This window comes from Ictidomys tridecemlineatus, chromosome 2 (assembly GCF_052094955.1).
Source record: "Ictidomys tridecemlineatus isolate mIctTri1 chromosome 2, mIctTri1.hap1, whole genome shotgun sequence".
In the NCBI taxonomy this organism is placed as follows: domain Eukaryota; kingdom Metazoa; phylum Chordata; class Mammalia; order Rodentia; family Sciuridae; genus Ictidomys; species Ictidomys tridecemlineatus.
In genome coordinates, this window is record NC_135478.1 from 144,918,697 (window position 1) to 144,990,785 (window position 72,089).

Here is a 72,089-nt window from a genome sequence, read left to right on the forward strand (position 1 = left end):
CCTGCCTCACACATACACTATCAGCAACAATGCTGATGCCAGGCTGTGCAGCATGACTAGGCTCTCCAAGCTTCCTGTCCTTGCCCAGGCAGTCACAGGTGGTCTTCTCTTGGCTCACTTCAGTGCAGCCATATTTAAACCTAATTCAGATTTATCATCTGGTCCTTTTAGATTCCACAAGACCACTATTACCCTGACCTCAAGGTTATCCTGGCAAGAAGATAGTAAATGAGGGTCTAGAATGAACTGACTTCTTAAATAACTTGGCAAGTTCTTATCACAAAGTACTTGGGACACTTGATATCTGTAGTAGCGTCTCATGAAACGAGTAAGATCATTTCTATATGATTTGGTGATGGGTTCCTTTTGTGGAATATCCATCTATATTTGCTGTTTGAGCTGTTAAACAATATTAAAGTGCTGGATTCCTGCAAGAGCCAGGCACATGCACTCCTCTCTAGACATAATTGCACATGAAATTTGAACATCTTCAAGTCCAATTAAGTCTTAAAAAAACTTCCATACATTCCACAGAAACTAATTAGGATCTGAGTCTTCCCCATCATTGTTTTTGTGGTTTTTTTTTTTTTTTGGGGGGGGGAGCAGGGAGTGAGAAGTAAGAGTAGCTTTTGAGGTATACTACTTACCTAGCTGTGTTCAACCAGCCCAGTTTGACACAAAACAAAAATAGTTTTGAAAGACCTCAGGGGATCAAACCTGTGCTTGGTGAAAATCTTAGGCTTGGGCATAAGTATGCAAGTGTGTGTGTGTTCATTCTTGTGTATAAACAGCTTCTTCATCTAGAATGTAAGAACACAGCTCTTCACTCATCTATGCTTGAAATCAGGCACACAGGAACAGTACAGACAGAACCAGGAAGCTCCACTATCAGCCCATGGTCCTCATTGGTGATAGATATCTCCTTGGAGACTTGTTCTCCTGGGAGGAATCAAGCACTGTCCCCTAGAGGAGGAAGAGAGTGTGGTGGGCCTGCAGATCTAACACCCAGCGTCTACCCCCTGACAAATGTGTTTGCCAATGAGAAGTGAAGAGAGCTTCGGTTCCAATCCCTTTAGGAACCAAGGTAGGCAATTCCACTATTTAATATATCTTCTCCATTAATGAGCTCTTAACAATCTGTGGTGATTGTTTCATTATGGAGGCACTTACTGTAAAAGGAAGAAAATAAATGGGAGAACCAAAGAACCCCACTGCCACACGAGAACACAGGGTTCTGTGCCCCATTATGAGCTTGATGACAGGAAATGTGAGGTGAGAGGTAATCCTGGAAAATGAAAACTCAGTTTACTTAAAATCTCATTTCCTTCTAATTTAATGATGAATGTTTATAAAAGCACCAGATAGACGAAGAGTAAGTTTTCTTCCTACAGAGTTTTGTTCAAGACTCTGGGAACTGGGGTGTAGCTCAGTGATGGAGCATTTGCCTAGCTAAGGCTTGAGTTAGATCAAAAAGTTATTGCTGCAAAAGTAAAAAGACTCATCCATGGACTATTTACTAAAAACCTACTATGTGCAGCACTGTGATAGGTATCACCAGAGATGAGATGCAAGAAAGAATCCTGTTCTTACTTTGCATCTAAGAAATCACAGCTTTGATTAGTCTTTATACCCAAAACAAAGCAAAGCTTTCTGGAGGCCACCACTCCCCTCCCAGCACCTGTGGCAGGAAGTTAGGATACTAGTTACTAGACAAGGTTCAAACTCTGCAAATACAGAGCTGCTCAAATTTGCAACCTCTTTACTTTTTTCCTTAAAAATAAACATACCTTCTGAATGTTCTGTACAAAAATACAATAATAATAAAATGCCTTAAAGACTAAGTAAAAAACTTCCAGAATCAAGATGCAATGATGGTTGAGAAATGCTAAGTTGGACAAGACAAATGGTGCTTCTCTAGCATCAGGAGCCCAACGGTTCCCAGGACTACAGTGAAGCCAAAAATGAAGCACACCTCAAAATAGGGGGTGTTTCTGTCAACTCACCACTTCTCATGACCCACACATAGGGCTCCAACACCAACACTGGCACACTGCGGCCTCCCACCCACAACTCCTGCTGTCTAACCCCACTTCAGCCTTTTCCAGAAGACACTCTTGTCTCTGGCACCATGTCACTTTCTCGGAAAAAGAAAAAAACAGAAAAGGCCAATCTATAAACACACAAAGTAGATTAGTGGTTCCTCAGAGCTGCGGCTAGAATGGGAAATGATAGCAAATGGGCATGTGAGTTTTTGGAGTGGTGGCAATGTTCTAAAATTGGATTGAGGTGGCAGTTGCACAGCTCTGTAAATCTATTAAACAGCAGTGAATTACACTTAGTACAGGCTAAATCTATGGTATGTAAATTATATCCCAATAAATTATGCTGTTGATTTTTAAAACAAATTAATCATGTCTAACATTAAGCCATAAGCATATCTGGTGAGAGAAGTAGCTTTGCTGAAAAAGTGGAAACACAGACCAATGAATTATAAACTGTTCAGAATTCCTTCAACTTTAATTGTGGGGGTAAAATCAGGCAATCACTAGGATACAATACAGTTCCTGGGAGTAATAACAATGCTGCTGTTTTGGTAAAGTGGACATGATAAGAGTTATTTTATTTTTTTATTTAGAGCAAGCTGTCAAAAGTTGCCAAAGTTTTTCTCATTCCTCCATTGTTTCTTTTTTGCCAGTTTCTTGCCCTTCAAAAAGAGGATACCTGGCCTCCACATCAACCCACGTGATGCTGCCATTGGCCAGATCGCGGACAACACTGGGCAGTTCAGAGACCTGGGGGACAAGGAAAAAGAAGTCCAAGTAGCAACCAACTTATTTAGATTTTCAAAAGGAGGGTCCATCCTGAAATCAGGAGGTAGTGCACACTATGGAGCTGAAACAACATGGATATAATGACAAGGTCCTTTTATAAGCTGGGCCTTCATGATGTTTCCTGTCATCTCCCTGAGTCCTTTACTTAATCACACTCACTCTTCTTCCAGGTCTAGATTCATGCTCTTCCTCGGGCTCACAAAGCCCAGGAACTCCCCTAGATAACTCGATCCTGCTACAAGGCTTTCCTCGATATTCTAAATCTCCACATTCAATTGAAATGACTTCACGTGCATGTCTGAGGCTGTGTGTTCAGTCCCCAACACCACAAAAAAAAAAAAAAAAGAAAAGAAAAGAAAAAAATATTTTATGTGTGTTAAATTTAATTCTAAGAACAGGAGCTCTTAACATCTGACCTCATAATTAAGAAGAGTCAACCAAGTACCCTGTTTGAAGGGAATTAGGCGAGCCTGCTGTTCCTCAGGCGTAAGTGAACACTGGCTGCCACACAGCAGTGGTCCTCAAGCTTGAGTGCCATCAGAATCACATACAGGACTTGTTAACACCTCCCCTGCCTTCTCTCCCTCTCCAACTTCCTGTTTCTGATTTAATAGGTTGGGGGTAGAGATTCTGCTGATCTACTGCATTCCCAGGTCATACTGATGTTTCTGGTCCAGGGACCACTCTCTGAGAACCACAGCCAGATGGGAATACAGGTGCTAAGTAGCCAAATCTGGTTGTTTGCAAAAAGACAAGCTAGAAATCCATGACATGTGAAGTAGATCATAAACTCCTTTGGAAAAAAAGCAGTCTTGTATTTTCCTCATTACTCTCTATCAAGCTGAGTACATAAATAAAAACCTGTTATAAGCCAGGCAGTTGTCCATTAAAGTGGCCACTTTGTCCTTTCCCCTTTTTTTTTGCAGGAAGTGAGGGTGTGGAGGGATGGTAACCGGGATTGAACTCAGGGGAACTCGACCACTAAGCCACATCCCCAGCCCTATTTTGTTATTTTTTTTTTTATTTAGAGACAGAGTTTCACTTTTGCTGAAGTTGGCTTTGAACTCCTCTGCCAACTCCTCTGGTCCTCCTGCCTCTGCCTCCTGAGCCGCTGGTATTATAGGCGTGGGCCTGATTGTCCTTTTCCTTACCATGCTCGTTCCCCTTCTGTGCTTGTCCCAGTCCATGGTTCCCTTCTATTAACTAAAATTCTGAAACATTACTCTCTGTTTCGGATGGACTAACATAGAAAAGCTTATACAGACACATGTACAGAAATATAAAGATAAAAATGTCTAAGCCCCCAGAAGCCTGCCAATAAAACTATGGCAACAGCTTCTGGGGATCACACTTCTCTCACCTAGTAAACAAACAACTATAAAAGCAAATCGTTGGAGAATGAGCCCAGAGCAATCTAAATGGCTATAAAATATTACAGAGGTACTAATGGATACTTTCATAATTAAGCCAAAAAGATTTGGGGATCTGGGCATTGTCTGATACAAGTCTATCAGTAAAATTAGAAGAAAAAAAAAGAAAAGGGAGCATAAATACATTGAAATCCAACTCACACCAGTAGGAAGTAGTGTTCATTCCTAAGACTAAACTGCCAGAAAGAAGACCAATTACCTCTGCTCTTATCTGCCGCATGGAGTCTCGGTCCCTCAGCGTTGCAGTGTGAGGCGTCTTATTCACTGTATCGAAGTCAATGGTGATGCCAAAAGCCACCCCAATCTCATCAGTCCTGGCATAGCGCCTCCCAATTGACCCAGAGGAATCATCGACTTTATGAGACACACCATTCCTGGTCAAGGCTTCCGCTGTCCAAAATAAATAAAATAAATTATAAAAAAATGAGGGAGTAAGTTCTGACACATCTAATGCTTTTTACAAGCTCAGGAAACTTGTAAAAAGAATCAAGACAAGAGAGAAACAAATTCAACTTATGAAGGAAAGAAAAATCCAAGATGAATAAACCCCTTGCTAGAGTCCAAGTGTTTCCTCCCATCTACGTCTGATACAGCTGTGTGGTATGGGCTGATCAAGGCACTAGGCCAGAAGGCAGGTCCTGACTCCACTACCTTCATATGCATGGCCCTGAGGAGTTCAAGGGAATCTTCTGCCTCCCTACTCTGAAATACGTGGGCAGCATCAGATGACACCTGGGTCCAGTTCAGTGCCATGGACTCAGTGGCTGCAGATACACTACAGCTGCTACTCTTCACTCAGGCTGCCTGATGAAGAGAGCAGAAGGGCTTCATGAGAAGCCACTAAATCTGACTCTTGAGTCCTACCGTGACTCACTTAATGCTGGAATAAAACATCTTGAAAAGCATTCTCTTAGAAATAGGAGCAGAAGCTAAATCGCTTAGATTTATGCTTATTCAATCTATACTTTTATTGAAATAAATGATACATTTCCCAAAATCTAGTCTACTTGATGGTGTTCCCATGGAGATTACCCAATTGGATTTGCTTACATAATTCCTTGACAAATGGCATGAACTCCTGGTTTTGGCTCAGTGGAAGGACGGAACATTTGAATGGAGCAACCACAGCGGGGAAACTGAAGAACTGGAAGGTTTAAAAAGAAATAAATCCAAACATATTAGTTTATAAATATCTAAATGTCAATGTCCCAAACCATAAGATGTTACACACAGTGGGTGTCCAAGCATAATTTCACTATCAAAATGCCAGAAAACACGGCATGAAAAACAGTGTTATAAAGAGAAACGAGAACCAGAATCAAAAAAGTTCACTGGTAGCTTTGAATTTAGGTCATCTTGGTAAATTCTCTCTGAACCTTAGTTTCTCCACCGTAAAGCCAATCTCTACCATTTTCTCTAATTCACAAGACCATTGCACTGACTGCTTCTGGAGCAGTGGCACACAGCTGTAATCTCAGCAATTCAGGAAGCTAAGGTAGGAGGATCACCAAGTTCAAGCCCAGTCAAGGCAAATAAGCAAGACTCTGTCTCAAAAAATTTAAAAAGTCTAGGGATGCAGGTCAGTGCTGGAGTACCCCTGGGTGCAGTCCTCAGTAGAGCAAAAAGAGAATGACACAGATTCCTATCTGGCGCCCCTTTGGCATTAAAGCTTAACTAAACTTTAATGCCAAGCGATGACCAATATTCCACTGTAAGTGAACTTTGTGCTCCAGTAACAAGGCTGCCCACATCACAGAATGCTAGAATTCTCTCTCCTCCTCCATCCTGTGATAATTCTATTTAATTTGAGAGAAAAGGACTGCTTTTATAGGAAATAATTTCTTGAACTTCACTAGCAATGTTTCAATACCAAATTTATAGGCAAATGGATCATGAGACTAGGTGCTAATAATTTAGAAACATTTTTGGCTTCCCATAGCCTAATCAAATTTCTCTTCATGAGAATATGGGACTCTATGCAATTCATAAAACACTGCAACTAATTTATGCCTATTTAGCTTTTATGAAATGTCTTTTAAAGCTCCAGTTATATAAATATTGTTAGATTCAAAGGAACAGCTAAAAGATATTTTAAAACCCTTTTTATTAGAAAAATAATCAGGAAAAGCATGAAGCAAACTTGACATCTAAAAAGAATACCTCAGTTACACATGTCATCATTCCTCAAAAAGGACCAAGGCTTACACTTGTATGGCTGCTGCCTGGCCCAGGTTCTTAGTATCTGCCCAATGAATGAGAACTATTCCTTCATGTCAGGAAATGAAGATGCAACTTTAGGGCAGAGATTAAAAGAGCAACTTTATTAGCTACATATTACAATAGTGTGCCAGACCTTTTTAAAACACTGGCACCTACAGCTCACCAGTTCATTCCTCAAGGTTAAATGCCCTGGAAGGAACCAGAGTTAAGGTTCAACATTACATACGTGCTCAGCTTTACAACGGTCAAGCAAATGACACTATTTCTTTCAGTTTACTTAATATATACACTCTCTCCTTTTAAGCCACTTCTGAGTCATTTGCCTAAAACTCTCCCCCTAGAAATTAAAGGAATATAATTTCTGCAAGCAGAGCAGAGGTGAGAAAGAAGAGGTAAGGCAGAATGAGAAGATAAAAGTGAAAGGCATGGAGCCATGACTCAAAAGCATCAGAGCCAAAACTAAACTTGCGGGAGCTGATTAGACTTCTCATAAACATCTATCTCCACTCTGAACACCAGGAAAGCTATCTCCCAGATATTGCCTGATTTATGGCCTGTCAGACCCACACATTGGAATTGTACGTGATTCTTATTTAATAACACAAAACCCCACAGATCCCTGGGTCTCAGGCCTAAAAAAATTGAAATCAATGGAATAGAACCTAGGAATTTACATATTTAATTCAAAAGTATGCCAGACAATTTGATGCAGTTTGAAAGTGAGGGAAATACAGAAGGACTCAGGCAGTCAGGGCAAGATGGTGAGTGAGGAGGTCAGGGGCAGGGGCAGAACAGAGAGGGTGTTCTGATGAGGTCAACTTCCTGCTCATGGACACAAACAGGGGACCCAGTCAGACAGACACTTCCACACGAGTATTCCTAAGCATAGGATCCAATAGTAAAACAAAAACAGATGCATGGAAAAGGAGGCACCAATCAATAGTAGTGGAGAGTATGTGGACAAGGGAGGAGATAAGGAAAGAAAGAAATTCCAGAAACCATTAAAAAAACAGGCCCAAATTTCCCCCACAGGATTCCCAGCTCTGGGGCTCCTTCTCTTGGGAGAAGTTTATCTCTGTATCTGTCGCTTTTGCAACAAATCTACTTCTTGCTTGCTATCTCCGTGTCCTGTTCTTCAATTCTTTGCTGAATAGAGACAATGAAGCCAGCACCCCTAGACAGTAACAAAAGGTCCCCTTGAATGCTTTACAAGTATATAGACACAGTTTGGTGGTTTTATCCAATTCTATGAGATTTCTCATCATTCCCAATTTCCTGAAAATGAGTATATCCAGAAAATACCATTCCCTCCACCAATGCAATACAGTTACCCATATTTGTTCTTAGAATTAGGAGCACCAGGCAACTACAACAATGGCTTCCAGAATAACCACATGCTAAAACTCAGAATGAAAATACTTTGTTTTGTAAATAGTTAAGCAAAGATGAGAGCACACATCACTAGCATATGACAGTAAATAATAACTAATGGATCATTCCTGTCTTATTGATGTATTTCAATAAGTTTTATTTTCTGACACTCCAAGGGAAGAGCACACCATACAGGACAGCTTACCGTTCTCTGCTCATCTCCCTCTCGTACATGGAAGGTATGTTCTAATACAGTATACATGATCCTGCCCAGGCCAAAGGAGGGTTCGATTACACTTGGAACAACTTCTTCCACTGTACAAGAAAAATTCAATAACATTCTCTCAAATACCAAATAATGCATTTTGGATCCTCTCTAAACAATTTTTAGCACTACATATATCTCTACTCTTGATGGATTTTGATCTCTCTACATCATGGCAAAAAGCAGAACATTCATAAAAGCCATTTCACAACAGGCAGATTGGCATACACCTATAATCCCAACTACTCAGGAGGCTAAGGCAAGAGGATCACAAGCTTGAGGCCAGCTTTGGCAACAGATAAAGACCCTGTCTCAAAAAAATAAAAAGGGCTGGGGATATAATACAGAGGTAGAGTGCCCTTGGGTTCAATCCTTAGTACCATCAAAAAAAAAAAAAAAAAAAAAAAAAAAAGCTATTTCCTGGTAGGAATATTGTCACCTTGGGGGAAAAAGTTGAAGTAACAGAAATTTGCACAAAATTTAATTCTTTGTTCATATAGCATTAAAAAGGAAACTTGACAGGAGCATTCCTTCCCCAATTAATAAGCTATAAATGAAAGCAAGTACCATCTGACTCTATTGTCTGCCTTGCCTCTACAGAAAGCATCAAAAATATAGAGTTTTCATTAAGACTTTGACACAATTAAAAACCCATCACCATCACTGACAAAATTAATAAAAACAATTATTACATGTAACCAGTATAACAGGGCCTATCTTTGACTTTTTAAGCTTGTAATCTTAGTGAGAACTCATTCAGAGCCAAATTACTGGCATTATATCTCCAAGTTCTCCCCCAGGAGGCCCTGAAAGGAAGAGAGCCTGCCCAGGGAGAAGCATCCCATGGAAAGAACACATTCTATGGGGCCCCGAGGCACTTCCCACAGATCAGACAAACCTGTGGTAAACCCAAGAGATGAATTAATAATTACTACTATTTGAAAAGAAAGCACCAAGTACCATTAAGGTTTAAAGTTAACCTGACTATGACAATGGAGAGTTTATGTTTTAGACATAATAAGTAGGACAAAAAGCTTATGGGTTCTAAAGAGGATTTTCTTTCTCTCTCTCTCTCTCTTTTTTATTTTCTTTTGGCGTGGGGTGAGGGGTGGGGGGATGCAGGTTTACAGGGGATTGAACACAGGGGCACTTGACCACTAAGCCTCACAGTCCTCCTGCCTCAGCCTCCTGAGGCGCTGAGATTACAGGCATGGGCCACTGTGCCCCACTAGGATATTCTTTGGTCTGTGATAAAGACTGAGAATATATTTTGGAAATATAATTATAATTATAGTATTCTTCTGCCCACTCTTCCATGGTAGCCTAATAAGGAACCACAGCTCTGAAACAACTGCCAGGATGATGGCTAAAGCACCAAGGCACGAGGAGCCCTGCTTCTTCCTGCTTGCTCAGGCCTGGCAAGAAGGCAAGCATGAACACATGAAAAGAGAGGCCTGCTCTTTCCAGAGTAGCAGTTTTTCAAACACTCAAAAAACCACCATCATCATTCATGTGAATTCCAAAATACTCACTGCCCAATTCATGGAATTTATTCTTTAAAAAAGAAACACACAAATAAAATCTTCTTAGCTTTTAAAAAAGCATGAGAGATCACTGGCCTCAACAACCTTTTAAAAAGTTGTTTTGCCAAAGATGACCCAGGGTGACAGATGTGCGTTCCCTCTTTTACTTAAAAAACAAGAGAAACTCTCCTTAAAGTAAGTCCCCAACCCCACCACTCCCACAAAAGAAACTTAATCAAAAATATTCTTCAAATGAACCCCAAGCCATTGGAAGTATAAAGGCAGTATTATACATTATTTTTAAATGGGAGTACAATTATGTTAAAAAAAAAATGTCTTAAAGTCACAAAATTTATGGCTGTGGCTAATGCCACAATTTTTCTCTTCAAAATTTCTATAAAATTATGTCATATAACATTTTTTTAAAAATTCAGGAGCAATATTTGTCTCTTTACTACTTTCATAAATTTACCATGTAGTGTTTTCTGGAATCTCTTCACACTGACCATGTCTTTTGTTAAATGAAATGTTTTCCCTTCCGTTTCAATAGTGAATTCCCTGCAAAAAACAAAACCACTTTATATATTAATTAAAATATACAACCTCGTGCCTCAATTTAAAGTTTTTCAGACTGCTAAACTGTTCTCATTTTAAGTATGATAGAACCTGGTCAATTCTCCAGAAATCCATATTATTTCATAAGGAATACCTAATTATTATCTCAACAATAACATCAAACTGGATTCTGAGGAAATGCTCACAAATTGGACTAGCTTTAAAAATTCCACAAGTGACTTAATGACAAATTCCTCTGGTTTTGAGATCAAGGCTAAATAACAGCTTTTTAAAAAAATCATTTTAAAAATAAGAGATATGTCAAAAATGTGCCTGCCTGCTAGTAAATGACCACTGTTCTCATTACTGTTGTCAACAAATGTTAAAAATGAACCAGTTTGTCATCTTGCAGAAATGGACCAGCTTGTCGTCTTGCAGAAATAGTCTTAAAACTGCCACACCATTTCCAAAATAGACTGACACTTAATGAAGATCTGCTTAGAAAAAGTTTAACAATTGTTTCACATGTCAATATAAAGTATTATTCCCCCCCCCCCAAATCACTGGCTGCCATGTGTTCATGTCCTGAGATATGCCCACTCAGTTTCAGGGTATAAGAATTCATCTTTATAAAGCACCTCAAGCAATACCTGTATTTCAGCTTATAAGGTATTTCTCACTCATCTAAGATCAATTTGGATTTCTCTGGCCTTCCAGCAGCTCAGTGCTGAGAAAGAGCGCCCTCATGCGGTTACCTTGAAGCTATGTAGTTAGTGCACACAAATGCTTTTATTTTTTTGGTTCAACTGCATTTTGCTAATTTCTACCAATGATTATCTCGTGTTTATCTGCTTGAGTTTCAGGGATTTCTTGTGGTTTTAGTATTCTGTCTAAAGTTTGTGAATGCATGCACTAAAGGCTCCACTGCAGACACTGTTACAAGTATTCTGTCTGTACAGTGTACGTGTAGATAACAGCTATCTACACAGCTAACAGCTATCTAAACAGCTAACAGCTATCTAAAAGGGCAAGATTTGCAAGGAGATGGTCATTATTGAGAATCAATAAAAGCAAACTGTCTTGTTGTGGATGATATCTAAGTAGTGTTATATCTATAGGTTTGATGATTATGGAGCATAAACAGATGTTAATTCTAGAAGAACAAAAATGCTTAAATATCTTGCTACTAAAATGTATAATTTTATCTTCAACTTGCAAATCTCATCTTCCACCAAGACCCCAAAGGTTCCCTTGCGTTTCTCTCCCATCTGTCCTCCCAACTTCCCACCAACCACTCACTTTTCTGCATTCCATCATTCTAAGCTGGATTTGTCTTTCCTAGAGCTTCACATACCATCTTTTGTGTAAGGATTCTTTCACTTAGTGTCTTTCCTAGAGTTTCACATACCATCTTTTGTGTAAGGATTCTTTCACTTAGCCTAAATGAGAAGGGTGCACAAATTGTGTGTGTTTTCTAATTTTAGGGGGTTTTGATCTGATCTGATTTGGTTTTGGTATTTTTTGTTTTGTTTTTAAAGAAAACCCTTTGAAAATGCAAAAACCATTCTTAGCTGGAGGGCTATACAAAAAACAATACAGGGCTGGGGATGTGGCTCAAGCGGTAGCGCGCTCGCCTGGCATGCGTGCGGCCCAGGTTCGATCCTCAGCACCACATACAAACAAAGATGTTGTGTCCGCCAAAAACTAAAAAATAAATATTAAAAAATTCTCTCTCTTCTTAAAAAAAAAAAAACAATACAATGATGTTCAAAGTTACTCTGAAAAATGTGCATTTATGAGAGACTACAAATGTTTCTGCTACCATATCATCTATTTTTTTTAAGGTACTGGAGATTGAACCCAGGGGTGCTTAACTAGTGCACCACATCCCCAGCCCTTTTAATTTTTGAGACAGGGTCTTGTTAAGTTGCTAAAGTTGGCCTCAAATTTGTGATCCTCCTTCCTCAGCCTCCCCAGTTGCTGAGATTACAGACAAGCACTGCCATGTCTGGCTTCATCTGATATTTTTTCTACATACTCCATCTCTCTGTGACTCTCAATTGCATATATTAACTGCCTAACACTGTCTCACAGGATGTTTTTTCAGTCTCTTATTTTCTACACTTTATTCTGAATAGCTTCTGTTGCTATGCCTTTAAGTTCAATGATCTTTCTTCTTGATGTTTAATCTACTGTTAATTCTGTCCAGCACAATTTTCATTTGAGATATTACCTGTTGGTGTTCCATTTGGTTCTTTTTAACATATATTTTCATTTCTCATTTACCACATTCATGTTTCCCTTTATGTCCTTTATATCATGAAATGTACTTACAATAACTATTTTTAAATCCTTATATATTTATCATAGCATGTGTGTTATTTCTGCATGTTTTAACTGACTTTTCCTCCTCATTGAGAAATATTTTCCTGCTTTCTTGGGTGTATAACTTTATTACTTGCCAGACACTGGAAATTTTACATTGTTTAGTGTTGGATTTTACTGTATTCCTTTAGACTCTTCACTACTGTTTTTATTTTATTTTTATGCCTAAAACAATTCACAGAAAGAACTCCAGCTCTCCAAAAACAGAACAGTTACTTTTGAGACAGGAGCTATTAACTTCTACCCTTCCTTAGAAACTACTTTGGACAAGTCTCCTTCTCTAAGAAAATCTTTAGAAAAGAAAAAGATCTTTACCATCTATTTCAAATCATTACTAGGCCATAATGCCAAAATCCTAGCAAAGGTAGTTCTTTAAATGTAGCCACAAGCAGCACTTACCTGCAAAACATTTCTTGTGAAACTAACATCACCCTAATTTTCAGAACCAGGCAGAGAGGACATATGACTGGAGTCCAGTGAAAAGCGAACATCTTAAACCTTACCCTTTCTCATTCAGTAGTGTCTCCATTTCTGTAATGTAACATTCATCACAGATGGCAAGGTACTCCATCACCAGCTTTGCATCTTTTTTGTACGCTTTACCAACTGCTCCCTTATTGGGTTCAAACTGAACAACATTAACTGTTTTGTATGGAGTAGTCAAGGATCACAAAAAACACTGCCTCAGTACTATGGAAAATGATCTTGAAGTCAGTCATTAACTTAAAACATCACCAGTTCTCTAGTATAGATCCTATGTAGGCTGATTTTAAGTGCAAAATGAAACAATTATCCCCAAAATCACTTCAAGAAACTTTACTTAAAAATAAGTAAACACCACCAATAGAGAATTTTTCAATTATACTGAGATAAAAGGAATATTATACCTAATTGGCAATATAATTAATCCATAACACAAAAACTTTGGGTAACAATTAATTCATTTCTAAAATGCCAAATACAACAAGGTCTATTTCCCATCACCTACCCTAAGAAACCAGTTCACAGATCACATCCTCAGCATCTGATAAGAAAATTTATAGCAAGGTACAGTGGCACACGACTGTAATTACAGCAATGTGGGAGGCTAAGGAAGGAGAATCACAAGTTCAAGACTAGTCTCAGCACCTTAGCAAGACCCCATGTCAAAATAAAACAAAAAGGGCTGGGAACATAGCTCAGAGGTAGAACACCACTGAGTTCAATCCTGAATACAAAAGAAAGACACAAAGGAAGAAAGAAAACTTCTATTTTGCTAATACATGAACAATGTAAGCTAAATTATTTTATTTACCATAAAATGGCAATCATCGTTTCACAGAACAAGTATTTACCAGATGCACTCTACGTAGGGGTCCACAGATTTAGGTATGGAAAAATGTAACCTCAAACAAAACAGAAAATGGGTCAACACTCTGAAAGTTATTTAGAGCATTTTTCTGAATGTGCTTTTTCTAAAGGTCAAATACTGACTTCCCATATCAGATTACAAGTATAGAGAATAGGAAAGAAGCAATGAGGGCAATTAACTAACAGGTTTAAACAAACATTAGTCATCTTTTCATTGCTGTGACCAAAACACCTGACATAAACAATTTAAAGGAGAAGTTCATCGTGGTCCACAGTTTCAGAGGTTTCAGTCCATCGTCCATGGACTCACTTCATTGCTCTGAGAGTGAAGAGGCCAGTGATAAAATACAGTCCCCAAAAACATGACCTACTTCTACCAACCATGCCCATTGCCTACAGTTTCTACCTCCTCCCAGGAGTTCATTAAAATTATTATCCTATCAAATAGGTTAACCCACTAATGAGGTCAGAGTCCTCATAATTCAATCATTTCCTAAAAGCCCCACCTCTGGATATGATATTACTGCACTGCCTTCAACACATGAACCTTTGGGGGACACTCCAGATCCAAACCATAATACTACTATAACTCCAAAACTTCTCCATTCACCTACAGAATGAAGTACAGACTGGAACTTACATATTGGCAAGATGTTTGCACTTAAGCCTGAGTATGCAGTGATCAGAAAGGATATGGGTTCTTTTAGAGGTTTTTCAGCAACTAGAGGGACTTTGGTGGCTCGTGCATGACAGGAGAGGTCATAACAGGAACGATCAGCACACCCAACAATCTCAATCCAGCCCTAAAACAACAGAATTGATAAAAAACATTTATTGCTTATATTGAGTTTGTTCACAAATGCATGCACAGTATAAGCCCTTTTCACATATTGTAGGATATTCAATCATAGAATCTCCAATTTGATTTTATAAATTTTTGAAATGGGAACAGTTTCACAATTCACAGAGCTGACAAATCTAGAAAGTATAACTAACATTGTACACAAAGTAGTCTTATTTTCCAGAGAGATTTACATTGCCCTATCTCAACAATGGGCTAAACTAATATATTCTAGGAGTTAATTACCAAAATTAAATGTAAGCATAGACAAAACATGTAGAATTAGTTCAAATTTGTAATCAGTATCAAAATGAGTTGGGCAAAACCCACTATTCTCTCTGGACAAAGTACCTACTAGCCTCACAAAAATGATTTTCTCTTGTACAAAAGGAAAATAATTTTTTTTGTTTAATCTGAAAAAGAAATCCCAAAAAACAAAAAAAAATTAAAGAAATTAATGATACTTACACTCCTGAGATACTACATAAAATTTTGGCATATGTCAAGCAAGCTTGCTAAAAAAATTAGATAAGAAAAACCTGAGTATATTCTTTCCTAATTCCACAAAGGAAAAAGAATATATTTAAAACAACATCAATAACAGCCACTATAAGAGATATGCATATTATTATGCACTTATAAATGCAAATGTGTTTATAATCTAGAAGTCAGGAGCACATGCCTAAACCCCAGCTACTTGGGAGGCTGAGGCAGAAAGATTGCAAGTTTGAGGTCAGCCTTAGCAAAACTTAGGAGACCCTGTCTCAACAGAGAAAAGGCTGGGGATGTAGCTCAGAGGCAGAGTACCACTGGGTTCAATCCCCAGTTCAATCTTTTTTGCAAAAAAAGAAGGAGGAAAAAAAAATCTAACTCAGACACACCAAGGCCTGTGGGCCTATGGCATTTACCATTTCTAAGGATGTAAAACAACAAGATATGCAACAGAGACCATACAGGGCCCACAAAACCAAAAATATTAACTACTTGATCCTTCATAGAAGATGTTTGCCAATCCCCAATATACAGAAGAGACACAAAGCCCTTTGGGGGACAAGCGTGCAATTTATAAGTCTTCAGTATTATTTTTTCCTTGTAAAAGGAAATCATACTTTAACATGACTATTTTTACTTTTAATTAGAAAAAAAGGAATCCAAATTAAAAAAAAAAAAAAGCCAGTTTACAAATTAAAACCGATGACTCTGGGTTAACCCATTGATCCCGGGCTAAAGCCACCTCTCTCTATAGAAGAACTCACGAACATCCAATAAGGGATGTGACAAAAGATTCTCAGGGTCCTTGTTTTGGATATCAGCTTATTACCACTGCCAATAACACAGAAAGAATCTTCTACATTCAAATGCCTTTCATTCCTAAGTTTAGTACTAATGTTCACATACAGAAGCATGGGAAGGTACAATGCAGAGGTAACCTAGACATCTTGTCGGAATTTTTAGAGAGAAGGCAGTTCTTAAATGAGAATCTACTAGTACATCCCCTCAAACTACCAAATAGCTCTCTAATCTACTAGTACTATAGCTTTCTTTACTCACCCTACCACCATTTCTAACATTTGTTGGGATTCCTGTCATCAGGAGGCCACCCCATCTTAGCTTCACTCAGAGAGGTCACCAATAACACTGGACGGCACCAAACACACACACACACACACCGGCATTGCCCCATCATCATCAATCTTTTCTATCTGTCTGAAGAAGCTATCTATGTCTCCAAGCAGCTCCTCCTGTGACACAGAACAGCCCACTCCTCATAAGAAGACTACTTTTGCTGTTTTGTTTAGGAAAAGATCTCTTTTCTTTGTTCCATTATGACTTTAAGTTCACAAAGTGCTAATAATGTGGAAACCAGAGTAAAAACCATTCCATTCTACTTACGTAGGACGTTTTAGATTCCGCATCCCAACAGTCACAGGCATAATGGGCCATTTCATTCTCCATGTGCTGCCGGAAGCGAAGTTTATCTGGAGATACTCCAACCTTTGTGAGGTAGAGGTAGATGCGGCCAATGAAGTACCCTAATACTGAGTTGTTAATTACACCCTGAATAAATAAGCAAGTAAGCATGGAGGAAGGAAAGAAAAAAGATACACATTAATACTTTTCAAGACTAAGGTATTATTTTCCATGAAGTTATTCATAATCTACTGAAGACATCTGAAACACAATGTAAGCTACTTTTTTGTTGCTTTCAGAATTTCAAATACCCAGAAAGTGATATCTGTTACCTTCAAAGAGGTTAATATGAAATAAACAAGGTGATAACAAAATTGGTTCAAAATACACCCAACATACATCTATCCAACTACTCAACTGGGTCAACAAAATTTCAGCCCAATGCCACTGAACCTCTAAATCTACAGTATAAAAATAATGTTCATTAATGACCCTAACAAATGGCAAAGATATTCCCTTCAGAATTAACAAAATTAATAACGCATATTAAAGGGATTTTAATGTATTCCTACCCATTGAAATCTGCAAACCCCATTCAATACATGTAATCTTACAATTTTAATACTGGAAGAATCTTAGAAATCATCTAGCCCCATCTCTCACCACTGTAGGGATTCTCTCTGCAAAATGGGTAGCAAGTTATCATTCAGCCTCAACTTTAACATTTTCAGGGCCAGGAAGTTCAATGGTCCAAAGGCAAGTCATCCAGGAAGCAGCTACTGTTTTTTCACGCCCTCTTATCTCCTGGAGAATATTTAGAGAAATTCTGCTACCTGCAAGGCCTTATCACCAACCGATATGGGTAATGCAGAAGAGCTTAGAACCCAGCAGCCTTGCTTTCCTGAACCAAATTCTGTCTCCCTCGAAGTTACACAGAATGTTAAAAATGGATCAGTGAGGCACAATTTAAACAAAGCTCAATTTTCCAATATCACTCTGCTAAACTTTTTTTGTGTGTATTTAGCCCCACAATCCAGAAACTGGGATATTCGGGTGATTTTTCCCTCATTGTGATAATACTGTGTAGGGACTGGAGCAGGGCTCAGTGGCTGAGCACTTGCCTAGCATGCACAATACCCTAGGTTTGATTCCCAGCACTGCAAACAAACAAAATATAAAATGAATGACTGTATAAAAATATGACTGCTAAAATAAAATATTTTATCAGCCAGTACAAAAAGAACTTGGTAAGCCCTGCAAACCCTGAACTGGCAAAACCTGAATTACTCCTTCATCTTACCTGTTCAACAGCATCTCCTAGGCGCATTTTCCGAGCAGACTGTCCGCTGACCTGGGCTTTTGCTGAATACAAACAAAGGTAAAGGTCTGCTACATTCTGGAACTTGGGATGGTCTTTCTCACTAGGATCTACAAAGTGCTCAATTTCTGCCATTGTGAATTCTCTGTAAACAAAAATATAAGGGATAAAATCTGCATGCTTAACTAAAAAACACTAAACAAGGCCCCTATTTTCAAATGCATTCTATACTGATAAAGGCCCCGACTCTAGGAATAGCTTATTACTAAAATTAAAAAAAAAAAAAAAAAAAAAAAAGGTTTCTTAAGGGAAGGAACAAAAAATGTTTTGATTGGGTTTGTCTACATAACTGTGTTTGCTTGTTTGTTTTGGAGTAACTAAGGATCAATCCCAGGGACTCACAGATGGTAGGCAAATGCTTTACCACTGAGCAACATCCCTAGCCTGGTTATTTTTAAAAGCATTAAAAACTGGCCTAGGGGTGTAGTTCAGTGATAGAGCATGTACTCAGAATGCACAAGGTCCTTAGCACTAAAAATAAAAGCAATATTAATAATAAAATTAAACTTTTTAATTCACTATTTTAAATAACCATAAACTTCTCTCAAATAATGATTTCTTTCACCTAACCAAATCCAAAAAGATGGGGTTAGTTTTAACTGAAAACAATTTTTAAAAGGCAGAATTAATAACAAATTTTAAATTTACAACTGGCCATGGTGGTATATGCCTATAACCCTAGCTATTCTGGAGGTTGAGGCAGGAGCTCAAGATTGAGGTCAGCCTCGGGTACTAAAGAAAGACCCTGTCTTGAAAAAAAGATAAAAAGACTTAGGGATGTACCTCAGTGATAGAGTGTTTGCCTAGTGGTTTAGAGGTCCAGGGTTTGATTCTTAATATCTTCCCCAACATACATACACACACACACATGCGTGACATATTGAGTAGTGACATCCAAATAAAATGTTTTATCTTAAAGCATCAGTAAGTCTTTATAAATATATCCTAAATGAAGCAACCAATATTGACTTTTCAAAGAATGGGAAATTAAAAGTTGATTGAAATGATTCTTTAGCTTTTAGTTTGGTTTCTTTTTTTCTTTTAACTGCTCTATACATGATAACGGCACTATGCAGATGGTTTCTTTAGAGTAAGAGCTTCTTAAATAAAGTGTAATTCATGGCAAAGGACAGCAGACAAAAATTGAACAAGACAACATCAAGCTCAATGCAGAATGATGAAATAAATATGCACACAGTAATGGCTTCTCAAAAAGATTTTTCTGAATGGCAATTTAATAGCTACTGCAGGGGGAGATGAGGTGCCAGGAGGTAATTGTATGAGGCAAAATCAAACCTCTCTTCTTTTAAAAACAACAAATCACATTTACTGGTGTACTTTCAAGACTATTTCAGATGTTTTAGATGCAATATAAAATTCTTAAATGGGTCCTAAAAACACACAAAATGCACTGCAAAAGAGCTTTATTTTTTTAATTTTATTTTTTAATGGTACCCCTTATTTAGTCCTGTAGCACCTATGTCTTAATCATCTTTGAACAACTATCAAACATCTGTGCACAAAGCAAAGTGAGGGACAAATGTAGTGTTTGGCTGCACAGTTTGTACCTGGGCTGACAGGAACTGCACATCCTCATGTGGGGCAGATAAATTAAAGGACCTACTCAGAATCCTCAAAACAGGTGCTGCAAAAATGGTGCTGTGAAAATGGCATATTTGGGACTTTTAGGACGTCTATCTAGAATTTCAGTTTGGAAATAAAGGCTTAAAAATTTTTAAAAATTTGTTCTTTTTAGTTATACATGACAGTAGAGTGTATATTGGCAGAATATACATACACACACACACACACACACACACACACAAAGAATAAACACTCTTGTGGTTACACATGATGTGGAGTTACCCTGACTGTATATGCACATATAGGGCTAGGAAAGTTATGACCAATTAATTTTACTGTCTTTCCTATTCCTCTCCCACCTCCCTTCCCTTTGTTTCCCTTTGTCTAATCCAATGGATTTCTAATTTGAATGCTTAAAATTTGCTAAGAAAATAGATCTTGAGTATTCTTATTGCCAAAACAACAAAAATAAAGGTAACTATTCTTGTGAGAAGTATTCCAGTCTCCTGAGAGAGACTTTAATTAGCCTGTCTGTGGTAATCACTTCAGTATACATATAAAAACATCACCTTATTTATCTTGGAAAAAAAAGGGAACCTTAGTTCACAGACAGGAGGCAACATTTATTTGACCAACTCTGTCTCTTATTCATGAGTTTAGAGACTGTATACACAGGCCAGGAAGACAGAACTAAACAATCAAACACAAAAAATTTTAAAAAGCTTCAGATGAGCAATCTGATACTTCTGAAAGAGTTAATATTTTTTTTAAAAAAGAATTATTTTTTAAAAAAAGTAATTACTGCTACAGAAAGACTCATCACCTGATAACTCTGATCAAGAAGAAATCTTAACACTGAACAAACCAATCCTGGTGCTCCCACGGGGGATGTTGATGATGTACATAACCCAACTAGTCAAAACCAGGCAGGACACTTTGAAGTGGAAATGAGCCACTAGTCAGGAAGGTCTAGGCTTTTCCCACTAACCCCTGTGATCACACAATTCTGAGCTGGTTTTCCCACTCTATAGGCCCTAGACTCTTCTCCCAAACACTAGATTTAGACAAGGTCAGTATAAGTACTGGGGAAGCACTTGTGTCAGGGTACCATTGGAACAGGAGAAACCAAAAGACAAAAAGAAAAACAAACAAAACAAAAAAACCCCAGACCTTGGGAAATAACAGACTCAAATCTGACACATTTTTCATTTTCATAATACCTTAAATTTCTGATTACCTCTCTTTCTACATGAAAACCTAAAAGGGGCCCTTCCCACCCCTTTCTTTAGGTTGTACATACATCCTCCATGATATCTCTCATTCCTAACCCACAAGTCTGAAGGGACTACAGCTCTGAAGACAGTTTGGTTGACAGGTAGAGGTATTTCCTCACAGACAGCACCGTGGGACTAACAAGATCAGGCAGGTGCCTTGGGTACTTTGATCTGCAGTCAGTGGCTGGGACAGGCTATGGCTATGTCTGTAATTATAGCAAGTAAGAAGAGAGGAAAGGGTGGTGCCTTGGGACTAGGAGAATACTTTCAGTGCCTAAAAAAAGTTCAGTGTGACTATTCCAACCTATTTTTTTATAGAATGAGTCACTCTAAGAGATGACATCAGGAAGAAAATGTATAGAAATCACTAAAAGCTCAAGTCATAAACAACTAAGTCATAATAAATTTCTAAACAGTAGAAGTGAACAGTGCCTATATGCCTTCCCATATATCCCTGGATGTAACGGACAAAAGCACATTTTCAGAACAGAGGCGAGTGGGTAAGTTTATTAAAGGTTTCCCCAAATATCTAGGTTATATCCATAACACCAACTGATTACTGAAACACTCTCCAGCAAAGCTGTCTGCACTGGACTAGAGTGACCCTCTTGTCATAACTCCACCCCATCTGCCCCCACAAAAAGCAGCACTGCCCAAACTGCAATTGGTTCAGAAAATCAAGAGCTTAACTCAAAACATATGATGAACATGGAAAAAAGATGATCTTGGAGCAAGGAAGAAGTTTAAGCTATTTCCCACTTCTTACCTTTCCATTCAAACATACTTCTATTATTCAAAACTGCCAATTATCCCAGGTATTACACTTGGAGATTACAAAATATAAAGAACACAGAGAAGACAAAAATAAATCCATAATTGGTACTATCACAGAATAGTTTCAAAATGGCAATCTTTCACTTCTAACTCAATGTCAAGGGCAGTACCTGACTCTGATGAGTCCAGATCGAGGGGAGATCTCATTTCTAAAAGAGTTTCCAATCTGGGCAGCAGCAAAAGGCAACTTTCCTTGGTTGAATTCCAAAAGTCGCTTGAAATTCAGGAAAATCCCCTGTGCAGTTTCTGGCCTCAAATACCTAAAAAGTTAAGTGAATCAGTCTGTTATCAAGAAAAAAATAATATTTTATAACAAATATGAAATTTTATATATATCTCAAAATTCTCAAATAAACCATTTTTACAACAAAACTGTACAGGCCCTAACACAAAGTTTTAGAAACAGATATCTTCCTCTGTAGCAAATATTCTCATAGAAGTATCAGAAAATAGATTAAGTAACTGGTATGGCAAGAATACTGCAGCACTGTCATTTTATTGGATTACTCCAGTTGTCAAAATACCCCCTCTTTCACAGTGCCTCTAAAACCTCTGATGATGTCCTCTTGAGCAAATATTTGCATAGAGGTATAGATTAGGATAATTTTGGTTCCCTCCAAAAATAAAACCTTTGTTAATCCACAAAATGAAACAACTGTGGGATCAAAAAAGAAGTCAGTATGGGCTAAGGCTTAACATTAGAGTTCACTGAACACATCCATCATCCTACTAAGCCAGGACATTTTCAAGGATTCCCACACTATTTTATCCTCTGCAATATTTTTGTTTTCAGCCAAAGGCTTCTTTATTTCTTCATATTTTAAACAAATGGTTAAAAAAAATGCTATAATTATTGCCCTCACCTCAATTTCACAGAAGATACTCTATGCAAAACCCCCTTTAGGAAAGTGTTCTCAATAGCCTACTTCCAAATAAGTGTTATTAAAACAACTTCAAAACCAAGGAAAAAAGACATCTAAAATTTCACCCTCTCTTCATGTACATGACCACTCTTTCATTCTGTGGTTCTTTCCAGATTTCATCCAAGTATTAACAACTACAATTTATGTGTGTATTAATGCACGATGTGTATAAAATTATGTGTTACTTCTTTTATTTATTTTCTAAATAATTGTAAAAAAATCTTACATTTAACAGTGGCAAAGTATAATATTAAAATGATCTACTTTATTATAATTCTTAACCATTCTCAAATTAATGGATAAGTAGATTATTATACTTTTACTTTATATGTTCTTTATAAGCATAGTTTCCTTTCCTTTTGAATTATTTCCTTAGGAATTCCCAGGAGTGAAATATCTGGGTCAGAGAATACACATCATTTTATAAAATCTCTATGTACTATCAAAATGCAAAGTTTACCATTGGCTTCTTTCTACAAAATATCCCAAATCAACCTGGCATCTTTTCCCTTTTTTTGGTACTAGGGATTGAACCCAAGGGCATTTTACTACTGAGCTACATCCCCATCCCTTTATTTTGAGATGGGGTCTAAAAATAAGTTGCTAAACTGCCTAAGTCTGGCCTCAAACTTTCGATCTTCTAACCTCAGCCTCCTGAGTGGATGAGATTATAGGCATGTGCCACCATGCTTGGCTCATCCTATTATCTTATAAAAGAATAAGCTGTGAACATTTTGTCACAGTTAATTAAAATTAAATTAAAATTTATTTTTACTCTAAAACAAATCCACAGAAAAAATATCTGACACTACGAAATGAAACTTTGGCTGTGTTTGTTAACAGTGGACTGGAAATCTGGAGAAAAAGCTTCCAATTCCAGATCATTTTATAAACTATCCAGATTTGTTTATTATGTGAAAAACAACTTCTTTCAGATCAATAGGCCATACCTATGCTGTTCAATGATAGGACATTAATTACAGGTCTATTTAAATTTAATTAAAAAGCATTAGGAGTGATGGCACACACCTGTAATCCCAGTAACTCTGGAGGCTGAGGCAGGATCCCAAGTTTAAGGGCAGCTTTGGCAACTTGGCAAGACCCTAAGCAATTGAGTGAGACCCCCATCTCAAAGAAAAGGCTGGGGATATGGCTTAGTAATAAACCACCCCTGGGTCCAATCCCCAATACCTATCAATCAAATTAAAATAAATTTAAAATTCAATAACTCAGTAGCACAAGTCTCAATTCAAGTTCTCAACAACCATACATGGCTAGTGACTAACATATCTAGAACATTTCCATCACTGCAGAAAGTTCTACTGGACAGCTGTGCTAAATTGAACAGCTACTAAGGTACACTTCAGCAATCGTTCTTTGCCCTTCCCCTATACAACTATAACTAACAGATCACAGTCTGTTATGTTTATAATTTTTAAAAAAGGGAAAGTGATTATATTAAGAATTATAAGAAATAAAACTTAAGAAAATGGCTGTCATTATTTCTCTTTAGTATATTCATCTGCACTTTCTTTATATAACTTCGAATTTTTTCCTTCCCAGCATTGATATTTACCTTTATTACAAGCCATTTTAATAACTTGGTTACCCAAACAAACTGTGATACATACCCAGGCATGTTTCCTCCAGGTCCAATGAAGGTCTTGAACATTAAATTAAAAGGTACTGGTGGGGACAGATCATTCCCAGTAGTGGGGGATTTTACATTATAGTTCACAAAAAGATCTCCAAGTTCTTGCTGTCCATAGTTATCAAGCTAAAGAATACATCAAGACAATAATTAGTGCAAAAGACAAAGAAAACAAGGCACAAGTATTATAACTTCTTCAATCCATTGCTACAACTCACAAAATTCAAGAACATAAGAATTTACCTAAACTTCAGGATATACACATTAAAACTATAAACAGTTTACATACTTTTCGTTTACCAGCAGAAAAATGGAGACATTTCTGGGACTGACCTAAAACTAATGCCTTTACCATTTCACAATGAAAAAAAGAAAGACACGCAAATAGAACTCCTGTTTCATTATAATAGTTATTGGTTGGTAAGAACTGAATGAACAATTTAAAAACTAAACCTTCTAGGTTCTACTGTCACACAACTTCTAAGGAGCATTCAGAAAATCATGCCATTACCCAGAAAGTTGGATCACTGAGATAAAAAGGTCACTTGAGTGACCTTCAAGATAGAAACACCACAAATGTAAGCTGGTCCTCCTACTTAAAGAGAAAGTCAAATAGCTTAAGGAACATCTCTGTTTCCCAGAGAATTCAATAATACTGCTTTTCAATAAAAGACATAATGAAAAAAGAATCAGGAAGAAAAAGATTCTGAGGATACAGAAAGAAATTTGTTGGATATAAATTTCAATAAATTGCATTTGCATTTCCCATTTGACCCAGGAATTCCATTTCTAGGAATCTACCCCAAAGATGCAACAGTAAAAACATGAAACAAGCAGAAAGCTATTCAGTGCAACACTATCTATAATGGTAAAGAGGGGAAATAGCCCAAATGTCCACTAATAGGGAACTAGTGATATAAATAAACTACAAGCACACAATGCAGAATTATGCAGCTATAAAATGAAATAAGGAATACCTCTATATTCTACTATGAGAATGGGGATATACTGTTATGTGAAAAAAAACATGGTAAAGCATATGTGGAATCCTATCATCTACCTAAAAAGGGGGTGTACACATATCTGTCTTTATTTAAATGTGGCTTAAAATTTTTCTTAAATTTTTTTTTAGTTGTTGATGGACCTTTATTTTTTTCATTTATTTGTATGTGTTGCTGAGAATCAAACCCAGTACCTCACGCATGCAAGGCAACTGTTCTACCAGTCAAGCACAACTCCAGCCCCCCCAAAATTTTTTTAAGTTAAAACCTGCTTACCTATGTGTTAAGAAGGGAATAAGATAAAGGGCGAGAAGGGAATAAAATAGAGGGAAGAGAAACAGACACTATATCCACTTGAATATACTTTGCTTTTAAAATTTAACTTTGGAGCTAAAAAGATTTGGTATAGTTACAAAATGAACTTAAATTTTAAAAAATGAAAACCTAAAAATTGAGAGGAAAACAAAATGCACAGACTGAGTATCTAGCTTGTGACCTTATAACACAGAATGACTGCTTGTGAATTTAAACACCCATGTTAGACCGCAGGACTGACTGAATACTTCTGGTGTATCTTTGAAAAGAAAGAACAAAATGAAATTTTATATTGTTTTCAATATTCATATTGTTGATGTTGGTGCTAATATTGTTACTCTGAGGCTGTTGATGTACACAGTGGGGAATAAAACATTAATAAAATTGTGTTGCAGAGAACTGGTATTTTTGGTGTGGGTAAAAGAAAATAGAGATTTAAAATTTATAAAATAAAAATAGCATAATATCTTTAAGTAGAAGTTTCAAATCAATTCATGATGACTTTACCTTTAAAAAATAAGAATTCCCTGGCTCAGTTCACCAAAAAGGTCTAGAATCAACAACTAATACCATGTTCACTAATAGGAACCAGAAACCCTTGGAGAAATGGTCCAGTCCTGTTCCAAGTCTGGGACAGGAAATGTACAAGATGAGCCTACAGTTGTCATACTAAAAAGCAAGGGAGTTCTCAAAGACCACTACAGGGTCACATCAAAAGTACTCAGCAGACATCTCCTTAAGGCCGAAAACTGGACAATTTCACCATCAGTAAGGATAATAACAGCAATTGACGGAAAAAGATCAAATATTTTAATCTATAACACGGAAGGAAGGAATAGAGGGAAGGCAGGCAGGAACTCCCTGTGCATTTTTTAAGGATGCAAGGGAATCAATAAACAAGTTAAAATAAGATGTGGAAATGGATCAAGCACATGTTCTCACTTTTCTTCACAAATGGTATCTCAGAGAAACAGTGAATAAGAATGTTTTCCCATTTTCTGCCATCTAGAATAACAGAATGATGAAAAAAAAGGAACCTCTTAATCAATTAATGGATCTAGACCAGGATCATCAATGGCCGAAGCTCACACAAGTGATAACCATTGAAGTACATAAAATCACTAAATATCTTGCCACAAATACCTGGTCAAGGGCTGGGGCGGGGGCTCAGTGGTACAGCACTTGCCTAGCAGGTGTGATGTACTGGATTGGATCCTCAGCACCACATAAAAAATAAACAAAATAAAGGTAATGTGTCCATCTATAACTAAAAAAGAAATTCTAAAAAAAAAAAAACAAAAACACTAGTCAAGCCTCTATTATAGAAACTGATAATATGTTTAACATCACTATATTAATGCAAGCAGCCAGGAAAATGTAAACAATAATTCATATTTGATGATATTAAAATAATTAGTATTTACTAAGGCAAAAACACTTATCTAGGACTGGAGTTGTGGCTTAGTAGTAGAGCACTTGCCTAACATGTGTGAGGCACTGGGCTTGAATCTCAGCACCATAAATAAATAAATAAATAAATGTCCATCAATTTTTTTTTTTTTAAAAGCATTAACTAGAACATTCAGAGGTGTATTTAGCAAAAATAGACAGAACCAGGTGCAGTGGCATAGACCTGTGATTCCAACAACATGGGAGGCTGAAACAGGAAGATCACAAGTTAGAGAACAGCCTCCAAAACTTAATGAGATACTGTCACAAAAAGTGTTTAAAAAGTTGCTAGGGATGTGGCTTGGTGGTAGAGCATCCCTGGGTTCAAACTCCAGTACTGCCAAAAAAAAAAAGAAAGAAAAACAAACAAGAATTAATACTATGCTGTTATACATACATAACAGAAAAAGAGCTTTTCCTATCACAGAGAAAAAGGCAGTGCCTTTAAACAAGCTTCATAGGGCTGAAAAGGATTATCAGGCATGAACAAATGCAGCAAACAATATTCTATTCTCAGCAACAGTGAGCTAAATATCACTAAAGTACACTTTTAAGTACTATACCATTTTCCATAGGTCCATTGTTTTTCATGGAGTATTATATAGCTGTGTACATATGTACCCACAGCAAATCATAAAAGAGACAGACTGCTCTCCTAGACCAGGAAACAGAAACTCAATGTCCAAACTATTTCTTATCAAATCAACTGTCTCTTCATTTTGACAATTTACTTGGAAACTAAGGAAACTAAGATCAAAGACCCTCAAAGACATATACACACAAAATCTAACTCTGAAATTCAGAATGGAAAATAGAAGAATTTGGGAATAATGTGAGGCATATTTCCTTTCTTCTAACAGAGGCCATGCCTTTGGAAAAGGAGTAAATAAAATGAATGTGTGACCATAACAGCATCAAAATATAAGAAATGATTTTCTAAATCATGAGTAATAATACTAGAGCAATGAGTTTCAAGCAAGGGATAAAACACACTTCACAAGAACCGAAATAAATTGGCAGATGATTCATCAGCCAGATTAAGAAAATTTTCAATTTAAATGAAGAGAATTTCTCTATGTAGGAAAAATAGATGTCTCAGGATGTTTTAAAAAAAAAATAGGGAAATAGTAGAAATGTTATCCAGTAACTTCCAAGAGTAAAAGGCAAAATGTAAGGACATCCTAGATTTAGCTTCAGATACATCAATGTAAAGAAAATAGATATAAATGAAATTCTGTTTATTTTTCACCCAATGAAGAAAATAAATTTAAAAAGTGAGCCGCATGACCAAACATGGTTTTGGACCAACATGCTTTGCTTGAGTGGAATAGCTAAAAGAGGAGGTGAAAAACCAGCAGCATATACAAACAGTTATATGCAACTTCCTAGGAAGATGATGATGCAGTTTTCATCCTATCCTTAAACTTGTTTTTACCTTTAGTGTTGGGGATTGAACCCAGAGTCTTGGACATGTTAAGCAAGTACTCTGTCACTGAGATGCACTAACAGCTTCCTTATCATATTCTTAAAGTGGTCTGTGACCCAAAAAAAGGATTAAGGATCACTTCTGAAATAGAATGAACTCTTACACTTGGTAAAAGATCAGAATAAATTATCTCTATGTCTTTCTGCCACCCCTAAAATTCATCAAATTAAATAATTATAATACTTTAAGTCCACAGGCAAACTGGGGAAAGGGCAGAAAAGCAGGAGTCTTGTTCATCAGGTTCTAGGAATGGCACAGAGTCAGGGACACCAACCTGAAGCAGATCAGGTGGCTGACGAGGGAGTGCTCATGACGTTATCTGCCCCAAAATCGCAAGACCAACACGGAACACTATTCATCACCAGTAACTCTTCTGGTTTTTGTTTTAAATCCAAAAACATGTTTTAGAGAAGACACAAACTGAATGTCTACTTACACTGACTTGTCAGTGTTGCTTGAAACAAAGGCTTAAGCCAAAAAGACAAGAAAACAAAAACCTAGATGTTATTAGGGACAGAGTTAAACTTTGCTTCTTCACGACTATGTTCAGGGTCTGCACAATGTGGAATTCAATAGTTATCACATGCGGAACGAAAGACAACTTCTAGCCAGGTGTTTCTGATAGCATCTCTAAAGTTCTCACCTGGGCCAAGACACTTTCCATCTCTGATTTCTTCTCAGCAGAACACTTTTTATCAGACATCAATTTCTGTAAATGAGCTGTAAGAGAGGTGCTGACATGTGAACTTCAAAAAATGGGTAAAAGGGACAATGCATTTTGAGTTTCAATGCTGAATAATTAAAAAACAAATATAAGAATAATGTTCTTAATTTAAATGAATCCTATAGCTGTTTTTATGGGGACAGTCAAGCTACTATCTAGATTCATTTACTAATTAGAAAAACTATTATCTGCATACAATTTTTTAAAACTTGCTCTGTATACTTAAGATCTATTCCTTTTACTCTTTTTTAAGTTTTTATGCCCCAATAAAAAAATTTGATGGAAAAATTTTTGAGAAAATAATTTAACCTAAACCCTTTATCTTGAACACTAGTACTGTTTGACAGAGATAAAAAAACAGACCTTTTAACAGATGGTCAGCCCGAAAACATTCTCCGTTCTTTACATCTTTCACCATGAAGTCTGCAAATTTGTCTACATGGCCAGAGGTCCTAAAGGAACAAATGCCAAGCCAATTTGTCATTTTCATACAAATTAATACATAGATAGAATAACAATATAAGACGACCCCCCATAAGTGGTAGAGTGCATATGCAAGACCAAGTTTAGTCCCTGTTGCCCATCCCCACACACACACAAAATGTAATGTTATGGAGGGTATATAGCTCAGTGGTAGAGCACTCGTCTAGCATGCACCAGGACCTGGATTCAATTCTCAGCACTGAAAACAAAGGACAATACCCCTACAATATGTTTACCCATACTTGTGTATCTCAAAGTTGGAAGCTCCCATATCAGTGATAGTAATGTATCCATGAGAAATAGTAATGTATGTCACAGGAAACTCTGCCTCAAATCTATTCTCATCCTCTCCCAAATTCTTCCTTCCCTTATGAAAAAAGATATTAACTAGGTCATACTTTTGCACAAACTGCCATAAAGTCTATATTATGTTTCAAGATCAATTAGTACATAATATGCCATTATTATTAGTGATCTAAACAAAGGCCAAAACGATTTGAAATTTTACTAACCAAGAGTTACTTAATGATAGCATAGCATAGAGCAATCTTAAGGTAAGTTTTCTGCCACTGAAAACTGTGCTAACACTGGTATTATCACTACCCAGTTCCTATTAGTGGAACAAGTAGTTAAAAGACATACTAGGCAAACACTCCACCACTGAGCTACACTCCCAATAATTATGATCTTAAAGATCTATCATCAGGTATTCCTCTTATCATAATTGGCTGAAATTAAAAGAACTTTAAAGATTTTGATAATAAAAAATTACCTCTTTGCCATGTAACATTAAATGAATAGCAATGATACAAAGTGGTAAAAATTTCTCATTCACAGTAACTGAAATCCTGCCCTTTCAATAATGTTGTTAGGACTGCACTGAAACTTTTAATATAAATTATATTTTATTGAAAATATATACAAACCTTTTCTCAGAACTTCTAAGAAATTACACTAAGGAAATAATCAAGGATATACATAAAAATCTATCTATCAGTATGTTCCATGCCATGAAAATTCACAAACACCTTACATGCCAACAATATGGCACTAAATTATGGCTCATCCATAAAAATAGAACACTCTGCTGCACATTAAAAATACTTTAGACCAGTATTTAGTGACATGAGTAAAGTTCACTTATATTACAAGATAAAGCCAATGTGCTGCTAACACTCAAATACATAGGAATGTACAGAAAGAAAAGTGAAAGGATAAACCTAATGATGTTATAATTAACATGGTTACCCGAGCGGTAAGCATATTCTTTGTTTCAGTATTTTACAAATTTTCTACACAAACATGGGTGGTTTTTATAATGAGAAAGTTACTTAAATATGTATATTAAAGAACTTCCCCCTTCAAAGTAGAATCTTACTTTAAAACTGGCTCAGGGGTGAGCATGGTGCAGTCAATCTCCAGAATCTGCTCCTCTTGGATAAAGTGTTGTCTCCAAGTCTGGATAATATTGTTTTTCAAAGCACACCCAACTGGCCCAAAGTCATACAAACCACTAACACCTGTAAAATACAAGATTCTTCAGAAATAAATAAAATAAATAAAAACAAGGAAACACAAGAAACTACTACTTATAAGACTTCACATATACCCCATGAAAAAGTTTTAAAGTCAATAGTTCAAATCTCTCAATATTTAAAGTCTTCCTTCCAGCTAGCTGACAGAAGTAAAATTTAAAAATTTCTTAGTTCATTTACAATTTTTTACATTTATTATTTCAAGTAGGATTAGTTCCAAATTGAAAGCAATAGAATATACAGAAAGCAGACCAAAAAACAGTTCATAGTTTTCTGTCATAGTAATTGCTGCTGGTATCTAAGCCACCAACATACTTGAACACATGTATACTTACATTTTTGCACACTTGTATGCTCACACACACTTCCATGGTTGCACATTGGCATGCACGCACACTGCATACACGCACACTTGCATACATGTGTTCATACACATAAATGCTTTCACTCACGTGCTTACATGCATACTTGTTTACATTCACACATTTGTACTTATACACTTACATTCACACATTTGCAAAATTGTATGCTTAAATACATACTAACATGCTTGCACACTTACACTCATACACACTTAAACAATTGCACACTTGCACAGACGTGCTTACAACTTACATGCTCTTACATTCACACACATATATAGGCATGCACACAATGAACACACACATGCTCACACACATTAATACATGCAAAGTTATACACACAAACACACTCACAGGAACACACAACTCATGCCCACTCACATGTCCACACAAATACACTTGCACAAATACATTCACATACACCCAGACAGACTCACACATACACACGCATACTTACACTCATATACTCACAAGATATACATCCACACCCCCACACATAATACACATTTGCCCTCATATACAAAAATATTGACATTCTCACACATAGGCTCAGATACACACAAGTGCAAACTCACGCAAACACACTCACACATCTACACTCACACTCATACATAAACACACATTCATTCACATATATCCTCACACACATACACTCAAACATAGAATAGAATACAACAGAATAGAATCCAGTGCCCTTGCATGGAGAGGCACCTTACAGCTAGCCAGCACTACTTCTGTTTGTTCAGAGTTGCCATTTGGTGTAATGCTCTTGTTTGTTCTTTCTGTCCTATTTATTCTTGAAGACTACTTTATTCTTGTAGTATATAGGGATTGTTGGTACCTACGTATTAAGCATTTGATATATCTACATATTAATGCATTTATACATTCTTCTTAAAATGTGGTAGAGACTTGGGAGCAGTAAAGGGCCAACTGGCTAGCTTAGCTTAAAGCCATTAACCACAAAAGTGTTCTTTTATTAATCCCCTACCTCCATAAATAGCAAAAGCTTGATCATAGAAAAACCTTCTCTTCAAGGTATCTTCCATTTTTGACCTGTCAATAATGTCATCTTTGGGCTGTAATGCCAGCTCCTGTAAAAGGAAAAAAAAAAATTAAGTGTGAGATTGTACAAATGAATGGTGGTAATTTGAACCTATAAATCTGAATTTAGTTTACTCCTCTGTAAAATTCAATATGAAATTTATCAAACAGATAACATTTTGATAAGTTAAAAATAAAATGGAAGCCTTATTTCCTCCCACCCTTTTAGTAACAGAAAAGATACCTTTACTTAATTATCTAGGAACATACATGATCATTTTCAAGATTATAAAACTAAGATTAGATATAGATAATGACAAGCAATATTAGCAATACCTGAAATTTAAGTGGATCTGTAAATTAGAGAATTTAAAACTTTAAATACTAAGTTTCGCTATGGGAGGTTTACTGTTGGGGTGGGTACAAGATGGATCAAAAACATTATTTTTAGACATAGGAAACTTCATTTAAAAAGAGCACAATGCTTTTCAGGAAATTCAGGAAGCATATTGAGTGTAGGGTCTGGGAGGCAGGTTCAGGTAGGGGAAATCGGGGCTCAGGAGGGCTTTGTAGAAAAGATGATGCTTTTGAGTTACACTTTGAAAGGATAAAAGGAGTTTGCAAGGTAGTGGAGGAAAAGGCATTCTGAATAAAACAGATAAATCAAGCGACACTTGTTCAGAAACTTTTCTAGGTCTCTCCCACCCAAAGAGATTAAACAAAGATCAACACTCCTATACCTACTTATGTTCCTATTTTAACACCCCAAGACTCACCTTTGCTTCCAATACCCTCTTACGGGCTTTAAGCTCAGCCACAGCTTTGTCTACATCCACTTGGGGTGCTTTATCTTCTTTCAGCTTTCGCACAAGATCTCCCTAGCCAAAAAACAGAATTTATATTCAGGACTGGTTTCAGGAGTCAAGATATGTTAGAATATTTTTTCTTTCAATCTTGGGAATGGAACCCAGGGTCTTGCACTTAGTGTTCTTACCACTGAACTTCACCCTGGAAGGAATGTGTTTTAAAGCATGCTTTTTAAAAAAAAAAAAAAAAAAAAAAAAAAAGAACCTGTATAAGAACAATGCAATTAAAGTATTTATTATGTAAGAGGTCATTATGAATAACTAAAGGTCTCTGCCCTCTGTATTTATAATCCTGAAGAATACAGAGACAAATTAACAAAGATGAGCTCACATGGTGGATTTTATGGGGGAGGGGGTAAAGAAGGTGGCAGTTTTTTAAAAAATCATATAGATCACACAGAAATGAATCACTGAAATTGGAAACTGATAGAACAGGTCAAATAGCAGATCAGATAGAGCTGAAGAGAAGATTAGTGAGCTAGAAGACAGCATTAGAGAAATTACCCAGAACAGTATAAAAAAGCAGTTTAAAATATGAGAGGTAAGTAGTCACAGAGAAGAAATAGTCTAAGAATTATCCAGCCAAAATGCAGAATAAAGAAATTATTTAAGAAGTAATATTTGAGAAGACAATAGTTATGAAATTTTCTGTAACTGCTCAAAGACATAAATTCTCAGATTCAAGTACAAGAAATCCAAATACACAAAACAAAAATCCACGTGTAGACAAGCTGTAGTAAACAGAGTATTTAAGAAGTGTTAAAGACCTGAATTTAATCCCAAGCAAGTTGAACACTTCTTTGAGCTTCCTCAACTATAAAATCAAGATGATAATAATTGCTAATTGGACGGTTATAAGAAGGCAATGAAGCTGGGTGTAGTGACAATGTCTATAATCCAGTGGCCTGGGAAGCTGAGGCAGGAGGATCATAAGCTCAAAGCCAGCCTCAGAAACTTGGTGAGGCCCCAAGTAACTTATCAAGACCCTGTCTCAAAATAAAAAAAATAAAGAAAAGGCTATAAATGTGGCTCACTGGTTAAGGGCCCCTGGGTTCAATTCCTGGTAGAAAAAAAAAAGAGGAAGAAATGAAACACTTTAAATAAAGTAATTCTGCAGCACCTAATAACAGAAATATAAAACGTAATAGCTGTTATTATGCTAAAAAGCAACTCAATTGTGTGTGGCGACAGATACTTCACACCCAATTTGTTTCAAACTGAATTATTTCATTCTACTATGTTCTGTCTGATAAAGGCTACAAAATCTACTACTTTCAAAACAAGATATATCAAGTTATCCTTCTTAAGCTTCAACATCTGGTAACCTTCACTTTAAAAAAATTTCCAGTATAATCTCCCCCTTATGCTCCTAATAAACTAGGTTGCTACAAGATTACAGTTCATCTCCCACCTAAAGGTATCCAGACTAACATGAGGCCTGGCTCCAAGTTATCCTAATTCATGTTATTTCTCTGTCATTTAATAAGCCTTATTTTCAAAACAGAAAGCCATCCCTGATTCGGTAACTGTTCCTAATTTGTACTTTCAATGATTATTCTCTAACCCAAAAGGAGTTTCCTCACACTTAATGACATTATACCCCATCTTTTATGAAGCATTTCCAAATATCACAATCTGACAATTGCTCCTTGGGGACATTATTCCCCCTTGAAACTATCTGTTTTTTCCCCCCACATTCCTCAAGGCCTGGAGAATAGACATATGTAGTCCTTATTACCCTCTATACTAAGTTGTTCCTCTTTTCTCCCACTGAAATCCCTGCTCCATTGAAGGATGGACCTTTTACCACACTTATTTTCCTGGGCTGGCGTCATTTTCTAAGCTCCCACTGACTCTCTTCCTCCAATGAGTCTCCCTCTTGTACAGACCATACTCTTCAGAATGTCCAGCTCAGGAAGTGAAGAAATCGTCAGAAGTATCCTTGCACAGTTTTAAGATGCACTGCATCTTTTAGGAATGCGTGTGTGCGTGCGTGTGTGTGTGTGTGTGTGTGTGTGTGTGTGTGTGTGTTTTACTGGGGACTGAACCCAGGGGCACTCTACTTCTGTACTACATCCTCAGCCGTTTTTATTTTGAGACAGGTTCTTGTTGAGTAGCTGAAGCTGATCTGGAATTTGCAATCTACCTGCCTCAGCCTCCTGAGTTGTTGGCAAGAAAATGTAATTTAAAAAAAGATTATCTTGCATGAGAATTTTACAAAGAGTTGTTCATTCTTCAAGGAAAAAGTCATTCATTATTTGAAAAAACAAAACACAAGATATCACCAATGCAGCTGGTATCTAAGCCACCAACAATCTATCTTATCAGTACACATTTATAGCAACTATATTCACAGTAAATCTATGTACAGGTATAAGGATCTGCTTACTGCATTATAACTCTCAGTGGAGTCACACCCAGAATTTATATATCAAAATACATATTACTTTATTGCATTTATAGCATTATTTGTACATATTTTTATTAGAGCACTATAATTATACATAGTAGGTGGATTCATTTTGACAAAATTATACACGCATGGAATTTCATTTCGATCCCCTCTCATCCTCTCCTCACCCTGTTCTCCTTTCTCTACTCTGATGATCTTCCTGTGCTCATTTTTGGTTCTTTCTATTCATACGTAAAAGCATAACTCACTATGGCATTTTACATATGCATATAATGTGATTTGGTTAAATTCATTCTGCATTTCCTCTCCTTTCTCATCCCTCCTCCCTCCCTTGCAATCTCCTCCTTCTACTCACTGATCTATCTTCCTGATATCAAATGCACCCCTCCTTTTTTCCTTATTTTGCTCTAGCTTCACATGATAGATAATTTTGACCCTTGACTTTATGGGTCTGACTTATTTCATTTAGCAAGAAATTTTCCATTTCCATCCTTACCAGCAAGTGCCATAATTTTATTCTTCTTTATGGCTGAAATAACCCTATGGCTTATTTATTTACATGCAATTTTATCTACCCATCTTTTTTTTTTTTTTTTTTTTTTTGGCAGGGCAGTGGGTACAGGGATTGAACTAAGGGACACTCAACCATTGTGTATATATATAACATTTTCTTAATCCATGCATCTATTCACAGGAATCTGGGCTCACATAATTTGGCTCTAAACATTGAGGTGGCTATATTGCTACAGTATTTTTTAGTCCTCTTAGATAAACAACCAGGAGCAGGATGGCTGATTCATGTGGTGATTCCATTCCTACATTTTTAAGGAATCTCCACACTGCTTTACAGAGTAGTTGCAGTAATTTGCAGTCCTATCAATAATGTATGTTTTCCCCCACATCCTTTCAATAGCATCATGACTAGTATTCTTGTTGTACACATATTTTTAATTAAATTTAGGTAGATATTTTGTATGAATTTCACGAAGAACAGAAATGAGAAATTCTAAAACATTTGGTATAAAGAGGACACTGGAGTCTAATATAGTCAAGAGCCATGAATTTAGTTATACCCCATTCTCTTGTCTTATCCAAATTAGTCTGGCCTGTTATACTGCAGTTATTATTTTATTATCCTGATCTCTCTGGCTAAAGCAACAACCCCAGTCACCTTCTAACTTCATTGTATCTTATTACAATACCTGAAATCACCCTACAGGTTATTTATTTACATGCAATTTTATCTACCCATCTTTTTTTTTGGCAGAGCAGGGGGTACCAGGGATTGAACTAAGGGGCACTCAACCACTGAAACACATCCCCAGCCCTATTTTGTATTTTATTTAGAGACAGGGTCTCACTGAGTTACTTACTTTTGCTGAGGCTGGCTTTGAACTCACAACCCTCCTGCCTCAGCCTCTTGAGCCTCTGGGATTACAAGCATGTGCCAGGGCACACAGCTTCTACAATCATTTTAGAGTAGGCTTGTTTAGGACAGAATTTCTGCCATTTCAATACTGGCACTCAAATATTTGTTGATTGAAATCATAACCTAACCGAGAAGAGTACTAAGCAATTAGCATTTAGCACTACTGGTTTATTCTTTACTCTCTCAGTGGATCTTTCCCTTCCTCTACCTTTCAAAACTCAGTACACATTTATACCAATGTGTATGTGTGTTACTGAGGATTGAACCTGTTCACCAATACCACTTTCTGGAGGAGAAAAGAAGCCTACATGAGCCTTTGCTCTGAAGGGGTGGTTGTAGTTCCTTCTGAATGTCAAAAAAGTAAGCAAGTCCCTCTCTTCAACTCCCTCTGTGTCATTTCCTCCTCAAGCTTCTCAAAGGGAATTGGCAAACAAGGTTGCAAGCAAACAGGTAGGAAAAATGTTAAATTCACCACCCTAAATCACTTTTTGTTTTTTAAGGTTTGGGCACAGAATTAGGCACACATGTTCAAGCAGAAGCCATATACAACATGGAAACAGCATGAAAGTAATGAGTCCTAAACTGAGTTCACCATCTCTGATTGTCCCAGTGAAGAAAAGAAATATTCATATTATTCTCAATAATGGATTAGAATCATGATTTATAATGACCCAATCCTGAAAACAAAAGCACTGGAGGTATGGGAGCCAGAGTAGTGGCACAGTGGTAGAGTGCTTGCCTGGCATGTGTGCTATCTTGGGTTTGATCCTCAGCACTGCATATAAACAAATAAAAACACCCAAATAAATAAAATATATTATATTATACACACACACACACACACACACACACACACACACACCACACACAAAGGCTGGGGATATCGCTCTAGGTTCAATCCCTAGTACAAAAAAAAAAAGAAAGAAAGAAAGAAAGAAAACCAACGAACTGAAGGTATCCTAGACATACAATGAAAGTTCTTAAGGAGTCCTAGTTTCTAATTATCTGAGGCTGAGGCAGGAGTTTCACAATTTCAAGGCCATCCTGAACAACTTAATGAGAAACTCTCTCAAAATTAAAAAAAAAAAAAAAAGCGGGGCGGGGTGTGGGGGGTGGTGTCTAGGGATATAGTTCAGTGGTACAGCACTCCAAAATTCAAACCCCAGTACTACAAAAAAGAACTAAAAGAAAATTTTAAGTGCTGAAACACATCTACATATCTATTAATATGTTATTTACACAATAAATCATCAGTTACAGACCTCCTTCAAGAATCATTTAAAAAGGCGTTTCTATCATCTCACCAAATTCAGAAGATATCAATTTTCTCATACAGATTCAAAATATCATCAAACTGACTAATCACCTGCAATCCAATAAGCCATCAGTTCAGAACAATACCTAACATCTCACCAAGTACTCAGGATATACCGAGCAGCATTATCAGCACTTTACACAAACTTCTCATTTTAACTTTTGAAACTCCATTTCCATATTGCAGATGATGAACTAACCAAAAGTTAAGTCATTTGCCTAATGACAGTAAAGTCAGGATCCAAACTTCGGAAATATAACTTCAGAGCCTACACTCTCTGAATTACTAGGCTACACTGCCAACCAATATTTAATCAAAAATAGGCAGGGATATATAAAAAAAAAACCATCAAGCAATTCTTCAAAACTTTTCCTATGTTGACAAATTCCACCTCAGATTTAAAAAAAAAAAAAAATCCTTCTCATAGCACTTATTTTGTTAGGGCTTCAAGCCACACCCATCTAAATAGTTTGAGTGGCCTTTTCAGTCCAGATAATACACTGAAGCAGCAGAGTGGTCAACAACTACATGCTGAAAATGGATAAAGTGATCAGTACCCCTTGGCAGCATTAAGCAAGGGCACTAGAGAAGGTCAAAGACAGAATGCAGTGGGCAAGAGTGAATGGAAAACAAGAAAGTGGAGACAGTGGCAGTGCAGGAGGAAACTCCAGGCGGTAAAGGAAATAAAGGCTGAGGGAAGGGGAGCTTCAGGGGACTGTTGCAGACAGCAGTCCAAGTCTGTCTTTTTTATAGGAATCAGATACTTCTATATTCCTAAAACAGAGGTTGTGAAATTTTGTAGTATCAGAGCCCCTTTTCACTGTTAAAATCTCTGAGGACCCCGAAAGCTTTTGCTTATCAATATTTACTATACAGCCAGCCCTTGACTTAAGATGTTCAACTTTAGAATTTTTTGACTTAACAATGGTGTAAAAGTGATATGCATTCAATAGAAACAGTCCTTTAAATTTTGAGTTCCTCTCTTTTCCTGGGCCAAGATGCTGGGCAAAAACAGTGAGTTGCAGCTCCCAATCAAAGAATACAAGGGTAAACAACCTACACTCCACAGCACATTGTGTTGCTAAGCTAGGATATTCTTGGGTAGGGTAGGTGTGTATCAAACACATTTTCAGCTTACAATATTTTCGACTTATGATGAGTTTATCAGGACACAATCCCATTGTAAGCAGAAGAGCACAGGTGTTAGAAATTAAAATGGAAATTTTACAAACTTATTAATTCACTTAAAATAATAAAAGCTCAATATATGCTAACAAACATTAAAAATAGCATGTTATGAAAAATAACTATTTTCCAAAACAGTGAGAAATATAGTTTTATAATTTTCAAATTTTTAAATTTCTAACTTAATAGAAGACAGCTAGACTCTCATGTCTATTTCTTTTGCAATATGGTATTTTGAGTAAATAATATAAGAAAATCACACAGAGTTAGAAAAGGGAGTAGAATTTTAAAAGCTTCTTCAGATGTGAAAAGAATTGACTATGATTATTCTTCTTTGATAGTACATCAAAATTATGACAAGTAGTAGCTTAAGTTATTTCTAACCCCCAAATAATAGAACTAAACTTTTCATACTGTTACATTAAGTTCATGAATGTTATCTTTAAATGCATCCTTTGGATAGATACCTGATTTCATAACATCATGCATTCACTGGTCATTTTAAAAATATTGATTAAATGACTTATCCAGATCTTCCAAATATTAATCCAATTTTACAATATTAAAAAATACCCATTTGTTAATATCACTTATTTTTACTTATTTATTTTTATATGGTGCTGGGGATTGAACCTTGTGCCTCACATGTGCCAGGCAAGCACTCTATCACTAAGCTGCAACTTCAGACCTCATCAAAATTTAAGCCAGGTCCTGCAACTCATGCCTGTAAACCTAGCAATTTGGGACGCTGAAGCAGGAAGGTGGCAAGTTCAAAGCCAGCCTGGGGAAATTGAAAAATTATTGTAGATCCTGTCTCAAAAAAAAAAAAAAAAAAAGTACTGAGGATGCAGCTCAGTAGTAGATTCAATCCTCAGTACTGAAAAAACAAAACAGGAAAAAAAGTCAGATTCTAATAATGGGAAGCTGCCAAGCTTGAAGTCAAATTTCCCAAAATTCTAAAACTTTCCCAAACTTTAAATTTTATTATTGGGCAAAATTACTATCTGTTGTTTTCCTGAAGTGACAGGCTCACTTCATTCATCTTCCACAGTAGCAGTTTATATGAAACATATGCCACTAACCAAAACAGTTTTTAAGCACCTTAAAAAGCCCACTCATCTTTAACTGTACAAACTTCACAATGGAAATATGTAACACAAACAGAGGTGACAGTGTCTCATTTCCCCAAATGCAAAAAAGGGAGAAGGGGTTAATTAGATGACTTTTAAATTCCTTCCAGCTAGCACTTGTCTCAATACGATTCAAAGTTACAGGCAATTAATTGATTTTATGTGGTCCTAGAAAATTAGAAAAAGAACCCAAACCAACTTACACAAATTAACTCATTCAGAAAAAAAAAAATCAAGCCAACATAAAACAATACACAAAATACATAAATCGTACACAAGGTAAGAGTAGCCTTGGAAGGCTGTTCCATGATCAAAGTTTACTTCAGTTAACTAGACCCAGTCTAAGCACAGATGGATAATTTGCACTGCAGTTCCAGGCAAACGTGGCAGAGGGAGGGGTTTGGGTTGTGCTTTTTTCTAAATTAGATGTATTCTGTCTTCTAAGAAAGGATATAAAAAAATTGAAGAGTTATAATAAAGACAAAGGAACCACACCTAATTTCATTTAAACCACACCTAATTTCATTTAGGGAGGAGAGGATGGATGAAGGGAGAATAAGTTTATAATGTTCTGATATCTATTTTTAAAAAAGGGGGGAAAATTAAGCCCATAGTGAAATTTCAAAATAAAAGGCAATAAAAACAAGTCAGGTTCAGACTAGAAATAAGTAGAAACTGCAAAGTAGCAGAACTTAATGACTTTGTGGCGGTTGTACCCCAAAGAATTATTTCTGAGATGGGGTTCCACCCTCCGAAGCTATGGCAAATTATTGCATCAGGCGCCAGTGCAGGAGAAACTCGTTTTGGTGTTTACTACTAGTAGGTCATAGATCCCCCGGGTCCTACTGCAAGCTTCTGGTTTTACCTAGCTGGATGTGAGAATCATCTGAAATCATCTTTCCTTATCCTCTCGAAATTTTGATCTCCACGCTAGTGCTCTAAAAGAAGAAGGCCTGTATCAAATCCCAAGTCCTCCAGCCCATGAAACCTCCCCTCCCTTCCGCAACATGAAATTGAAAATGTTCCATATTAAGGATGGCTGACTTCATCGAGTAACTAAACACATTCACAGACTCCCAGGTTTCCAATCTTAAAACCTCCCTGCCTCCAAGGTGGCCTTTTCAAAGGCCGGAAAAGATGACAAGAGCAAAAGGTGGGGAATTCACATGGTTATTAGAAAAGCAAGTTTGACACCTCCCTACACCCACGTCTCTGCACTCTGGTTCTTTTCTCAGCCGGTCATTCGGCTAGCTAAGCACTGAAGCTTCCTTCAGAGATGAAAAGAAAAAAACAATATCCAAAGCATCCTGAAGATCAGGGAGTCTGACCCCAAGAACCCGCACCTTTGGCTCATGGCTCATCACTGAGCCGGGAAAGAATTAGGAAGCTGACCACCCGGGGTGCACAAAGAGCACAGAGCGCCTGGCAAATTGAAATTAAGGTTACACGCGGAGGACACGAGGAGAACCGAAGGGTCACAGATCCCAGACACTAAACGCAGGCAGGGAAAGGAGAACAGGTCGGGAGAAGAGGGGGTTATCCAAGGAGCGCAGACGCGGGTCCGCGAAAGGAAGGTGGCTGACACACCGGGACTTGGGTCCTAAGTGGGGGAGGCGAGGAAGACGCCCGAGGATGAAGGAACAGAGTCCCCAGCGCGGTGCGAGTGGCCGCGGAGGAGGGAAGGATGAGCAGGAGAGGAGCCGCGGAGGAAAGCCGGGGGCTGGTAGGGGGAGTAAAACGCCGGTACCTGCTGGCGCACGGCTAGCCGGAGAGGTGCCAGCACCTCCTCTGCCCCGGTGCCGTCCATGCTGCTCCGAGAGGCGGCGGCGGCGGGGACCGAGGTCTGGACGCTGGCGGGCGTGCTGAAGGACCGGCGGGGTGCGGGCGAGGGCCGAACGGGGGGCCGCAGCGCTAGCGGCGGCAGCGACAGCAGAAGAGCAGCGCGGAGGGGTCTAAACAGCGCCGGGCGCAGAGAGGGCATGAGCCGGCGGCGCTGGGCGGTCTCGAGGGGGCGGCGGCGGAAGCGGCGCGCGCGGCCGGGCCTGGAGCATGATGAAATCGCCGCGTAAACGCCGTGGCGCGCGCGCAGCCGCACATTCCCTATCCCGCGCCGCAGCGTCGGTCCGCCCCAGCAGATTCGACACAGAACCCGGAAGAGCCGGCGAGGTGATTTCTTCACCGCGCAGCACTGGGAGGGCTGGGAGCGGGCCGAGAAACGGGTGAAGCCACACCAGTAAGGTGGACCGTTGGAGCACACAGTTCTTCCCGAGACTTGCAGACCCAGACGCACAAGAACCTTCAAAGCAAGAGCTAGTCCAGCGCACTCCAAAGCTGAGGCAGACCTATTTGGATACAGGCTTCTCTTTCTGTTCTTTGGTCCCCTGACCCTTAAACTGATTTGCAAACATATCGAATAGGGATTTACACTTAATGTTGCCCAAGCTCAGGTGCTTCTCGATTTTTACTGGATTTAAGGTCCGCCAACACTTCATATTATGGCAGTCTCAGGCCAGAGACCCGAGTGTTAGGGTCCCAACCAATCAGATCCCACCACTCACCCCAAAAAAGTGAATGGAAAAAGTAATATGAAAATCAGGAAGGGAACTTTAATAGATGTGACCAAATTGAGAAGGCAAGTGAGACCAAGTATATCATCCCTACCTTTGGGCTACTAACATAAGCTTTACTTTTAAATAGTGGAAGAATAAGGGGAGGGTGTAAGAGAGGTAGGCATAATTAAACAGTTTTGATCAAACTATGGTCTGGTTGATCATTATCTCTATCTCTATTTGCTGTTTAGGATGTTGATCAAACGTGTTCCTGGAAAGGGGGTGCAATTCCCTTAGGGGGCCCGATCTTATCCTGGGTGGATCTACCTGCTAGATTCCATTGTCCTGAAAGATGTAGAACAATGGAAATTTCTAGGTGCCACTCCAGAGGTCAGGAACAGGACACTGAGAAAACTGGCAATGGATTTCCATGCAAATTTTGAAAATACTCTTATCTTGGGGACAAGATAGGTAAATTTAATATGCCTATATACCTACATGCAGAGCCGAATGTAATAAAGAAGAAGAAAAGGGCTGGGGATATAGCTCCGTTGGTAGAGTGCTTGCCTTCCATGTACAAGGCCCAGGGTTCAATCCCTGGCATCACGTTTAAAAAAAAAAAAGATACAAAGTAGAGGCAGAGATACCAAGCCTTACCCTGGGTTTAGTTGCCCATTGGGCAGCTGCAGGCCCAAGTTAAGAGACTGCTTTTCACAAAAGCAGCCTAAATCCGTTTATATTCACTCTGGCCTTGTTTTAGTCAGCTTTTTCTGTGCTGTGAACAAAAGACCTGACAAGAACAATTAGAGGAGGAAAAGTTTATTTGGGGGCTCATGGTTTCAGAGGTTTAATCCATAGAGGGCTGACTCCATTCTTTGGGACTCAAGGTGAGACAGAATTCATGGTAGGAGAGTGTAGTGGAGGAAAGCAGCTCTGGACATAACATCAGAAATGAATTCTCCACTTACCAATTATAAATGTATACCCCAATGACCCACCTCCTCCCACAGTACCCTACCTGCCTATAGTAACCACCCAGTTAATCCCTATGCGGGATTTAATGCACTGATTAGGTTAATACTCTCATAACCCCACCATTTTATCTCTAAACTTTTTTGCACTGTCTCACACATAAGGCTTGGGGGACACTTCATATCTAAAACATTACAGGACTGCACAAGACCACAGACCTTTTGGTATCAGAGGGCAAAAATTCCACCCTCGGAGCAGCTAATAGTATCATTTTCTGAATATGGTGTCCTATGAAGAACCATGAAGTTTGGTTATACACGTGCAGATCACCGATTATTTCAATTTTCTTTACTTTCAATCACTTTTCCCCATACCCTCAGATCACCTTGCTTCTTTGTCCCATAAAAAGTTCCCCTAAAGCTTACCCTGGGAAGATAAGGCTTGAGACTTGCTTTCTCATATCCACACCCTTGGCTTCCCCATATATAACCTTTTTCTCTTTCACAAAATTCATTTCAGTGATTGACATACTGTGGGACAAGTAGAAACAGGCCTGCTTTGGTAACAATTTGGAGAGCCTCGGGGGCACATCCAGATGGGTTCATGAGCCTATTGCCCTCACTATTGAGAACTATGGACAAGTCTAAGCAGTTTACCACTTGTCCCATGGACCACCTCTGAGTCCAGCACAGTGCTACTGACCTTCAGTGCACAATTTCACTTTGCAAGAGTCCTGTTTCTGGGTTTGGAAGCCATCTTACTCCATGATTAACTTTGACATAGGTGACTGGATTCCCTGTGATTTGGCCTTCATTGTGAGGGTCTTATTTGGGGGACCCCAATATTTTATTTCTGAAAGGCAGCCTTGGTTTTGCCCTCATTATGAGGGTTTTGGTCCCTGATGTTAGGAAAGGGTAAGGGATCTCCACTCACAGAAATTCTCTTAGGTTTGGCTGGTTTCTGAGATGTAGTTCTAGCTGCAACATAAGCAACAGTTATACTTCTAGCCATGTGTAATTTCTGAAGCAAAAGAAAATGTTAATTTGATTCCCACATATAGCCCATTGGACTGTGTTCTCCAAAGCTGGGCAATTTTCAGCTATAAATGCATGGAAAGAAAAAAAAACAATAATTTTCTTTTTAGCATTTCCTGGCCTTAGTATTCTATGGACTCAGGAGAGAATGAGACAGTATTGGGAAGGTTTAATTCAAACCATCAAGATAAACTTCCCCTGGAATTCCTAGGAATATCTTTGGCAGGGGTTTTCATAACCTCTCTGATATTTTGAACAGAGATTTCTTCCACACTTTTTTTTAAAACATTTTTTAAAAATTTTTTTAGTTGTAGTTGGACACAGTACCTTTATTTTATTTATTTATTTTTATGTGGTGCTCAGGATCGAACCCAGGGCCTCACCCATGCTAGGTGAGCGCTCTACCACTGAGCCACAACCCCAGCCCTTCTTCCATACTTTTTAACATAACTGAGCTCATGGTAACATATCCTGGCCTTTTTTTCTGGTGAGCTTGCTTTTGGTTCTGAGTGCTTAGTTTAATATTTTTATTTGATGAACATTTCTTATGAATATCTTTAAGGTAATTTTTTAACTGCAGTTAATATAATTAACATGCAAAGGCTTTTAGCTCCCTATTTTCTTTTGATTGCCTATTTTGAATCTGGTGACTTTTTTGGTTTATATTAAGGTCCTTCTTTTCTTTTGTTAGTTTGTTATTTCAGCCAGTTAAAATGTAAACATGGAAGAGCTAATTCTTGTGATGGCTTTGATCTAAAAATACCCCCCCAAAAGCTCGTGTTTTGAAAGCATGTTTCCCAATACATCAAGGTTCAGAGATGGGGCTTTTAGGCAATGGTTAGATTATGGGGTTATAACATCATCAGTGACTTAATCCATTTGATGGATTAATAATGTGAATGGACCACTGGGTGGTAACTGTAGGCAGGTAGAAATAGTTCACTGGAGACATCCTTGGGGGTTATGTTTAGTCTCTGGCTCCTCCACTGCTCCCTCTCTCCCTCATTTCCCCTGTCTCCCCTGTTCCCCCTCTCTCCTCCTCCTCTTTCTCTCTTCATTCTCCTCCCCTCCTCTTCTTCTCTCTTTTGCTCTGTCTCTCAATCTTTTTCTCTTGCCTCTCCCTTTCTTTCTCTCTTTCTTCCCACCTGTCATGAGCTGAGCAGTTTTCCTCCTCCATGCCTGTCTTCCTTGATGTTCTGCAATGGAGTTTGTTGATCTGAAATCATGAGCCAAATAAACCTTTTCTCTTCTAAGTTGTTCTTGACAGTTATTTTGATCATAGTGATGAAATTTTGACCTTTTGAGACTTAAGTAAGAGGGGAAAAAAATTTTAAAACCAAGCAGTTGTGGGACCTGCTTCACATGAAAAAGTTTGGCCCACAGCCTAAATAAAATTCTCAATAAAAACCTTAGAGGCTGTTCATATGACAAGGACAGGAGGAAGACTGAAAGCTGAAATTAACTTACATGACTTGTTTCATTTTATCAATAAGCATAATCTGAACTCAACTGTCTTCTTATTAATTGGTACTCTTTTCTCTCATAAATTTTCTGGTAAAGTAAAAACAGTCTTTAATAAAACAGTCCCCCTCTTGCTTTCACAGCCCCCATCCCAGCTCCTTGTGTAGACCTTTTTTACTTAGGAGTCATACCTTTGGATGTGTAAATTTAGGATTAAGGGTTATTTAGGGCAATGGAGAAGGTAAAGGAGAAGATTGATAGCCCAAAGGTAGACTTCCCAACTCCACTCTAATGATAATTCTCAGGGCCATATCTTGGACTATGTCATTATTCAGAACTGCCTCATTTCTGAAATATTACCTTAAAAACCCAACTCTTTAAACACAAGCAACCATCCTTCTAGATCCCCAATGCACTTCAACTTCACCTTTTTGTAAAGTTTTGCACATAGGTTTGTAATGTGAGAGGAAGAGTGTCAGGATCTTCTCAGAGATAAGGAGTTGAGATCCCCAAATAAAAGTAGAGGTCAATGTGGATGAAGAGATTGAAGTTAGAGGTACTTGGGCTTTGTAGGGCTCTTAACTGGAATATGTTGATGTCACCCAACATAATGGGGAATGGGTGAGGGAGTAGACAGAAAGCTGAGCGCAGGGAGCAGGAGGTTGGTAGATAGTGGGTGTTGATGTGAGCTGGAAGAGCCAAGAGCCTCGGTGAAGCTGGGTTTCCCCAAGCCCAAGGAACAGCATTCAGGAGCAGCCCAGGGATGGAAGGGCACTCAGACTAACAGTAGTTAGTGGGGAAATGGGTTCCTCTGGGAAGAGCCATCTTTAGTTAAGGCCAAATGGTTAAAATCATGTAGCATAAAATCATATATACATTAAATCACTTCCAGGGACACTGTACTCTTGGCTACAAATGCTCTCTCTAGTTTGTTTCCACCCCAAATTATACCCTTCCAAATGGTCTGATGGAACTGAGAATGAGTTCCACAATGAGATGAAATGACATCATGGTGCCCCAGTAATACAAAACCAATGTGTTGGTCAGCTTTTCATTGCTGTGACAATACACCTGAGAAAAGTTAAGGAGGCAAAAGTTATTATGTTTCCCCATTTCAGAGGGTTCAGTTGTGGTTAACTGGCTTCCTTTTTTCTGAAACTGTAGTGAGGCAGTGCCAGTTTTCTGTTCTCTGGACTAAAAGGCTCAGGGGTCACTCTAGTTAAACTGGGCTAACTGGGTTGCATGAAATAACCACACAAGAGACACAAATACCTTTTTCTTTGGGGTTGTTATGATGGCTCCTCTGACCTTAAGGGTCCAGAGAGAGAGAGAGAGAGAGAGAGAGAGAGAGAGAGAGAGAGAATATTGAGGAGAAGCTATTCAAATGAGGCAAGGGGTCAGGTTTCAGGGGGCTGAGTCTATCTTCATGATGTCTACTGTCAGCAGGTTGACTGACACCTGGGTAGGCCACACCCAAGGGCACAGTAAAAGGAGGGGACACACACAAGGCACTTCCATGGAAGATTCTATCCTAAACAGGGCAAGGGGTTCTATTACAAAGGAACAGGTGAGCATAGCTTCACCCATGGGGCTATAGAAAGATACACCCATTTCTGTGACTGAGTGCCTCAGCATCCAGCTGGGGAGTGTAACTCAGTCGCCCATAAGGTTGGCCTCCCACAAGGCAGTATGTGATGGCAGAAGAATATGGTAGACCAGAGCTGTTCATCTCATGGTGGTCAGGAAGCCGAGAGAGGGACAAGATATAGGGCCCAAGGGCACAACCCCAAAGCCTACTCCCTTCAACTAGATCCCATCCCATACTATTTCCACCACATCCCAATAGTCCATTCATCTATGAATATACCAATGGATTAATCCACTGAAGAGTTTATAGCCTTCATGATCTAGTCACTTCAAGATCCCCATCTCCACATTACTGCATTCTAGGTCAAACCTTAGAGGCGTGGGGGGATATTCCAGATGCAAAACAGCCACAAGATACCCCAACATTTCATAGAAATAATGAACCATTATGAAACTCCCAGTAGGAAATGAAGATTAAATTCACTTTCCATTTCAAGATAAAAAGAAAAATTCAGTCGAAAATTTCTTCCTGCCTCAATTTCTTATTCTGAGCCACAGGCCATCTTAGTATTTAGACAATGGAGAGGTTCTTTTAGCACCTTCATTGCAGGCTTTCTCCAATGGGCATCTATAATATTCACAGGGCAGAGAAACTGAACTCAGCATTCACATTCTATCTCTTTAGAAAGTCCAGAATTCAAAAGGCACCAAAAGCATCACAATACTGATACCATGTCCATCACATTTAAAAACAAATCAATCTTCAGCCCCAGACCTCAAGAACCCACCAGGGAGGATCAGCACAACATCTAACAGAGACCCAGTAAAGAAGGGCGGCTGGAGGCAATCTCATTTCAGCCTCCAGACCTATGACAGGTAGCTCCACTGGCAGGAAGCCCATCCTGAGGTTAACTGGGGTACTGTCCATTTGACTGGAATATGTTGATGTCACCCAGTATAATGGGGAATGGGTGAGGGAGTGACCCAGGCTGTCTCTTGTCTCAGAAAGCTGTGCTGAGACTATGTCAGCTCCTTACCACATGGGGCCACTGTGATAATAGCAGCCCAGGGGCCAAGTTTCATTTGAGTTATCTCTCCCTTCCACCATATTAAAAAAAAAGAAAAAAAAAAAAAGAAAAAAATCTCTTCATTCCCACTTCCTCTTCAAGCCCTAAGTTTCTGGAGCCTTCATGCTTCCTTGAGGGTGGGCTCTGCCTGGTAGTGTGGTCTCTTGGGTCCTTACCATGATGCCTCCTTTGGGGGCCTCTGACTTTGAATTGCTCAAACTAGTTTTAAGGGAAGTTTCTCCTTCAGGTGCTCATCCCCCAGCGGATCCCGTTCCTCTCTCCTAGGCTCCTTCCTCAGGAGGGGTGGACCTCCAGGGATCTATTTCCCTCTGCTGTTCTCTCTCCTTTCCAGAAGCTTCTAACAGTTTAACCCACACCTTAACTTGGTCATTTTCCTTCTCTAGCACATATTTACTGATGCGGAGTGACTCTTTTCTTTATATTTTTCCCTTTGCTTTTTGGCCCATACATTATTTTTTTTCTTATATCCTCTTCTAGATTTTATCCTTTGGAGTCTCCCATTGGTAGAGACATGAATTAGGGAGCTCTGCATTTTCGCTGAGCATCTTTTGTCTTTAAAAAGTGTTGTCCTATTCACCATCTGCACTAGTTGACCCTAACCAGTTGGAGGGTGCCAAAATACTAGTGATACTGAAATCTCAGTCCTTGTCTGATCCAATAATGAGGACAAGGTTTTGGGAAAAGGAAAGTTTTTTTGATTTGCTAGCAAAAGAGAAATAATATAATGAAGTAAGCCCTCAAAGCCTGCACTTCTAACTGCTAAGGGGAATACAGGACTTTTAAAGGAAGATAAAATGACTGTTTTCCAATATCATTATGTATAATTAATTTTTAACTTGCATTCTTTTAAAATATACTTTTAGTTGTAGATGGACACAATACCTTTGTTTTATTTTATATATATTTTTATGTGATGCTGAGGATCGAACCCAGTGCCTCATACATGTGAGGCAAGCACTCCACCACTGAGCCACAACCCCAGTCCCTCAACTTGTATTCTTTTTCTTTAATTTTTTAAAAAATTTTTAGATGTAATTGGACACAATACTTTTATTTATTTATTTTTATGTGGTGCTGAGAATTGAACCCAGGGCCTCGCATGTGCTAGGCAAGTGCTAGGCAAGTGCTCTACCGCTGAGCCACAACCTCAGTCCCTCAACTTGTACTCTTGAGAGAGCCATTGCTTCAGTTTCCAGGTCCGGAGTTTCTTTATTCTTATGGGCAGGGAGTTGTTGGCTTCTCTGCAGGTAGGGAGGGGAAGAAAAAGAGAAAGAGAAAAAAATATCAGTTTAATAATAAGCCACCAGTTGTCAAGCAGTAAGGTTTATATTTAAAGCATGAAGTGGACCCTTTACACCAGGAGGTAGCCTCCTGTGTTCAACTGGCTCCTCTATGACGCTGACACCAAGGCAAGTGAGTGGCCAAGGATTATATTGGGGAAAGAATGTGGAAAAAAACAGGAAAACCACCAGACCACACAATAAGTGTGACCCTGAATGAAGGAAAGGGAGAGATATTGGGCTGGACACCCACCAGCCTAACACATGGTATAAGGAAGGTTCTATAAAAACACTAGGGAGTTCTTGAACCCAAATTGGCAAGCATGACCATTCCTGGGCCCCAAAATCTCTGTTGCACTCAGAAATAAGCAGGGAACATCCTGTAGGAGGAGGTACACTTGGGCAAAAGTTCTGTCTCCGGTCTCATGGAGCAGAAGCAGGGGGCCTTGGATTGACAGGTCTCTCTGTAGTATGAGGACCCACATCTTCCATCCAATCAACACCTAACCAGGTTTGGCTTTAATTGTTTATTGTTGTTTTGTTTTGTTTTGCAGTACTGAGGATTGAACCCAGAGGCTTGTGCATGCTTGGCAAGAGCTCTACCACTGAGCAACATCTCCAGCCCTGTTTTTACTTTTTTTTTTTTTTTTTTTGAGACAGGGTCTCAACATATTGCTGAAGCTGGCCTCAAACTTGAAATCCTCCTGCCTCAGATCACAAGTAGTTGAAACTATAGCACCAGGCTCTTGTTCTTTCTTGACCCTTTGAGCTCTGGCCAACGGAGCATGACGATATTTGATTCCCCCAGCACTTCCCAGCCTGGCTTATAAGAATGCCCAGCTGCTATCCTCCATGCTCTTTGCTTTTCTGCTATTTGGAAGCCCGAGGACAAGGCAACCTGCAAGCCATATATATGGTAAAGATGTCAGAACCCAGGTGCCTAGATGCCCATGGGGAACAGAACATGCTGCCCCTCCACTTTGTGATAAGCTCTTTGAACTGTTGACACAGCAAAACCTTCATTGCTTTTGAGCTTTTAGACATGTGGGGTATAGTACTCTACTTACCTGCTGTACAGTCATGACCTTGTATGATGAAGATAGTAAGAGCCACAAAACCTGCATCTGGAATACAGGAGAAGCTAAAGATCATCTGGTTTGCAAAAAATCTGTTTGTACCTGACTTTCTAGGTGTATAGAGTTGGGCACACCTGGATTCACCTTCCCGGCCAGGTGGGGAGTTATCCTTAGTGGGTGGACTGATTCTGCTTAGCCTTCTCTTGAGTCAGAATCTCCTGGCTTTCTGGTATCTTTATTAGAAGTTAGGTGCCCAGCCCTTCTGTGCCCTTTCTTTCTCCAGTCTGTCCTCTAGCATAAGGTATGTGCTGTCTTCTGAGAAACCCAGCCCTGGTTTTCTTCCAGCCCATACCCGGGAGTGATGCTTCCCAGACCCTGGTGTGAGAGGAAAGGCAGCCCATTTCTAGCCCTTCTTCTGTTCTTTTGGCTTTAAACAAGGCTTTTCTCTGGCCCAGTCTCCCCATCTGTATCATCCCTAAAGAAAAAAGGAAAAGCAAAACACCTGATTGTCCCCTTTCTGTTCCCCAAAACCTAGCTACATTAAGGGAACAAGGAAAGCAAAGTTGGGCTGGAGTGTCCAGATACATATTATACTGAAGGACACTGGCTTTCTCTCATGCACACTGGGAACTAGGGCAAGCTAAAGTCATCTGTAGAACACTGCTCTTGCTTGTTCTCCAGGACAGATGCTCCTTGGATGCTGCTCAGACAAGCAAAATGAGCAAGCTAATGCTGATGATGTCACAGCTTCTGCAGCCTAACATGTAAAACCCCTCTGTCAATGGCAGAACTGAGGGCATTATATTATTCAGCCGACCACCCCTGGATAAAAATGCTGTCAGGGAGAGGTGACATTTCTTAAGGGATGGAGGTGCTGACTGTTCGACTGGTCACCACTGGACCTTCCCTGTAGGCATTTCTTCATAAAGCCTTAGGCCTCATGTACCATCTTTGCATATTTTCTTTGGTCTCTCAGCAACCAATCCCACTACTCTGGGACAACCAGTCTCTGGACATGATATCATTGGAACAAAGGGGAGCTGGACCTGCTGACCTTCTAGAGGGCCTCTTCCTGCTCTAGTTGCTCCTTGCAACTTAAGGAGACAAAACTCTGTGAGAAAGAGAACAGGTTCCACTCTGTCCAGCAGAGGGGAGCAGCTAACCAGAAACCAGAACCTTCGCAAAGCCAGGTTTGTGAGGCAGGGCACGGCTCTGATTCAGAGGCCTTCAGTGCAGAAAACTTGCCCCTGAGCCAAAGAGTTCTAAGCAGAAGAGACCCTGCCCCTGGAGAGGGACCCCAAGGAAGTCCTCCAAGCCTTTTCCACTCTCACCTGAGGCATCCCAAGCTCCCTCTTCTGCAGGAAGAAGGTGGGTCAGTCACTAAATATTACATATTATACTGAAAGACACTGATTTTCTCTGGCCTCCTTACCAGTTTGGAGGAAATTATTCAAGCTAGGAAAGCAACAGAAACCAAATTAGACAAATAAACAAAAAGCTTCAAAAAGCAAGGTGTTATTCCTAGATTGACAAGTCTCCAGCTCCATGGACTCAGACTCCCTGTTACCATTTGAACTGTGCCCCCCACCCACCCAAAAGATAAGATTACCTCAGAGTGTGACCTTACTTGGGAATGTTCACCACAGATGTAATTAAGAAGAGGAGCACATAATGGAGTGGTGTGGGCCCCTGACCCAGTAGGCCTATTATTCTTTTTAAAAGAGAGAAATCTGGACACAAAGAGAGAGAAAGTGACCACCCATCCCACAAAGATGGGGTCTGAGTGGAGCAAGGCTGCCACAAGCCGGGAAATTCCTGGTCTACCAGAAACCAGAAGCACCATCCCTAGAGGCATGAGGAGGAGCTGGCCCTGTGGCATTTGGATCTTGGACTTGCAGCTCCAGACTTGTGATTTGGTTGGTTTCTGTGGTTGAGCCACACCTTGCTACAGCAGCCCTAGGAGGTTACTAGGCTGTCTCCACTCCACCTCCCACAGCAGACTTGCTCAGGGCTGGTCCCCTGGGCAGCAGGTCTTGTTTGGATGGCACATTGTTTGTTGTTGCTGCTGTTGGTTTCATTTGTAATTTGCATGCATTCAGCTTGGCCACCCCAGTTCCCAGGGGCATTGGAGTTATGCTCCTCACTCCATACTGCTCTGGGTGGGTAGGGAGGGGGACTTCTCAGCCTCCTCCCAAACTCCTCTAGGATGAGCTGTTCCTTCCCTCCCTAGGATTCTGGTTTACACAGAGCAAATCTGACCTAGAGAAAGTTCTTTGTGCTGGGTAAATCCTGCCTTCACAAGCTTTGGCCCACCAGTCTGGCCTAGTGGTCTAGGCCCAATGGAATTCCATGATGCCATTTGCTTTAGATGTTTGCACATAGATACTTTGGCTTATCTCATCTGATCTCCTGTCCTGGGAACTGTCTGGTCTTCCCTCCCTCAGAATGTCCTCATTAATGTGGTTTCCTGGTGGTCATTTGACCTGAATAAGCTGCAGTTTGTTAAGCTCTCCCATGTGGTTCAGAGACCAGGACTGGCCATGGTATACCTGGTGTACATTCTAACCAGAGTCAAGAAGGCAAGAGCATCACCTCCCTAGCTCTGAACTCAATACCTCTACTATTACCATTACAACTCCAGGGGAGCAATGAGGAAGATGAATTGTTTGACCACCAAGAACTCTTCCACAGGTGCCAGGGTACAGTGTGAGGATGATAAACTGCCAGCTGGAGGAAACAGTAGTATCAACCTCAAATCTTTTATATTTAAATTTGATCATGTGATCACCGTACACTCATGAAAACCACCCATGACTTCTATAACCTTCATGTCCAGCTGCGCTGTGGCCTACTCTCAGCCTCATGCTTGATGATTCAACCCCTAAACCATACCCTGATCTCAGTCCCTCTCACCTGAATTATACCCTCTGTCAGTGAGGATTTTGGCAAACAAACAAGAGCCATTTCAGGTAAGTCCAGCTCCCGCAGGGCACTGATAGAGAGGCATCAGAAGGTCTCAGAGTCAGTGGAACCCTGGGGGCCAGGTTTGAGAATGCTAAGTGCCCAGCAGAGCCCTGGATGGCCAAGAAGCAGAAGTAATTAGGAACTGTGTTTGGTCCTGAGGAGCAGACACACGAAGAACAGAGCCCAAGAACAGCGTGTTCTGTTTTTCTCATCTAAAGAGAAGCCTGACGTGGGGGAGTCCAGAAGGGTGCAAGGCCTAGGGTGTCAGGCTTGAATTCTTTGAGCTACTCCATGCTTCTCCCTCACTTCAAGATGACCATGGACCGCCGGTCTCTAGCTCGTCCTTCAGGCATGAAGGGTGGGAATGAAGCAGCAGGGCCATCACTCCCTCTGCCCGAGGCCTGGGGGAAGCCCCTCTCCATTACTACTTCCCTCCTCTTATTGACCAGACTAGGTTGTATTTTATGATGGTCAATTTTATGTGTCAATGTGGCTGAGCCTCTGTACCCAGATATTTGGTCATATAATCTGACCTTTGCTGTGAAGGTCTTTTTTAGATCAAATAGGCATTGAAAGCACTAGAGCTTGAGTAAAGCACATTACCCTTCACAATGTGGGCAGGCCTCATCCAGTCGGTTGAAGCCCTTAAGAAAAAGACTGACCTTCCTGAGGAGAGAATTTTGCCTGCCTTCAGACTCCAGCTGCAAGGTCAGCTCTTCCCTCGGCCTCCAGCCTGCCAACCTGCCTTGCAGACCTCAGACTCCCACGCCTCCACAGTCACATGAGCAAATCCCTGAAAGCCTCCTTCTCGATTCCATTTCTCTAAAAACCCTGAAAAATACAAATGGGAAAAATGATTTTAGCTGAGTACATGGTTATCCCTCCCACTTTTTTAAAAAATCAGGGGTTCAAAGGAAAGGAAGGAAGGGAAAGGGATATTTGGTAGGTGTTTTAGTTTGCCTTTTCACTGTTGTGACTAAAAGGACCCAACCAGAACAACTGTAGAGGAGGAAAAGTTCATTTGAGGGCTCCTGATTTCAGAGGTCTTAGTCCATAGAAAGCCAGCTCCATTCCTCAGGGTTCAAGGTGAAGCAGAACATCATGGAGGAAGAGTGTAGCAAAGGGAAGCAGTTCACATGTTGATCAGAAAGTGGAGAGAGAGAGTCTCCATTTGCCAGGTACAAATATATACCCCATAGCCACACCCCCAATGAACTGCTTCCTCCAGCCACACCCCACCTGCCTCCAGTTACCACTCAGTTAATCCCATCAGGGATTAATTCACTGATTAGGTTAAGGCTATAGCCCAGTCGTTCCTCCTCCAAACCTTCTTGCATTGTCTGTCATATTTAAGTACTCTTTTCTACCAATTCTAGAGGTTCTGTTCTAGTTTTCCTGAAGTCTCTTTCCCATTGGTGTGTGGTGTAAGACGAAGCACATTTTTTCCAGGTGTTTAGGGGAAGCGGGGACACTGCTGATCATGGCCAGGTCCCTTTTCCAAAGCACTGAATCTCCAGTCCACGTGGCTTAACAGAGCACAAAGTGGCAGAGGGTGAGAACAGCCAACACTGTCAACACAGCCTCAGTTCCTCAATTGTGGCTTGCAATGGCCTGCTTGCCTGAAATGAAGGCTAGTTTGCTTTTAGACAGTGTTTCTGTGTCAGAACTTCTTCTCAGAATTTCTCAGGAGGTGCATGTTTTTCTGAACCCCGAGTCTCAAGAAAAGAATCACTTCAGATATCAGGAAAATGGGGGAAAGCACTAAAATTCTGCAGAAATTCAAGTTTAACAATAAACCTAGAGACATTATGGAAGGAATTCACTGATGTCAAGTGGAAGCAAAAGCACGAAATACTGGTACTTAGATAAGCTAAGTCCAAGGCTAAGAACATCTGGGAACACACTGTGAGTGGAAAAGCCACTTTTAAGTCCTCATAAGCCAGTCTGGCTTGTGGGACTGCACATTCTAAGTGTGTTCTTGGCCCTGACAGTTGCTAACAGTGAATCTTCTTACAAATATGAAAACTATTAATGAGTTTATGTGCACAGTATATCTTATACAAATCCTATAAGTGGCATTATTTTGGAAGCGAAATAAGTCCTTAAACTGGCAATTTGACACCTCATTCCATGTGATGGTTGACCTTTCCAAGAGGCCCCAATGTTATATTATCCTAATATTATCCGATAATGCTCACTGGAGCTTTTCACTCTTGGAATCTTTACTATAGGTAACAGTTTTTGTAAAGCACACAGAATATTTTTTTGAAAGATAAGAAAGTACATGAAGAAAGATGTATCTAAATTAGAATTTCAGGATTTCCCAGGGTTCCCTGATTTTTTATTTCTTGTTCCCAATTCCCAAAGATTGAAAACACTGTATCAAGGGTCAGAGAGGACCAGGGGTTGTCTTTTCATTCATTCAACAATTATTTATTGAGCAACTTCCTATTTTTCAGGCACTGAGTCACTTTGAGACCATTGTAGTGAATAAGTCAAAGTGACTACCTTAGGGAATTTATGTTTCAGAGGAGAGAGACAAACAAAAATGTTTAACACAATCTAATGTCACAAAATGATAAATCCAATTTAAAAAGTGAAGCAGAGTCAGGTTAGAGTGGCAGGTGTTGTTTGGGGACAGCAGCTGAAGGCCCAGCTGAAAAGCAGAGAGATGAATGTAGTTAAGTACTTGAGCCAAAAGAAGCTCAAGGAAAGACTCTTCCAGGTAGTCCAAAGGTAGGACATTGCTCGCTGTCTTGAAAAAATGAGGATGCTAGGAGCCACAGCAAAAGTATTATGATACATGGCACCTTTGTTTTAGGTGACTGCCAGCTAGCCATTGAGATGATATGATTATGTTAAGATTTACATTCATATGGAAATTGGACTCCTACTGTTCACCTCGGCCTGTTACGGGACTCATGTTACGGGACTCCCGGAGAGTTCCCATTGGTTGGGGAAGGATAGTAGGAGGGTATTTCCAGGGGAGGTGCAGGCCCGGTTCCGGTAGACACACCCACGTGGGTGGACCGGCTTGCTAGTGGGATGCACACGGGTCACTGGCGGCCTTTTTAAAATAAAACTTTGTTTCTGCTCGAGCGGCTTGTGTTTCTGTGCCCAGCCGGGTTGCGGCATGAGGAGAGTCCAGAGTATCTGGAATGTGGTAGGTGAGGGGGGAAGTCATGGAAAATGAGGGTGGAGGACGGCAGGGGGCAGAACTGTAGAACTTGGTGAGTCACATGAGGCTCTTGGGTTTTCCTGTGTGTTTGGCTGGAGAGGAGATTGTGGTGAGTGGGGACAGTGTGGAGGCAGGGAGGCCACTTACGGGACTACTATGTAGCTCAGGCCAGAGAGGATGGTCATTCAGACCCTGGTGATATTGGAAAGGCAGGTGGAGAGTGGCCCAGTTAGAGACAACAGAAATCACTGAGAAACTATGTGGAAGAAAGAGGCCTCAAGAATGGCTTCTATTATAAGGCCAAAAGGCAAATGATAGAGCCACTTCCATGGAGGGACAGACTGCAGGGAAAACATACAGGGGAGAAAAATCAGTGGTTTGGCTATGACCACACTAGGTTTGAGATGTCTGTTAAATGTCCAGGCGAAGGTTGGGGTGTATGGGTCTGAAGCTCAGGGAAGACCTCAGATTCTGAGGCTCAGATGTGAGAATCTGCAGCTTATGCATTAAAGCCAAGGGCATGATTGAAGTTGCTAGGAGAAAAAGTGAGGATAGAGGAGAAGAGGAGGGGGGGAGGGAGGAAAAAGGGATGGGGTTCAGGTAACAAGATCTGGAACAATCCAACATCTGATTATGTCAAGAAAAGAATTCAGCCCAAAGACTGAGGAGTATGGGGAGAAGAGAAAGCCAGGAGAGGTGCTGTACAGAATGTCAAGTGCAGAAAATGGTTCAAGAGGGAGGGAACGATCTGTCACCTTTGTCACCCATGCTGAAACTGAGAAAGACAAAGGCTGGGAATAGAGCCACACAGCTGGCAGTTCTGAGACTGTTGGTTATCTTGACAAGATGATTTCAGTGGGGGGTGAGAAGCAGGCCCTGACTGGATGAGGTCAAAAGAAAGTGGGGGACATGGGGGTCCTGCCAAGGAGGCTGATAGTGTGAGTCAAATACAAAATCTTTTTTTAATGAGCCTTTTCATATTTTATTGACACAGATACAATGCATTTCCTCGCACAGCATTTTATATTTTATCTGCCGTGATTTTTCCCCTACACATTTGTGTTCTTTTATTTTTTAAAAAATCAAATTTGAACTAGAAGTATAGCTGGTGGCAGAACACTTGTCTAGCATGCATGAAGGCCAGAGTGTCATGCCAGCACAGCCAAAAAAAAAAAAAATAATAATTAAAAATTAAAGAATTAAAAATTGGGGAAGTTTTCTAATTCTAGTGATTATCTTGCATGGATGTATTTTTAAAAAATTTTTTTAGATGTAGTTGGACACAATACCTTTACTTTATTTATTTATTTTTATGTGGTGCTGAGAATCGAACCCAGTACCTTGCATGTCCTAGGTGAGTGCTCTACCGCTGAGCCCCAGCCCCAGCCCTAGATGTAATTTTTTTTTTTTATGCTTTTACTCCTGTTATCTTATTTAAGCTTTTACTATTTGGTTTGTAAATACTTTCCCTTGTGTCTTTCTTAAGCCTGTACAACCACAGTCAAAGAACCTTGTTCTTTGCCCTTCCCTTTTCCATTTTTAGTTGTGATTTTTTTTTTTTAAATCAGGACAGTGCTCATTTCTCTAGTACAAAGATCAGAATATTTTTTTTTCTTCACAGGACAAGTGTTGTGTTTGGATTTGGAATGTCACCAAAAGTCGTGTACCTAAAGGCTTGGTCCCCACTGCAGCAATGCCCAATGGTGGGACTTTGGGGAAGTGGTTGGACAATGAGAGCCCTGACCTTATCAGTGGATTAACCAGTTTAATGGCCTCCTGGAGGTGGGAGATTGTTGAAGGAAGATCATTGGAGGTTTTCCCTGGAAGGGAATATCTTGTCCCTGGCTCCTCCCTTTCTCCCTCCCTTTCTCCTTCCTAGCAGCCAGGAGCTGACAGCTTTTTTCCACTGTGACCTTCTGCCATGATGGTCTGTCTCATCTCAGGCCCAGAACAATGGGACCAGCCAAATATGCACTGAAACCTCTAAAGCCATAGGCCAAAATAAATCCTTCCTCTTCCAAATTGCCCGTGTCTGATATTTTTAGTCAGAGTGACGAAAAGCTGATGAATACAGCCAGTTAATAAATACTTCCAGCATAGCAGGTACAGTGACTGTTACAGGTCTAGTGTTGCAGAGCCTAAGCAGCCATGAAGAGTATAGAAGAGTATGGGGATAGGCTATAATTTGGATCTTGAATGTCCCTGACAGATAGGTGTTAAAGGCATGATCCCCAGTTGGTGGGGAGACTGTGGGAACTTTAAGAGATGGGGCCTAGTTGGAAGAAGGGAGTCCACTGGGGGCATGTCCTTGAAGTGATCCCTTCCTCTCTCTCTCTCTCTCTCTCTCTCTCTCTCTCTCTCTCTCTCTCTCTCTCTCTCTCTCTCTCTCCCTCTCTCTCTCTCTCTCCTTCCCAGTCATCACGAGGTCAACAATTCTCCTCCAGTATGTGTTCCTGCCATGATTTACTGTGCTGCCACAGGCCCAAAGGCAACAGAACCAAGTGACCATGGACTGAAACCTCCAAAACTGCAGGCCAAAATGAAGCTTTACTTCCACTGCCAATCAGCTTTTAAGTTAATCATCTCAGATACTTTGTCCCAGTGACCAAAAACTCATTAACAGAGGATGGCTGTGTTCCAATAAAATTTTACTTACAAAAACAAGCAGGGTGCCAGATTTGGTCCACAGGCTATGATTTGCAAACTCTCGGGATGACAGAAGGCCAGGGGATGGAAAGGATCATGCAAGAGAGGAGAGGAAAATTGGCAAGAGAGCTAAGGGGACCCTGACAAAAGAAGAGCCCTTGAAGTCCTCCAGGGATGGAAACAAGATTTCATTAATGTCTTTTCATAGTTCACCTGTCAGGAAGAATAGGGTAGAATTGTCCGTGCAGGACTTGGGGAGTAGCTCAGTGGCAGAGCATTTGCTTAGCATGGGCAAGGGCCTAGGTTCAACCCCAGCATCACAGAAAAGAAAGGTTTGTGTAGCTAGAAAGGTGTCTCTGTCATCTCAGGGTTGGCCTGCATCCATGCTGCTCGGTTTAGCAGATGCTGCTGGCCAGATGCCAGCGTGTGGTTAGCTGAATGTGATTTGCTCATCCTGAAAACAGCAGGTATAGACAGCACTTTCTCAGTGCCATGGCAACCAGATCAAGGTTTTCTATAAGAGGTGGATCAGATCAGCCAGTGCATCCCTCCAGGCACTGATCCCACAGTGTGCCCGGAGCTCTTTTCAGAGCCAGACCCTGAGCCAAGTGCTTGGAATACAAAGAAGCATCAACTCAAGTCCCTGTTTTTCAGGAGGAGACAGACATGTGCAGCAAATGGTGCAATACTTGATTAGATACTTGATGCCATGAAAGGGTGCCCGGGGAGCTGAGAGTGGGCCCCTTCTCTTAGGGAGTGAGGAACTGGCCCCTTGGGCTTCTCTGAAAAGCTGAGATGAGCTGAATTTTGGAGAATCAGCCAGAGTTGATCAAGAGGATGAATTGTGGGTGGGAGTGAGAAAACAGAAGCTTGAACACTGACAGCTTTGGTGAAGGGCAAGTGTGGCCAGAGTGTGGGGTCTCCAGAGTGTGAGAGATAGGCACAGAGAGGCGCCAGCCAGGTGATGCTGACACTGACTTTGTGGGGCTGGTGCAGCCTACTGACCACTCCAGTGGCATTTCCCAGCCCACTGCTACCTCTCCTTTCTTTAAAAAAATCCTGATCTCACGAGGCCACTGTCTCCTGAGGTTTCTTCTGCACTTGTGCCTATTTTTCCTCACTCTTCTCATTTATGCTGTCACTTCCTTAGATTCTAGTCTCCTCTTCATGATTCACTCTGCTTAGGTTTGTAGGAACCCCACATTGCTCTTTTCCATCTCCCTTGGTCTTTGCACCTTCTTCTTCCACAAGATGGGCACCCTCTGTGTGTCTGAGAATGTGGCCTCCAGAATCCCAGTGTGGCAATCCCTGTGGAAATATTTACCCCATAGCCATCTATCAATCCTAGGGACAGACTTGATTGCCAGTGGTTGGTCATGTGCCTACCCAGAGACCCATCACTGTGACCTGAGTGACAGGGCAATATGATTTATGAGGCAGGAAATAAGATTGCATGATTGGCCCCATCAAAGGCACAAAGAAAGGAGAGGCACTTCCCAAAGACAGGAGGATCCAGAGGAAGCAAGAACTATACAACAGAAACAATGAAGAACTCATGACAGAGGGATAACCCATCAGGGGAAAGAGAATTCTAAAGAATGCATAAGCATACCTGCAATCCCAGAAACTTGGGAAGCTGAGGTAGGAGGATGGCAAGTTCAAAGCCAGGCTCAGCAACTTAGCAAGGCCCTAAGCAACTTAGTGAGACCCTGTCTCTAAATAAAAAATAAAAAGGTCTGGGGATGTGGCTCAGTGGTTAAGTGCCCTGAGTTGAATCCCTGGCACACACACACACACACACAAAAAAAAAAATCACAAAGAAATGAATGGATAAAATAAAATGTGATACTACTATGGAATATTACTCATAAAAAGAATGAAATTCTGATACATGCTATTATATGGATGAAACTTAAAAACATATGTTAAGTGAAGTAAGTCAGACACCCCAGTGTAAATAGTGTGTGATTTCACTCATATGAAGTACCTAGAGTGCCCAGCAAAAGTAGAATAGCGATTCCCAGGGGCTGGTAAGAGGGGAGAATGGAAAGTTACCATATAATGGATATGGAATTTCTCTTGGGGATGAAGGAAAAGTTCTAGAAATAGTGGTGATGACTGCACAACACTGCAAATGTTCTTAAGGCTGCTGAATTATGCACTTAAAATAAATAATGTTAAATTTTATGTTATAATGTTTTTACCATAATAAAAATATACAGGACTAGGGGACATAGGTAGCAGACACAGTTAGGGCAGAGCACCCAAGGAAGAAACCAGTTGGGAAAAGGCCCTCTCCAAGGATGAGATTCAGACTCCATAGAAAAGGTATGGCTGTAGCCCACAGAGAAGTCGGTGGAGATACAGAGGCCCAGTAGCATCAGCATACCCATCCACAGGGGTGCTGACCACACTCACTAAGAAGCAGCTCTGAGAAGAGCCAGTGGCACTCCCTAGGACTTCACCCACAGCGTGCTACAGAGACTCACTGGGAAGCCACTGGGGCTTTAGTAAACCTTGGCAGAAGCCTACTATGAGGACACTGTTAAATTTGCTGGAGAGTTGGCTAAAGTGCTGGCTGAACTCCCTAGGTGTGTTGCTGATCCCACTGAGGGAGGAGCACCCCTGGGTGTTCCATGTGCCAATCAAATGCTGCAGGAAACAAGGAAAGGCACACCAGACAGAAAGGGAAGCCCTGTCCCTCAAGCACCCTCCAGTGACAGCACTAAACATGGTAACAGTGCTTACTGTCCTGCCCAGTGGCAAAGAAACATCAGGGCCCCATTCCAGCATCACAAAACTATTCAAGGCGGACTGGATTTGGAATTCAGAGACAATGAGTTGATAACTGTCACAGTCCACCCCTTGGCTACTCTACTTGCATTTGACCATTCTACACAGATCTGAGCTTCTATACAACAAAAAACAAGTCTTCCATGCTTTCTACAGGTGAAAGTATTCTTGCCCTTCCCCCCAAATGAAACAACACACAGTCCCAAGAGCTATATTATCCTAATCTCCAGTTATATTAATTACTCCTCAAATTTGATAACAGTTCCACTAAATATTCTTTTATCCAAAGATTAAATCATAAAGTGAACTTCCAACAAGTTGTATATAAACTAATAAAAGAAAGAAAGAGAGACAATTTTGGCATTTTCCCATAATCCCTCTATCAGTCTCGGGGAAGATTCTGATTGGCTTGGGTCATGCATGTTAGAATTTTCAAAAGATCTGAGATTTCACCCACCTTACAATTTAATAAATTAGTCTGTTAATATTTTCATGGATGTGCATGGGAAATATGAGTCTGGGTCAGAAACAAAGGTTTTTATTATTCATGACATAGACAGATGAGGGAGGCTGTTGGTCTGTGTTGGTTCCCCACACTTCCAAATCCCATGGGAGAGGTGGAGAGGCTCAGGAAGATGCTGGACATGCATGGTGTTCGTGTTGCAGTGAAGGAACACTGAACCCGGGCACACATCATTTAATGGTAAGCAAGTTTGCTTTTCCTTTGGGCAGGGGGATATTGCTTCACCATGGTTGTCCATTGCAATTACTTTTCCTATGAATTCTAGGTACTTTATATGAGTGAAATCACATACTATTTACACTTTTGTGTCTGACTTATTTCACTTAATGTGATTTTTTAAAAGTTTCATCCATAAAATAGCATGTATCAAAATTTCATTCCTTTTTATTAGCAATATACCATAGTATACAATACCACATTGTTTTTGCCCAGGCAAATAGCAGGGCCTTGTATTCTTGTTATCCCCAAGCATTACAATCATGGCCCATGGTGGAGTGTCTTCACAAAAATCCATCATGAGCCCTGCCTGAGAGATTCTTGGCCAAATATAAAATTTCTCATGTCAGCCACTCAGATTAATCTGACCAACAGAGGCTGGAACCAAATCTGATTCCTACAGCACTTGAAATTAAGGCTACTAATAGCAGGACTCCACAACACAGTAAGGCTGATTTTCAGTACTTATCTCTCCCATGTCTTTCAGGGTCCCAGGTTCAGACAACTGTGAATAAGTCCCTGAGGAGACTAATAGTTCTTATTTCAGACAGTCACAATGCCATCTAATGCCACTTTAGTGTCCGTTACAACCCACTCAAGGGCATTTAAAAAGACTGATATTTGGTATCACTGATGTAATTACAGTGGGCAATAAAGTGACCCCCAAACTCCATTTCCAGTGAAAGACATTCTATGGTGTTCCCTTCTTTCTCACATACAAATATACTATTCAAAGGGGGCATAGGTTATACTACTTTGAGATTTATTATTAAAGTTTGGTTCACCATTACATTGGTGCTATGGTTCAGATCTGGGATGTCCCCATAATCTCATGTGTTGAAGATTCGGTCTCCAAAGTAGCAATGTTCCAAAGTAGCTTTTGAGAAGTATTGGACCATGAGGGCTCTGATCTCATCATTGGAGTGATCCATTGATAGCTGAATGCATTCAGAAGGTAGTGGAAACTGTAAGCAGGTAGAGCATGATTGGAGTAAATAGGTCACTGGAGGTATGCCCTTGGGGATTATCCCTGGTCCTTCCTCTCCCCTCTACTTCCAGGGTGCCATGAGCTAATCATCTTTTCTCTGCCACATGTTCTTCTGCTATGATGTTCTGCCTTGCCTCAGACCCAAGAGCAATGGAGCCAGCCAACCAGGGTCTGAAACCTCTGACACAATGAGTCAAAGTAAAGCTCTCAACAAATTTTAAAAAATAAAATAAAATAAAAAATGCTGCCTTCTCTAAGTTGTTTTTGTCAGGTATTTTGGTCTCAGAAATGAAAAGTTGACCAACACAATTGGCTTGGTAAATATGATGGTTAATTTTATATGTCAACATGACCAGGCCATGGTATCAACATATTTGCTCTATCATTATTTTGTAGTGTTTTTAGATGAAATTTATATTTAAATCGATGAGCTCTGAGTAAAGCAAATCACCCTCTATTACAGGATTGGAACGTATCAATCAGTGGAAGGCCCAAGTATAACAAAAGACTGACCTTTCACAGCAAGAAAGAATTCTGCAGCAGATGGTCCTCAGACATGAACTGCAGCATTAGGTCTCCAGCCCCCAGCCCACCCTGTAGATTTTGGACTTGCCAGCCTTCATAATTTGTGAGCCAATTCCTCTGGAGAATCCTGATTAATGCATTAAATCACATGGACAGTGTCACTTAGTTCCTGCAGCCTTGACTGCTACATAACGCATAAACCAAGTGCACCTGGGTGTCAGGAGGAGCGCATGAAATTGTATCATTCAGTTTAGATGGGGCTGGGAATGTGGCTCAGGCGGTAGCGCGCTCGTCTGGCATGCGTGCGGCCCGGGTTCGATCTTCAGCACCACATACCAACAAAGATGTTGTGTCCGCCGAGAACTAAGGAATAAATATTAAAAATTCTCTCTCTCTCTCTCCTCTCCTCTCTCACTCTCTCTTTAAAAAAAAAAAAAAAGAAAGAAATTGAATCATTCAGTTTAGAACAGAATTGTTCTCATCCTTGTGTTTGAACAGTATGGGAATTTGGGATGCGAGGTATGTTGGGGAGTTATTGAAGGCATCAAGTATAAGAGTTCAGGCCCTGCCATGTTCTTGTGAATTTTCAAGGACTTAGCGGGAAAGGGAAGCATTCATTGCACCCCTCCACACAGCTTGTACTTCTCAGGGTCTAAGGTGTGCCTCCCCAAAGCTTAGGACTATTGTTTCCCACCCCCCCCATCACAAAATTGTCATATCCTGTCCCAGTACCTGTAACTTCATCTTTCCTTCCATCTACAACATGCCCAGATCTTTTATTTTTCCCCATAAGACTCAAGGGTAAGGGTATAACAGGGACTGAGAGAAGCTGCCTTTGATTCTCACTTGAACATGCAGATGCCCAATGAATAACTAAGAGAAGGATAAAGTTTGACATCTCTGCCTCCATTTTGTATCTGTCTCCTTTATTACCTTGAACTTGAGGTCAGGTTCTTGCTCAACCCTGCACACGGTCATGCTATTCATTTAAGGAATGTTCTTGTGAAGCTGGTCATCTGCCCCCTTGAAGATGAAGACAGCAAGACAAGACTAAATAAGGTATTTTCGAGATTTTCAAGGATATTCAACTGCCAGCTTTTTCTGTGTCTTCTTACAGAACCCTGGAAGTCTCCAGCCGACGCCTTATGTCTTCCAGAAACAATGGAGCCTCCCAGGCAGATCTACCCAGGATGAGACTGCCCCCCTAACTGAACTGCACCCCTTTTCCAGGATCACAGGTCTGATAGAGAAACATCTGAGCAGAAAATGGAGACACCCCAAAGAACTTCTCCTAAGCCACCTGGCAGAACCAGAACTGAGATAATGATCAATTGGACCATAGTTAAACCAAGACTGCTTAACATTGAATGCCTCTCTGGCTCCTTACCCCAAATTTTCCTCTGTTTGAACTGAAAGATGTTATATCTCTTAAGATGATATATCTCTCTTAAACTATTTATTGGGGGTTAATTATGTCATGTCAGCACCCTGAAGACAGGGCTAAGATGCTTGGATATCATTTGTCTTCCCTATATAACATATAGATGAATCCTCTTTTTCCTGCCTTTTACATTATTTTTTCCTTTGGTTTGTGAGGGCTGGGGAGTGGCTGGGCCTGTTTTACAGGGACCTCAGAGTTGGGCCTCTGGCCTAGGTGACTCCAGCGGCAAGAGTAACAAGTCTACTTTCACAATATTTGAGAGCCCATGACAGTGGCCGTGTGGGCCACTGCAGGAAGATTCAGAGCACTGCTCAACCAGTTGGTCAATGTCTTCATGGCCAAATTTCATGGCCAAATTTATTCTTGGCCAAATTCAAAATTTCCCATGACACCTGCTGCTCCTGGGGGCTGTACATACACCATCCGGGACTGGTACTGCTTTTAGGGGAAAGAAAGAAGGACCATGCCCAGAGTGGCCAGAGTAGAGTCCCAATTTTTCAACACAGATTTACATAACTCTCCACCCTTCATCAGCAATGTTTTGGTTATTACTTAGAAAATGACCCAAAAGGAAATGATTCCTGGGGATGGCCATATTCTTCTTTTTTTTTTTTTTTAAAGAGAGAGTGAGAGACAGAGAGAATTTTTTTTTTAATCTTTATTTTTTAGTTTTCAGCGGGCACAACATCTTTGTTTGTATGTGGTGCTAAGGATCGAACCCGGGCCACACGCATGCCAGGCGAGCGCACTACCACTTGAGCCACATCCCCAGTCCTGGGATGGCCATATTTAGTAACTGTTATTCTTCTGCTCTGGTTGTATAATAAAGTACCAAGGACTTAACAGCTTAAACAACTGACGTTCACATTCTCACAGTTTTGGAAGCTGAAGTCCATGGTCAGGGTGCTGGCAGACTAGGGCCCTCTTACTAGCTGTGGATGACTATCTTCTCCTTGTGTCCTCACATGGCCTTTCCTCTGTGCCCAGTCCCTGACTCTCTGCTGTCTCTCCATTTCCTTATAAGTACACTGGTCCTATCAGATCAGGGTCCCCCCAGGCCTTATGAACTCTTTTAACCTTAATGAACTCCCTAATAACTTATCTCAAAACCTGCAGCCACATCCGGGGTTAGAACTTCAACATACGAATTTTGGGAGGACACAACTCAATCCATAACACTGACCAAGATGTTTTACCAAGGAACATGGACCAGGAGGAGGTGATGGGAGTGAGACTGGAAATCTTAAACTTGCTTTTTAGGAGGTGGTTTCAATGCCCAAAAGACCTAATGCCTGTAAGTGGAAGGAATCAGGGGAGGCTCACCAGATACCTTGACTATGAGTGGACTTGGCAATGAAAGGAGTGTTATTGGATGTAGACAGTCTTCTGAAAAACTGAAAATAACACAGTATTCTTTCAAGGGCTGTGGGGTATGGCCAGTGTCAGGCGTGGCTGCCATCTTCCCAGTCCCAGAATGGAGCCCGGCCCATCTTGGGCACTTAAAACATTAATGAACACTGGGTTTCTTGGCTTCCCCTCTACATACACCCTTTGTTTGTTTAAACAATTTTTTCTAATTCTTTATTTTCAACAGGGTTGTTTCTCCCTTGTGTCATGGGAGAAGAGGTGTCTCCAAAGAAAAGTCCAAGAATTTCCCCAGGAGAATGGGGGCTCAACTCAGGACTAGAGGAGTTCTTGGCATACACAAAGGAAAAGAATCTCACTGCACATCAGCCAGAAGCACGAACACAGGTTTATTTAGGAAAGTAGGTAACACATTCAAAGGATAATGCAGGCCATCTTGTGGGTGAGAGATGTGTTTGAGGTTCCTGATTCTTCTTTTAAAGGAAACATAGAGAGAGGTGGGTATGGGAATATATGTAGGGATGACATCTCGTCTGGTAATCTCAAGAGGATCCAATCAATCTCAAAATCCTTAGGCTGACGTGGTCTTCATTATCTGATCAGTACATAGCAGTGGAAAGTCCCCTAAATTATGGGTTTCTCAAGATATTGTATCTCAGGGGCTGGGCTGGGGCTCAGTGGTAGAGCACTTGCCTGACACATGTGAGGCACTGGGTTAGATCCTCAGGACCACATAAGAATAAATAAAAATAAATAAATAATAAAGATATTGTGTCCATATACAACTAAAAAAAATTTTAAGATGACATATCTCTCTTAAACTATTTATTGGGGGTTAATTAATAGCACACGGGTAGGTTTGCAGAAATTCCTAGGAATTTAGGAGCAATAAGGCTGGGAGAGAGACTGGTGAGTGAGTGCGGGGTTGAGAAAAGTATGCAAAAATTTTGGATTAAAATCTTATTTCTTTGTCTTTCTTTTCTATCTTCTTTCTACCTCTTATTTCTTCCATCCTACCTCACTGGTTGACATTCGTGTTTCTCAGGGACTCTACCTTAGAGTGGCTCAGCTATAATCGTCTTGGACTCCCATTTCCTAGAAAGAGAGTCTCCTGACTATTAATACCATGAGGAAAAAGCCAGCATGGTGGCATACACCTGTTGTCCCAGCTACTCACAGGCTGAGGCAGAGGATCACAAGTTGGAGGCCAGCCTGGGCAACTTAGCAAGACACTGTCTCAAAGTACATTTTGGGGGATGAGTACTGGGGATTGAACTCAGGGGCACTTGACCACTGAGCCACATCCTCAGCTCTTGTGGGTGAGAGATGATTCTTGTGGTGAGAGATGATTCTTCTTTTAAAGGAAACATGGGGAGAGGTGGGTGATGACATCTAATCTGGTGATCTCAAGAGGATCCAGTCAATCTCAGAATCCTTAGGCTGACATGGTCTTCATTATCTGATCAGTACATATTTTATTTGGAGACAGTCTCACTGAGTTTTATTTAGAGACAGAGTCTCACTGAGTTTCTTAGCACCTCACCCTTGCTGAGGCTGGCTTTGAACTCTGGATCCTCCTGTCTCAGCCTCCCAAGCTACTGGGATTACAGGCCTGTGCCACTGCACCCAGCTCAAAGTACAATTTTTAAAAGGGCTGAATGTGGCCCACTGATAGAGTGCTCACCTAGAATACACAAGGCCCAGCTTTCACCCCCAGTACCACAAAATGATAATAACAATAATTAGTGGTGGTGAAGATCAGTGGTAGAGTACTGGCCTGGCATGTATGAGGCCCTAGGTTTGATCCTCAGCACCCCAAAATTGCAAAAAATAAGAATCTGAGAAAAGAACTAAACTAGAACCTAAGGGCTAATTCTTCTATTTCGCTTTTGCTTTTGTGGAATAAACACTAGGCAATATTGTGGTGGGCCTGTCCTCCTAGTCAGTAACCCTGTGCCATTTACCCATGGTCAAATATATTCACCCTCTTCCCCGTGCATTTCTGCATAAGACATATGTCAGAAACAACTATTTTCTTTCAAAATCCTATGTATCATCTAGGCTGTCCTGGCCCTTAGATTTTCATTTAGCTACTGAAAAGATTTGATCTCAGCTCAAGGATCCTATTCTACCCCTGCTGGTCTGAATTCTGGGGCTCCAGTGAAAGGCTCTCTGGAAACCTGCCGAAAACCAACTGAGCTGTCTCTAAGGAATTCAGCTAGGGAGAGTTTGGAGAGGATCCAATTAATTGGGTAAAAGGATTACAAATTAGATCTAAGTGAGGAAAGAGGGTTCTTGAAGGAAAAAAAAGATGTTCAGTTACAATGAGTAACAGAAACCTGAAGCAATCACCTTTGAGATTTTGTTCAGGCAATGAGTATTGACTACCTACTGTGTGTTGAACGATGTGCTGAATGTTAAAGATTCCAAATTAGATAAGATAGGCCCAGCCTGGGGAGCTCATATTGGAATGTTCAGGGGAATCCTCAAGAACTGGGTCACGGCCACCAATCTGACTCTGAGATCAATAATCTACTGTATTTTAATTGCTTTATTAAATGATTATAAAACCAATGCTTATTGAAGGGAATTTGAAAAACAAAGAAGAAATTAAAAAATCATTTTTGATCCTGCCCCTAGAATAACCACTGGTAACAATTTTGCCTTTTGGGTGAGTCTATATAGTGATAATAAGCACTAACATTGATTTAATGTATTCCATGTGCCAGGGGCCATGCTAGATTCTCAATTAACCTCCACATCAGCCCCGTGAAGAAGGTACCATCATGATAACCATTTTATAGAAGAGAAAACTGAGGCTTTGAGAGGTTAATCTGCCCCACGTTGCAAAGCTAGTGAGTGGCAGAGGTTGGGCTCCCTTGAGTTCTGTCATGTTCTCAAAGTCTCAGCCAGCCGGGGCTCAGAAGAACCAGCAGCAAAGCCTTTGTCATTAGAGGGACAATTCTGAGGAGCGGCCATGACTCAGATTTGGCTTTCAGAGGACTGTCTGAAACCTGGGAGAGAAAAGGGCTGAAAGAGCCATATCCTAAACAAACAAACAAACACAAAACTGCTCTCTAGGAACTCTTAACAGAAGCTCCAAGAGGAAAAAAGCAGCTTGGTCGCTCTGGCAGGAGGCGGCATCACGCTGAGGCGTACTAATGTGGTGCTGCCACCTGGTGGAAATGGTGGTGTAGAACACCGCCTCCTGCAATACCAACCCTGAGAAACTCTGAGATGGGGAAGAAATATTTGGAGAGAAATTTCCAAGAGTTGTTCCAAGTCTCGCACTGGCACATGGGAACAAGAGTTACAATTGCTACTGTGACCCCCACCTCTC

At 40.0% G+C, this 72,089-nt stretch overlaps 1 protein-coding gene and 1 long non-coding RNA gene across 3 annotated transcripts; both read right to left on the bottom strand.

The window, feature by feature from the left end:
* Window positions 1-2,488: 2,488 nt before the first annotated feature.
* Gars1 (glycyl-tRNA synthetase 1) lies at window positions 2,489-43,135 on the bottom strand. 2 transcript variants are annotated; one of them, XM_078039902.1, is made up of 17 exons: window positions 42,811-43,135; window positions 33,502-33,603; window positions 32,673-32,775; window positions 31,163-31,304; window positions 29,665-29,753; window positions 29,221-29,297; window positions 24,307-24,452; window positions 21,863-22,012; window positions 17,983-18,145; window positions 16,665-16,829; window positions 14,621-14,733; window positions 13,084-13,224; window positions 10,113-10,198; window positions 8,058-8,167; window positions 5,312-5,405; window positions 4,461-4,651; window positions 2,489-2,792 (listed from the first exon to the last, which is right to left on the bottom strand). In XM_078039902.1, exons 1-17 carry the CDS (start codon window positions 43,042-43,044, stop codon window positions 2,667-2,669), a joined length of 2,232 nt encoding a protein of 743 aa, XP_077896028.1. In that variant the 5' UTR covers window positions 43,045-43,135; the 3' UTR covers window positions 2,489-2,666. The 2 variants fall into 2 exon arrangements, with proteins under 2 accessions (XP_077896028.1, XP_077896027.1); XM_078039901.1 differs by having other exon boundaries at window positions 13,084-13,228; window positions 14,625-14,733; window positions 42,811-43,134.
* A 7,654-nt stretch (window positions 43,136-50,789) lies between these two features.
* LOC144370218 (uncharacterized) lies at window positions 50,790-55,899 on the bottom strand. The gene is made up of 3 exons (XR_013430118.1): window positions 55,737-55,899; window positions 52,102-52,158; window positions 50,790-50,995 (listed from the first exon to the last, which is right to left on the bottom strand). It is a non-coding gene; the product is annotated as an uncharacterized LOC144370218 (long non-coding RNA).
* Between the last annotated feature and the right edge of the window lie 16,190 nt (window positions 55,900-72,089).

Coding starts and splice junctions, on each gene's coding strand:
- Gars1 (XM_078039902.1), bottom strand. CDS start 43,044: ATGCCCTCTCTGCGCCCGGCGCTGTTTAGACCCCTCCGCGCTGCTCTT. Junction 24,453..29,220: donor TGGAAAGTGTCTTGGCCCAG/GTGAGAACTTTA, acceptor TGTATTCTTTAG/CTTGATAACTATGGACAGCA. Junction 14,734..16,664: donor CGGAATCTAAAACGTCCTAC/GTAAGTAGAATG, acceptor CTGTTGTTTTAG/GGCTGGATTGAGATTGTTGG.